This window comes from Heptranchias perlo, chromosome 4, assembly GCF_035084215.1.
Source record: "Heptranchias perlo isolate sHepPer1 chromosome 4, sHepPer1.hap1, whole genome shotgun sequence".
Taxonomy (NCBI): domain Eukaryota; kingdom Metazoa; phylum Chordata; class Chondrichthyes; order Hexanchiformes; family Hexanchidae; genus Heptranchias; species Heptranchias perlo.
In genome coordinates, this window is record NC_090328.1 from 4,205,269 (window position 1) to 4,275,284 (window position 70,016).

Consider the following 70,016-nt stretch of genomic DNA (forward strand, 5'->3'; position numbering starts at 1 on the left):
ATCACTGTCTTGCAGTATTAATGCTCAACTGCAGGCGGTGTGTGCATCAATCGCCGTGTTACAGTATTAATGCTGACCTGAAGGCGGCGCCGTGCATCAATCGCCGTGTTGCAGTATTAATGCTGACCTGCAGGCGGCGCCGTGCGTCAATCACCGTGTTGCAGTATTAATGCTCACCTGCAGGCGGCGCCGTGCATCAATCGCCGTGTTGCAGTATTAATGCTCACCTGCAGGCGACGCTTCTTTTTAGCCGGGAGTGTGAAGCAATAAAACCAGCACCAAACCCAACCAGGAGGGAATAAAAGCAAAATACTGCCGGTGCTGGGAATCTGAAATAAAAACAGAAATTGCTCAACACGTCAGGCAGCATCTGTGAAGAAAGAAACAGAGTTAATGTTTCAGGCGGATGAAGAACTGGAAGAAGTTGAAGATTAAACAGTTTTTAAGCAAGTGCAGAGCCGGGGAAATGATGGGCGGGGGGGAAGGTGAGGGGAGGAAAGATCAAAGGGGAAGGTCTGTGATAGGGTGGAGGGCAGGAGTGATTAAATGACGAAAGGGATGATGGTGCAAGGCAAGGAGGGTGGGAATGGGACAGGATAAGAAACAAGAGATGGGTCTAGAGGAGCTGTAAATGGCAACATCAGAACCATTAGCACCGCCTTCTGACCGAAAAAATGGGAGCAGTGGTTATGATCTGAAGTTATTGACTCAACGTTGATTTTGAGACTGGAAACTCTTTTTCCAGTGAAGTTTCAAAACATGCTGCTAATCAATCTGTAAGGCTTGGTTATTGATCTTTTCATCTTCAGTGACAGTGTGTCTGACACTCAGTATGTTCATTGCCAACTATCGATGTGTCATAATGATTCACGACCGTTAGTGAATCATCTGCATTCACACACATAGAATCATAGAATCATAGAAGTTACAACATGGTAACAGGCCCTTCGGCCCAACATGTCCATGTCGCCCAGTTTATACCACTAAGCTAGTCCCAATTGCCTGCACTTGGCCCATATCCCTCTATACCCATCTTACCCATGTAACTGTCCAAATGCTTTTTAAAAGACAAAATTGTACCCGCCTCTACTACTGCCTCTGGCAGCTCGTTCCAGACACTCACCACCCTTTCAGTGAAAAAATTGCCCCTCTGGACCCTTTTGTATCTCTCCCCTCTCACCTTAAATCTATGCCCCCTCGTTATAGACTCCCCTACCTTTGGGAAAAGATTTTGACTAACGACCTTATCTGTGCCCCTCATTATTTTATAGACTTCTATAAGATCACCCCTTAACCTCCTACTCTCCAGGGAAAAAAGTCCCAGTCTGTCTAACCTCTCCCTGCAAATCTCCGAGAGCAAAATCGTCAATTTGGGGTAACCACCTCACCATTCCAGGCAGTGAGCGTATATTGTAAGAAAATCTGCTGATCCTCTATTTTTGTCAGTTCGTTGGCATCTCTTGAGATTCCTTCACAGCTCTGCCTGTTGCTCCAGTGATGTTACTTGGGACTGAGCAGTGGATTGCAGCAGATTAGAAATTCTACCAGCAGAATCTTTTCTATTTGTTCTTCATTATAATTTTTTCAACATTATAAATTGTTACTAACAACATAGAATCATAGAATGATAAAGCACAGAAGGGCCATTCGGCCCATCATGCCTGTGCTGGCTCTTTAAAAGAGCTATCCAATTAGTCCCACACCCCTGCTTTTCCCCATGGCCCTGCAAATTTTTCCACTTCAAGTATTTATCCAGTTCCCTTTGAAAGTTATTATTGAATCTGCTTCCACCGCCCTTTCAGGTAATATTCGGAGTGCAGCGGAGCACCGAGTGAGACAGCTGAGAGTTTGGTGAGTGTGGGAGTTCGGTGAAGTGGGGGAAGGAGGTGCTGCTTTGCCTTGCTTTTCCTAACTTTTTCCCCAGAGCGGCAGTGGACCTGAGAGTAGAAGACTGAGATTGGGGAATAAAAGCAGCAGCAGACCTGCAACAAGAGAAAACTACTGTGCGACGTCACAGGTGAGGCAGGAGAGTCCAAGAGGTGAGCACAGTATAAAAGGAGAGACCTAGAGCGGGAGGAGAGTCTGAGAGTCTAAGGCAAGTCATGGCAGCACAGCTCGCACCCGTGATATGCTCCTCCTGTACTATGTGGGAAGTCATGGACACTACCAGTGTCCCTGGCGACCGTGTGTGCAGGAAGTGTGTCCAGCTGCAGCTACCGGCTAACCGTCTTTCGGAGCTGGAGCTGCGGGTGGATTCACTGTGGAGCATCCGTGATGCTGAGACTATCGTGGATAGCACATTCAGTGAGGTGGTCACTCCGCAGGTAAAGATTACGCAGGCAGAAAGGAAATGGGTGACCGCCAGGCAGAGTAAAAGGACTAGGCAGGTAGAGCAGGAGTCCCCTGGGGCCATCTCCCTCTCATACAAATATTCCGCTTTGGATACTCTTGGGGGAGATGGCTTATCAGGGGAAGCTGATCAGGGGAAGCCTCCGAAAGCTTGTGAATTTAAAATAAAATTGCTGGACTATAACTTGGTGTTGTAAAATTGTTTACAATTATCAGGGGAAAGCAGCAAGAGCCAAGTTTGTGGCACCACGGGTGGCTCTGCTGCACAGGAGGGGAGGAAGAAGAGTGGCAGGGCTATAGTGATAGGGGATTCAATTGTAAGGGGAACAGATAGGCATTTTTGCGGCCGCAAACATGACTCCAGGATGGCATGTTGCCTCCCTGGTGCTAGGGTCAAGGATGTCACGGAGCGGCTGCAGGGCATTCTGGAGGGGGAGGGTGAACAGCCAGTAGTCGTGGTCCATATCGGTACCAACAACATTGGTAAAAAAAGGGATGAGGTCCTGCAAGGTGAATTTAAGGAGTTAGGAGATAAATTAAAAAGCAGGACCTCAAAGGTAGTGATCTCAGGATTACTACCGGTGCCACGTGCTAGTGAGTATAGGAACAGGAGAATAGACAGGATGAATGCGTGGCTGCAGGGATGGTGTAGGAGGAAGGGATTTAGATTCCTGGGACATTGGGACCGGTTCCGGGGAAGGTGGGACCTGTACAAGCGGGACGGGTTACACTCGAGCAGGACCGGGACCAATGTCCTCGCGGGGGTGTTTGCTAGTGCTGTTGGGGAAGGTTTAAACTACAGTGGCAGGGGGATGGGAACCTGAGCGGGGAGTCAGAAGGGAGTAAAGTTGAGAGCAGCAAGAGAGGGGAAGACCCAGGGGAAATTTACAATACAAATAGTACAAACAGTTGTTCAAGAACAAGTGAAAGGGACAAGCGTAGCGCAGCAGAAAGAAAGTGTACTTTAGGCACTACAGATAAAGTGAAAACTAGATGGCATAAGGCGATTAACCCAGCATCAAAGCTGAAGGTCAGGCTAGGGTGTGTGGCCCAACTAAGAGTTCTATATACAAATGCACGGAGTATAAGGAATAAATTGAATGAACTACAGGTTCAAATTCAAATTGGAGGGTATGACGTGATAGCTATTACTGAGACTTGGCTGCAGGATGGTCAGGATTGGGAACTAAATATACCGGGTTATAAGGTCTACAGGAGAGATAGGGAAAATGGAAGAGGGGGAGGAGTAGCCTTAATGATTATAGATGAAATCACTTCAATGATAAAGGAGGATATAACGAGAGGTAAGCAGCCAACTGAGACCTTATGGGTTGAATTGAGAAATAGGAAAGTATCTAAGACTATTGAGGGAGTTGTGTATAGGACCCCTGGCAGCAGCTCTGAAGTGCGAGATTGTATAAATGCAGAGATTAGACAAGCGTGTAAGAAAGGCATAGTGGTCTCAATGGGGGACTTTAACCTTCACATAGATTGGGAAAAGCAGACTAGCAACTGTCAGAAAGGTAGTGAATTTCTTGAGTGTGTCCGGGATAGTTTTCTACAGCAGTATGTCCTAGAGGCAACAAGGGGGCAAGCCATACTAGATTTAGGAATGAGTAATGAACCAGATTTAGTTAACAGCTTAACTGTGCATGAACATCTATCCAATAGCGATCATAACATGATCGAGTTCAATGTAGTGTTTGAAAGGGAAAAAAGTGAATCAGCTGCTAAGATTCTAGACTTGGGTAAGGCCGACTTCAATGGGATGAGACAGAGACTGTCCACAGTAAACTGGGCAAATCTGTTAATGGGTAAAACAACTGATGATAAGTGGGAAATGTTTAAAGAAACATTTAACGTGATACAGAACCGGTTTATACCCCCGAGAGGCAAGAACTCTACTTGCCATAAAAACCAGCCATGGACAACTAGAGAGGTAAGGGACAGTATAAAACATAAGGAAAGGGCATACAAAAAGGCAAAAAATGGTACAGATCCTGACGAATGGGAAAGATACAAGGATCAACAAAGGGTCACAAAACAGATAGTAAGAGCTACAAAAAGAATGAAAAGAAACTTGCAAGGGATATCAAAACCAATACAAAGAACTTTTATAGTTATATTAGGAAAAAGAGGGTGGTCAGGAGCAGTGTTGATCCCTTAAAAACTGAAAGTGGGGATATTGTCATTGACAATGGGGAAATGGCGGATATGTTGAACGATTACTTTGCGTCAGTATTTACAGTAGAAAAAGAGGATAGCATGCCGGAAATCCCAAGAAAACTAATATTGAATCGGGGACAGGGACTCAATAAAATTAATATAAGTAAAGCAACAGTAATGAAGAAAATAATAGCACTGAAGAGTGACAAATCCCCAGGACCAGATGGTTTCCATCCCAAGGTTTTAAAGGAAGTAGGTGAGCACATTGCAGATGCCCTAACTATAATCTTTCAATGTTCTCTAGATTCAGGAACTGTCCCTCTGGAATGGAAAATTGCACATATCACTCTGCTTTTTAAGAAAGGAGAGAGAGGGAAACCGGGGAATTATAGACCAGTTAGCCTCACATCTGTTGTGGGGAAAATGCTGGAGTCTATAATTAAGGATAGGGTGACTGAACACCTCGAGAATTTTCAGTTAATCAGAGAGAGCCAGCATGGATTTGTGAAAGGTAGGTCGTGCCTGACAAATCTGATTGAATTTTTTGAAGAGGTGACTAAAGTAGTGGACAGGGGAATGTCAATGGATGTTATTTACATGGACTTCCAGAAGGCATTTGATAAGGTCCCACATAAGAGACTGTCAGCTAAGTTAGAAGCCCATGGAATCGAGGGAAAAGTACGGACTTGGTTAGGAAATTGGCTGAGCGAAAGGCGACAGAGAGTCGGGATAATGGGTAGGTACTCACATTGGCAGGATGTGACTAGTGGAGTCCCGCAGGGATCTGTCTTGGGGCCTCAATTATTCACAATATTTATTAACGACTTAGATGAAGGCATAGAAAGTCTCATATCTAAGTTTGCCGATGACACAAAGATTGGTGGCATTGTAAGCAGTGTAGATGAAAACATAAAATTACAAAGCGATATTGATAGATTAGGTGAATGGGCAAAACTGTGGCAAATGGAATTCAATGTGGACAAATGTGAGGTCATCCACTTTGGATCAAAAAAGGATAGAACAGGGTACTTTCTAAATGGTAAAAAGTTAAAAACAGTGAATGTCCAAAGGGACTTAGGGGTTCAGGTACATAGATCATTGAAGTGTCATGAACAGGTGCAGAAAATAATCAAGAAGACAAATGGAATACTGGCCTTTATATCTAGAGGACTAGAGTACAAGGGGGCAGAAGTTATGCTGCAGCTATACAAAACCCTGGTTAGACCGCACCTGGAGTACTGTGAGCAGTTCTGGGCACCGCACCTTCGGAAGGACATATTGGCCTTGGAGGGAGTGCAGCGTAGGTTTACTGGAATGATACCCGGACTTCAAGGGTTAAGTTACGAGGAAACTCTCTTCTGCAAATGGCAATTGTTACTAGCTCAGTTGCTAAATTTAAATCTGAGATAGATAGCTTTTTGGCAACCAAAGGTATTAAGGGATATGGGCCAAAGTTGGGTATATGGAGTTAAATCACAGATCAGTCATGATCTTATCAAATGGCGGAGCAGGCACGAGGGGCTGAATGGCCTACTCCTGTTTATATGTTCCTATTTCTTCTTATTCTTTCAAACATTTGAAGCAGAGAAAAATGCAGAACAGATAATCCTGGGACGTCCTCACTGTATATTAACTCCCTCATACTTAGCCGTGGCTCAGTGGTAGCACTCTCACCTCCGAGTTGGAAGATTGTGGGTCCCACTCTAGAGACTTGAGCACAAAATCTAGGCTGCACTGTGGGAGTGCTGCACTGTCGGAGGTGTCGTCCACCTGAGAGGACATTGGTTTAATGATGAGACATTAAACCGATTCCACGGCACTATTTAAAAGAAGAGCAGTGAGCTCTCCCCGGTGTCCTGGCCAATATTTATAGCTCAACCATCATCACTAAAAGAAAATCCGTTCAGAATCAAATGGCTGTTTGTGGGATCTTGCTGTGCACAAATTGGCTGCCGCGTTTCCTACATTACAACAGTGACTACACTTCAAAAGTACTGAATTGGCTGTAAAGCACTTTGGGACGTCCTGAGGTCTATAGAAAGTCAAGTCTTTCTTTCTTTTACAGATAAAATCCAAATTTGGCCACGGACTCCCACAGTTTGCAGCAGCTTCATGAGTCGGAAGGTCGCAGTGTTACCATTCATCCACAGGCAGTGCTGGGAGACAGTGATCACTAAGACAACAACTTGCACTTGTATAGCGCCATTAACGTCCCACGGCGCCTCACAGGAGCGATCATCAAACAAAGTTTGACACCTAGCCACATTAGCAGATATTAGGACTTGGTCAAAGAGGCAGGTTTTAAGGAGCGACTTAAAGGAGGAGAGAGAGGCAGAGAGGTTTAGGGAGGGAATTCCAGAGCTCAGGGTCCAGGCAGCTGAAGGCACGGCCGCCGATGGTGGAGCGATTAAAATCGGGGATGCTCAAGAGGTCAGAATCGGAGGACGGCAGAGATCTTCGGTAAGGCCTTCGATAAAGTCCCGCACAGGAGACTGGTCAAGAAGGTACGAGCCCATGGAATCCAGGGTGCCTTGGCACTTTGGATACAAAACTGGCTTAGTGGCAGAAGGCAGAGGGTGATGGTCGAAGGTTGTTTTTGTGACTGGAAGCTTGTGGCCAGTGGGGTACCACAGGGATCGGTGCTGGGTCCCTTGCTGTTTGTGGTCTACATTAATGACTTGGATATGAATGTAAAAGGTATGATCAGTAAGTTCGCTGATGATACAAAAATTGGTAGGGTGGTAAATAGCGAGGAGGATAGCCTCAGTCTGCAGGACGATATAGATGGGTTGGTCAGATGGGCGGAACAGTGGCAAATGGAATTTAACCCGGAAAAGTGCGAGGTGATGCACTTTGGAGGGACTAACAAGGCAAGGGAATACACAATGAATGGGAGGACCGTGGCAAGACAGAGGGTCAGAGGGATCTTGGTGTGCAAGTTCACAGATCCCTGAAGGCGGCGGAACAGGTAGATAAGGTGGTAAAGAAGGCATATGGGATACTTGCCTTTATTAGCCGAGGCATAGAATATAAGAGCAAGGAGGTTATGATGGAGCTGTATAAAACACTGGTTAGGCCACAGCTGGAGTACTGTGTGCAGTTCTGGTCGCCACACTACAGGAAGGATGTGATCGCTTTGGAGAGGGTGCAGAGGAGATTCACCAGGATGTTACCAGGGCTGGAGCGCTTCAGCTATGATGAGAGACTGGGAAGATTGGTTTGTTTTCCTTGGAGCAGAGGAGGCTGAGGGGGGACATGATTGAGGTGTACAAAATTATGAGGGGCACAGATAGGATGGATACTAAGGAGCTTTTTCCCTTCGTTGAGGGTTCTATAACAAGGGGACATAGATTCAAGGTAAAAGGCGGGAGGTTTAGAGGGGATTTGAGAAAGAACTTTTTCACCCAGAGGGTGGTTGGAGTCTGGAACTCACTGCCTGAAAGGGTTGTGGAGGCAGGAACCCTCACAACATTCAAGAAGCATTTGGATGAGCACTTGAAATGCCATAGCATACAAGGCTACGGACCAAATGCTGGAATATGGGATTAGAGTAGACAGGGCTTGATGGCCGGCGCGGACACGATGGGCCGAAGGGCCTCTATCCGTGCTGTATAACTCTATGACTCTCTATGACTCTATCTCGGAGGGTTGTAGGGCTGGAGGAGGTTACAGAGATAGGGAGAGGGCCACGGAGGGATTTGAAAACAAGGATGAGAATTTTAAAACCGCGGCGTTCCCGGAACGGGAGCCAATGCAGGTCAGCGAGTGACAGGGGGTGACGGGTGAACGGGACTCGGTGCGAGTCAGGATACGGGCAGCAGAGTTTTCGCAGTAGCTCCAGGGACCAGCAGGTGGCGCGGGGAGTGGGAGTGCGGGAGGACTGGGCGAGTTTGCGGTGGTCTCCTCTTGCCCACCCCCCCAACCCCCGTCACGGCTGCTCCGTCCTCCCGGAAGCGTGACGGCCGGTTGTATTGATTGTTGCGCATTTCCGGCGCTGCGCGCCGTTTCCGGCTGTTTTGTTTTGAACCGGATGCGGCCGGGAGCTCGAGAAGCTTCCGCCGGAAGTGGAGGAGTAAACGGTAACGGACGATGGAGGGCGGCAAACCCGCCGCTTTCGACCGGGCGCCGGGAGCGGGTCGCGGCCGAGGCCGGGGATTCAGCGCTGGCCCGCAGGCCCCGGCTCCGGCCCCCGCCCCCGGCCCCGGCCCGGCCCCGGGGGTACGAGCCCAGGGACATGGCGACGGCGCCCAGGAAAACGGCCTGTGCGCGGGGCCGGGGCCGGGACCTGGACCTGGAGCCGGGGCCGGGACCGGGACGGCGAACGGGGCTGCGATCGTGCAGGGCAACGGGGTCCATGTGAAGAGCGGCATCCAGCAGCAGGAGCCGCTGAGGCAACCGCGGAGCAGCCCGCCCGCCGCCGAGTATTCAGGTAAATCGGCCCACACCTCACATAGAGACACACACACATAGATATAGATATAGATATAGATATATACAGGCAGCGTATAGAATCTATAGGGACAGGCTGTCCACTGTGGGGCATTCAGGTAAACAAATATACAAGCACCATATAGAATCTATAGGGACGAGCTGTCCGTTGCAGGGCGTTCAGGTAAACAAATGTATATATATATATAGGCACCATATAGAATCTATAGGGACATGCTGTCTATTGTGGGGCATTCAGGTAAACAAATATACAAGCACCATATAGAATCTATAGGGACGAGCTGTCCGTTGCAGGGCGTTCAGGTAAACAAATGTATATATATATATAGGCACCATATAGAATCTATAGGGACATGCTGTCTATTGTGGGGCATTCAGGTAAACAAATATACAAGCACCGTATAGAATCTATAGGACAGGCTGTCCACTGCGGGGCGTTCAGGTAAACAAACGTACAAGCACCGTATAGAATCTATAGGGACAGGCTGTCCACTGCGGGGCGTTCAGGTAAACAAATGTGTATATACATATATATATGCACACAGGCGCCGTATAGAATCTATACGGACTGGCTGTCCATTGCGGGGCGTTCGTGTAAATTAATATGTGTGTTCTAGTAATGTATAGGAACAGGTCTCCCGCTGCAGGGCATTGAGGTAAGTTAATATAAATACGCACGGATAATGTGCAGAATGTATAGGAATAGACTGCCCATTGCACACTGTGGAGATAAATTAGTGTAAGTATCTGCTGCTTATGTATTTAAAATGTAGGATCAGGCTACAGTGTATTGGGGTAAATGGATATGAATATACAGGTAATGTATCTAATATAGGAATTGCAGTGCATTCAGGTAAATTGATATAAATGCACACCAGTAATTTATATCAAATATAGGAATAGGCTATCCATTGCAGGGTATTCCAATTAATTAATGTGAATGTATACAAGTAATGTATATAAAATTCAAGAACATGCTTCTCATTACAGGGTTTTCAGGTAAATTAACAAATATATAAAGGTAATGTAAATAATGTAGGAACAGGCTGCCCAATGCAGGGTGTTCAACAACAGTAACTTGCATTTATATATCAGTGGGTGAACAGGACTTGGTGCGAGTTAGGATACAGGCAGCAGAGTTTTGGATGAGCTTAAGTTTAAGGAGGGCAGAAGATGGGAGGTTGGCCAGGAGAGCATTGGAATAGTCAAGTCCAGAAGTGACAAAGCGTTACAGCAGCAGATACGATCATAGTGGGTACAGCACAGCAGGAGGCCATTTGACCCATCGTGCCTGTGCCGGCTCTTTGTCCCACTCCCCCTGCTCTTTCCCCACAGCCCTGTGAATTTTTTCCCTTCAAGTATTTATCCAATTCCCTTTTGAAAGTTATTATTGAATCTGCTTCCACCGCCCTTTCAGGCAGTGCATTCCAGATCATTACAACTCGCTGTGTAAAAAAAAATGTTTCCTCATTTCGCCTCTGGCTCTTTTGCCGATCACCTTAAATCTGTATCCTCTGGTTACTGACCCTTCTGCCATTGGAAACAGTTTCTCCTTATTTACTCTGTCAAAACTGTTCATGATTTTGAACACCTCTATCAAATCTCCCCTTAACCTTCTCTGTTCTAAGGAGAACAACCCCAGCTTCTCCAGTCTCTCCACATAACTGAAGTCCCTCATCCCTGGCACCATTCTAGTAAATCTCTTCTGCACCCTCTCTAAGGCTTTCACATCCTTCCTAAAGTGCGGTGCCCAGAATTGAACACAATGCTCCAGCTGAGGCCTAACCAGTGTTTTATAAAGGTTTGGCATAATTTCCTTGCTTTTGTACTCTGTGCCTCTATAAATAAAGCCCAGGATCCCATATGCTTTTTAACAGCTGTCTCAACTTTTCCTGCCACCTTCAAAGATTTGTGTACCTACACCCTCAGGTCTCTCTGTTCCTGCACCCCCTTTAAAATTGTACCATTTAGTTTATATTGCCGCTCTTCTTTCTTCCTACCAAAATGCATCACTTCACATTTCTCAGAATCATAGAAAGTTACGGCTCAGAAGGAGGCCATTCGGCCCATCATGTCCGTGTCGGCTGAAAAAAAGCTATCCAGTTTGATTCCACTTTCCAGCACTTGGTCCATAGCCCTGTAGGTTACGGCACTTCAAATGCACATCCAAGTACTTTTTAAATGAGTTGAGGGTTTCTGCCTCTACCACCCTTTCTGGAGACCCCCATCGTCCTCTGGGTGAAAAGATTTCTCCTCAGCTCCCCTCTAATCCTTCTACCAATTACTTTAAATCTATGGCCCCTGGTCACTGACCCCTCTGCTAAGGGAAATAGGTCCTTCCTATCCACTTTATCTAGTCTCGTCATAATTTTATATACCTAAATTAAATCTCCCCTCAGCCTCCTTTGTTCCAAAGAAAACAACCTCAGCCTATCCAATCTTTCCTCATGGCTAAAATTCTCCAGCCCTGGCAACGTCCTTGTAAATTCTCTGCGTAAATTTCATCTGCCATGTGTCTGCCCATTTCACCAGTCTGTCTACGTTCTCCTGGAATCTGTTCCTATCCTCCACATTGTTTACTAAATTTCCGAGTTTCGTGTCATCTGCAAATTTTGAAATTATACCCTCTATACCCAAGTCCAGGTCATTAATATATATCAAAAAGAGCAGTGGTCCCAACACCAACCCCTGGGGAACACCATTGTATAGTTCAATCCAGTCTGAAAAACAACCATTCACCATTACTCTCTGCTTTCTGTCCCTTAGCCAATTTTGTATCCATGCTGCCACTGTCCCTTTAATCCCATGGGCTTTAATTTTGCTAACAAGTCTATTATGTGGTTCTTTATCAAATGCCTTTTGAAAGTCCATATACACATCAATCGCACTACCCTCACCAATCCTCTCCGTTACTCCATCAAAGAACTCAATCAAGTTAGTCAAACACAATTTTCTTTTAACAAATCCATGCTGACTTTTATTTATTAGCCCATGCTTTTCCTAGTGCCAATTAATTTTGTCTAGGATTATTGTCTCTCAAAGTTTCCCCACAACTGAGGCTGGACTGACTGGCCTGTAGTTGCCAGGTTTATCCCTCTTCCCCCTTTATGAACAGGGGTGTAACATTTGCAATCCTCCAGTCCTCCGGCACTGTCCCCATATCTAAGGAGGATTGGAAGATTGTGGCCAGAGCCTTCGCAATTTCCATCCTTTCCTCCCTCAATAACCGAGGATGCATCCCATCCGGACCGGGCGACTTTTCTACTTTGAGTACTGCCAATCTTTTAAATACCTCCTCTTTATCTATTTTTATCCTATCCAATATCACTACTACCTCCTGCTTTACTGCTACAATGGCAGCATCCTCTTCTCTAGTGAAGACAGATGTGAAGTATTCATTTAGTACCTCAGCCATGACCTCTGCCTCCATAAAAAGATCTTTTTTGTCCCTAATTGCTCCCATGCTTCCTTTGACCACCCTTTTACTATTTATATGTTTATAAAAGACTTTAGGGTTCCCTTTTATGTTAGTCGCTAATCTATTCTCCTACTCTCCCTTTGCCCCTCTTATTCCCTTTTTTAGATCTCTGTTCTTTCTGTATTTAGCCTGGTTCTCTACTGTATTCATAGAATCATAGAGAGGTTGCATCACGGAAGGAGGCCATTCGGCCTGTCGCGTCCGTGCCGGCTCTCCAACAGCAATCCAGCTAGTCCCACTCCCCCACCCTATCCCCGTAGCCTTGCAAATTTTTTTTTCTTCAAGTACTTATCCAATTCCCTTTTGAAGGCCATAATTGAATCTGCCTCCACCACCTCCTCAGGCAGTGCATTCCAGATCCGAACCACTCGCTGTGTGACAAAAAAAAGTTTTTTCTCATATCACCTTTGGTTCTTTTGCCAATCACCTTAAATCTGTGTCCTCTGGTTCTTGACTCTTCTGCCAATGGGAACAGTTTCTCTCTCTCTCTCTACTCTGTCTGGACCCTTCATGATTTTGAACACCTCCATCAAATCTTCCTTTAACCTTCTCTGTTCTAAGGAGGACAACCCCAGCTTCTCCAGTCTATCCACGTAACTGAAGTCCTTCATCACCGGAACCATTCCAGTAAATCTCCTCTGCACCCTCGCTAAGGCCTTCCCATCCTTCCTAAAGTGCAGTGCCCAATACTCCTGATGAGGCCCAACCGTGATTTATAAAGGTTTAGTATAACTTCCTTGCTTTTGTACTGTGTGCCTCTTATTTATAAAGCCAAAGATCCCATATGCTTTTTTAACAGCTTTTTCAACTTGCTCTGCCACCTTCAAAGATTTGTGTACGTACACCCCCCAGATCTCTCTGTTCCTGTACCCTTTAGTTTATCCCATTAGTTTATATTGCTTCTCCTCTTTCTTCCTTCCAGAATGTATCACTTCACACTTCTCTGCGTTAAATTTCATCTGCTATGTGTCTGCCCATTTCACCAGTCTGTTCCTATCCTCCTCACTGTTTACTACATTTCCGAGTTTCGTGTCATCTGCAAACTTTGAAATTATACCCTCCATACCCAAGTCCAGATCTTTAATATATCTCAAAAAGAGCAGTGGTCCTAATACTGACCCCTGGGGAACACCACTGTATACTTCCCTCCAGTCTGAAAAACAACCATTCACCACAACTCAAAAGCAAAATGCTGCAGATACAGGAAATCTGAAATAAAAACACAAAATGCTGGAAAAGCTCAGCAAGTGAGGCAGCATCACTGGAACAGGCTATCCATTGCAGGGTGTTCAGGTAAGTTAAGATCAATTTTTGCCTAATATGTAAAATGCACGAATAGGCTACTATTATTCAGGTAAATTAATATAAATATATACAGTTAGTGTATCAAAAATGTCGGCTATTCAGGTAAATAGAGTATAGTTAATCAGGTAAATAGAGTATTCAGGTAAATGAATGTAAATATAGTTCACCACTACTCTCTGCTTTCTGTCCCTCAGCCAATTTTGTATCCACGCTGCCACTGTCCCTTTAATCCCATGGGCTTCAATTTTGCTAACAACTTTATTATGTGTTACTTTATTATGTGTTACTTTATCAAATGCCTTTTGAAAATCCATGTACACATCAACCGCACTACCCTCATCAGCCTTCTCCGTTACTTCAAAGAACTAAATCAAGTTAGTCAGACACGATTTACCTTTAACAAATCCGTGCTGGCTGTCATTTATTAACCCATGTTTTTCCAAGTGACAATTATTTTGTCCCGGATTGTTGTCTCTAAAAGTTTCCCCACATTAGGCTGACTGTACTAACCATTCCAGGTTATTCAGGTAAGTTAATATAAATGTACTCAGGTAATGTATATAATAAAGGGTGTTCATTGCAGGGTGTTCAGGTAAATTAAGATAAATTTTTTGCCTAATATATATAAAATGTAGGAATAGGCTACCCATTGTAAGTTATTCAGGTAAATTAATATAAATATATACAGATAGTGTATCAAAAATGTAGGAATAGGCTACTCATTCAAGTAAATGAATATAAATACATTATAATGTATATCATAGCGCACTGCAGGTCGAATGTATTGTCGGTAGTCACTGGAATGACTACTGTGCGTGAATAAATCACACTTTCTCTTTACACTCTACAGTTTATAAACACAAAACAAAGGCTACAACAAGTATACGATCACAATCATTTTTTAATCCTCTCAGGCACATAGAGCATTAAAAGGCACAAGACCATTCAGTTTACTCATGTTGTGAAATATACAGTCTTTTTGAATTTTACCTTTTTAATAAAGCTTTTAACAGTTGACATCTAGCTTTTTCTCTGAATAACTGAAAAAGCTTTGAGCAGAAACTACTAGAAGCTAAAGAAACAATATTGTCCCGCATAGCTGACTGACTGGCAGTGATGCTTTCTGTGAACATGGGTAAACTGCACATACTCAGCGTAAAGCCCAATTCAGCTCCTGTAACAGCTCTGGGCAAAAATACTCACTCCAAGCCCAGGCTTTTGGGAGAGGCTGAGGTCTTCAATTAAAAACTTCAACAAAAGCATTAAAAGGCACGAAAGATGGATAAACGGATAAATATAATCATTATTTCAAAATGTGTACTTTTTTTTATTTTGGTTAAATGCTTATTTTGGATAGTAAATTAGTTTACTGTGGGGGGGAAAATGGCGGATAAAAATAATTCAGGTTGGCACTTTGAGAGAATTATGGGAATCTGGTGATCAGATTATGCCATCAGAGTAACTAGGCCGTTTTCATTCAAAATGTGGACACAGGAATTTACAATGGAGAAATGTTATGAGAAACGGTATGACCGGAAATCAAGTGGCGCTGGCAGGGAGTGCCTGTCAAGGCAAGATTTTTAATCTAGATGTAAATTTGTACGTGCAATGTATGTAGTATGGAAACAGCCTTTTCACTACAGGATATTCAGTAGATTAACATAATTGAGGTGTATAAAACTATGACAGAACTAGATAGGGAGGATAGGAAGGACCTATTTCCCTTAGCAGAGGGGTCAGTGACCAGGGGCCATAGATTTAAAGTAATTGGTAGAAGGATTAGAGGGGAGCTGAGGAGAAATGTTTTCACCCAGAGGGTGGTGGGGGTCTGGAACTCACTGCCTTAAAAGGGTGAGAGAGGCAGAAACCTTCAACTCATTTAAAAAGTACTTGGATGAGTACTTGAAGTGCCGTAACCTACAGGGTTACGGACCAAGTGCTGGAAAGTGGGGATAAGCTGGATGGCTATCTTTTTTTGGCCGGCCTCCTGTGCCGTAAATTTCCATAATGTATACATGTTGATTTTATGGGGCGGGGCGGGGGGGTGCGTCAAGATCAAGTGTCAGAAGGAAGAGAGAACTTGCCTTTCATGTAGTGCCTTCCATGTCCTCACTTCATTCCAAAGCACTTTACAGCCATTGAAGTACTTTTTGAAGTGTAGACGTTGTTGTAATGTGGGAAACGTGGGAGCCACTTTGCGCACAGCAAGATCCCACAAACGTGATGTGATAATGACCAGATAATCTGTTTTTTAGTGATGTCAGTTGAGCGATAAATATTGGTCAGGGCACTGGGGAGAATTCCCAGCTCCTCTTTGAAATAGTGGCTGTGGGATCTTTTAAGTCAACCTGAGAGGGCAGTCGGGGCTTCGGTTTAATATCCCCTCCGAAAGATGGCATCTCCGACAGTGCAGCACTCCCTCAGTGCTGCCCTGGGAATGTCGGCTTAGATTATGTGCTCAGGTCTTTGGAGTGGGACTTGAACCCAGGACCTTCTGACTCGGAGGCGAGAGCAATGGCTGACACCGTTTTGTAGTGTTGCGGGGTTAGAGACTGGACCAGAGAATGTGTACATTCAGTCCTTTTTTCTGTTATATTAATTGCTGTGTCCACATTTACAATGGGAGCTGCCGATGTAAACTTGTCATATGACTAACTACACCATCCTGCCATTGGTGGCTCTGCAGCATTTTCAGGATGCAGTTGCACATGAACAGTCGACATTGGCAGTTTCTATTATAAATGTGGACTCAAAAATTCACGATGGTTAAGGTTGATAGGAAGTGTGTGGAGACAGGCGACACCTGCCTGCTGAAGGGTGTTCAGGTAAATATCCTAAATCTCTGTATATAGTTAAAAATCTTGCGTATGGTGTGCACCTTCTGTTCATTTTATATCAGTCTTTTAAAATGGAGCACCAAAATCAACATTTGTAGCAGGAATTCCTGTGTAAACATTTCATAATGATATAAATTGGATGTAGACATTTGTCACTCGTTTGTTGATGAACCGAACAAATTACTCAAAAAGCTTTTTGAAGAAAATATTTGCCTTGCTATTTTTGTTCATTAACTGAAATTTCTAATGTCCAAAATAAAGTTTTAAAATAAAAATTGTATATTTTGCAACATGAATAAATTTACGCATTGATTGGTCTCGTTTGTCTTTTAATGCTTTCAAGCCTGGACTTCAATTGGTGGTTGTTTCTACCTCATTTGATGGAAGTTTCAATCACATCTGAGCATGTGCAGTTTGCAGAGGTTCCCAGTCTGCAATCTCGGCATTAACAGGACAGTAAGGGTAGGGACTGTGAGGATTTGAGACTTTCTTTGCTTTTTCCAAAAGGCTTTGAAAGAAACTGGGAGATTGAATTCTCAAATCTTTATTTCAACTATGTGGCGTCGTTAATGTTTAAAAAAAGGCGCTCCACGGTGGTGTATTCAAAATATGGACACCAAGCCGAAGAAGATGATATTAGAAGGGGGGAACCAAAAGCTTGGTCAGAGGTGGGTTTTAAGGGTGGTCTTAAGGAGGAAAGGGAGCTGGTGGGGTTAGGGAGGGGATTCCAGAGTGGGGCACAGGTATCTGAAGGCACGGTCCCCAATGGTGGGGCAAAGGAGGAGAGGAGAGATGCACAAGAGGCAGAGTTGAGAGTGATGGAGAGTTTTGGAGTGGGTCACAGGGATGCAAGGTTATAAAGGGATTTAAACATGAGGATGAGAATTTTAAATTTGAGGTATCGGGGGGGTGGGGGGGGGACCAGGAGCAGATGTAGATCAGTGAGGACAAGGGCGATGGGTGAGACTTGGTGTGGGATAGGGTACAGGCAGCAGAGTTTTGAAGTTCACAGAGGGTGGAGGATGAGAGGCTGACCAGGACAGCATTGCAATAGTTGAGTCTAGAAGGTTTCTGTGGAAGATAAAATGAGTTGGGGCGGAGGTGGGCGATGTTACAGAGGTGGAAGTTGGTGGTCTTTGTGATGGAAAGGGCATGGAGTCAGAAATGCAGCTCGAGGTCAAATAGGATGCCAAGGTTGCTAACAGTCTGGTTCAGCCTGAGACACTGACTAGGAGGGGAATAGAATCAATGTCATGGGTACGGAGTTTGTGGTGGGGGCCAAAGACGATTGCTTTGGTCTTCCTCATGTTTAACCAAAGGAAATTGCAGCTCAGCCAAGACTGAATGACGGACAAGCAATCTTACATAGAATGTACATGCCAATGTTTATGCTCCACGTGCGCCTCCTCCCTCCCTACTTCATCAACGCTATCAGCATATCCTTCTATTCCTTTCTCCCCCATGTCTTCCCCTTAAATGCATCTATACTATTCGCCTCAACTACTCCTTGTAGTAGCAAGTTCCACTTTCTAACCACTCTCTGGGTAAAGAAGCTTCTCCTGAATTCCCTGTTGGATTTATCAGTGACTATCTTATATTTATGGCCCTAGTTCTGGTCTCCCCCGCAAGTGGACACATCTTCTCTACGTCTATCCAATCAAACCTTTTCATAATCTTAAAGACCTCAATCAGGTCACCCCTCAGTCTTTTTTCTAGAGGAAAGAGCCCCAGCCTTTCCATTCTTTCCTGACGGTTATAACCTCCCAGTCTGGTATCATCCTAGTAAATTTTTTTGCACCTTCTCCAATGCCTCTATATCCTTTTTATAATATGGAGACCAGAACAGTGCACAGTACTCCCAAGTGTGGTCTAACCAAGGTTCTATACATGTTTAACATTACTTCTCTGCTTTTCAATTCTGTCTCTCTAGAAATGAACCCCATTGCTTGATTTGCTTTTTTTTGTGTCCTTATCAACGTGAGTCGCTACTTTTAGTGATTTGTGTATCTGCCCCCACAGATCACTCTGCTCCTCTACCCCATTTAGACTCTGATTATCCAAGCAGTGTGAGGCCCCCTTATTCTTCCTACCAAAATGTAATACCTCACACTTACCTATATTGAAATTCATTTGCCAATTACATGCCCATTCTGAAAGTTTATTAATGTCATCTTGTATTTTGTCGCACTCCTCCATATTAACTATAAGAACGTAAGAAATAGGAGCAGGAGTAGGCCATACGGCCCCTCGAGCCTGTTCCGCCATTCAATCAGATCATGGCTAATCTTCAACCTCAACTCCACTTTCCTGTCCAATCCCCATTTCCCTTGATTTCCCCTAGAGGCCAAAAATCTATCTATCTCAGCCTTGAACATATTCAACGGCTCGGCATCCACAGCCCTCTCGGGTAGAGAATTCCAAAGATTCACCACCCTCTGTGAAGAAATTCCTCCTCATCTCAGTCTTCAATGGCCGACCCCTTATCCTGAGACTATGCCCCCAAGTTCTAGACTCTCCAGCTAGGGGAAATAACCTCTCAGCATCTACCCTGTCAAGCCCCCTCAGAATCTTGTATGTTTCAATGAGATCACCTCTCATTTTTCTAAACTCCAGACAGTATAGGCCCATTCTACCCAATCTCTCCTCATAGGACATCCCTCTCATCCATGCTAATATATTACCCTCAACCCCACGAGCCTTTATCTTGCGTAGCAACCTTTTATGTGGCACCTTATCGAATGCCTTTTGAAAATCCAAATATATTACATCCACTGGTTCCCCTTTATCTACCCCACTGGTTACATCCTCAAAAAACTCTAATTAATTTGTCAAACACGATTTCCCTTTCATAAAACCATGTTGACTCTGCCTAATCATATTATGATTTTCGAAATGCCCTGTTACCACCTCCTTAATAATGGAACCCCCTACAACCACCCCCCCCCCCCCAATTCGGTGTCTGCAAATTTTGAAATTGTTCTTCTGATTCCCGACAGTTTATGTAAATGGTGAACAAAGTGGTCCTAGCATCAAACCCTGTGGAACACCACTTCCCACCTTTTGCCACTCTGAGTAGCTACCCATAACCCCTACTCTCTTTTCTGTTTTGTAGCCAGCTTGCTATCCATTCTGCTACCTGTCCCTGACTCCACATGCTCTGACCTTAGTCATGAGTCTACTATGCAGTACCTTATCGAAGGCCTCTTGAAAATCCAAATGCATTGCATTATTGCGATACCCTTGTTTACCCTTTCTGTTACTTCAAAGAATTCAATAAGGTTGGTCAGCATGACCTTCCCTTTTGAAATCCGTGCTGACTATTTTGTATTATATTTTCAGTCTCTAGATGTTTTTCTATTACATCTTTTAATAAAGATTCCATCATCTTTCCTACCACTGACATTGAGCTAATTGGTCTGTAGTTTCCTGGAGTGGTTCTGTCTCCCTTTTTAAATATTAGAATCATATTAACCGTCCGCCAGTCCTCTGGCACTATTCTGCTTTCTGATGAATTTTTATATCTATGTAATAGTGCCTCTGCTATCTTCTCCCTAACTACTTTTAATATGCGTGGATGCAATCCATCCAGACCAGGGGTTTTATCCTCTCTAAGTTTGATTAGTTTATCAATTATTTCCCCCCCTTTCTATCTTACATGTCTTTATACCTTTTTTGATCTCTCCTAATGTCATGCCCATCAAGTTAGTCTCCCTGGTAAATACTGAGGCAAAGTAATTATTTAATATTTCTGCCATTTCGCTGTCATTACCTGTGTTTGTCGTGTGTATCCCTTAGTGGCCCTATCAATAACTATACCCCACTGACTATATAGAGGCAGTCGAGAGAGGTGGTGCAGAGGTAGAGACATGTGGAAACTGACCGAATGTCTGCAGATAATGTAATTTCAGAGAAGCATGTAGAGGAGGAAAAGGAGGAGGGCAAGAGTAAATCCTCGGGGTGGGGGGTTGTGGAGGTACTGGTGTAGGGGGGAGAAGGGAAGCCGTTGCTGGAGATGTTTTGGCTACGAACGGATAGGTAAGAGTGGAACCAAGTGAGGGCAGTCGCAGTCGTTATTAGCAAATGCTGTGCTCTATTCTGCATTCCGACGGCACCTCTAATTCGCAGCTCCTGTGATTGTGGTTTCTTTGCATTTAGAAAAGGGCTGGAAAACAATGGGGAGGAAGTTATGTTACAGCTGTACAGAGCTCTGGTTAGATCCCAGCTGGAGCACTGCATTCAGTTCTGGGCACCGCACCTCAGGAAGGATATATTGGTCTTGGAGGGGGTGCAACGCAGAGTCACCAGAATGATACCGGGCTAAAAAGGTTAAATTATGAGGACAGGTTGCATAGATTAGGCTTGTATTCCCTTAAATATGGAAGATTAAGGGGTGATCTCAATGAAGTGTTTAAAATGATTAAAGGATAGGGTAGATGGAGAGAAACTATTTCCTCTGGTGGGAGAGTCCAGAACAAGGGAGCATAATCTTAAAATTAGAGCTAGGCTGTTCAGTGGGTGATGTCAGGAAGCACTTCTTCACACAAAGGGGAGTGGAAATCTGGAACACTCTCCCCAAAAAACTGTTGAGGCTGGGGATGAATTAAAAATTTCAAAACTGAGATTGATAGAATTTTGTTGGGTAAGGGTACCGAGGGATATGGAGCAATGGCAGGAAAATGGAGTTGAGGTGCAGAGCAGCCATGATGTAATTGAATGGTGGGACAGGCTCGAGGGGCTGAATGGCCTTCTCTCGTTCCTGTGTTCCTAAAACCAAGACCGGGAATTTTCATGAAGCTGATCGCGCTCCACCATCGTCATTTCACTGGAAGTGCGACGTAACTCCGTTCGCACTGCTTGTCCGCCATCCAGACTTGGACGAGCTGCATTTTCTCCTAATTGTTGGGAAGGCCGAAGCCGTCATACGTAGACTGAGTTTCCGCCGGAGCTGCGGCAGTGCAACTCCAAGGAAATTCCTGGTTCAAACCATTGCCCGCTGAGAAGGGATTATTTTGGTGCCTCGTCTGTTTAGTACTGTTTTACAATCTGTATTCTGAACCAGTTTTGGGGGGCTTAAGGGTTTTTTTTGTAGCAGAATGTGGAAACTTTGTAAATGATTAAATTCTAGGTATTTTGTAAGATGAAATTTTGTTTATGGAAAAATATGTTAACTGCATGAGTTGGTAAACTCACTAGTAATGCACTAAACGAGTAAGTTTTCCAGCTCTGCCCAGGTACGGATCGGGGTTGCATGTTCTTATGTTCTTAAATGGAGGGACGCTAACCTTGATTTGTTGCTGTCAGAGCCCCATCACAAGGACAGAGTGAGACCTGTTCTTTCAGTGCTATTCCCATTACCGTCCGTCTTTAACACCGTTGCACTTGCACTGTCCACAAATTTACTTCCCCCCCCACCTCACAAGTTGCCTGGGATGTTTGCCGATAACAAATGTTCCAGCCCCCTCAAAAAAAAATTTTGTTTTCTTGCAAGGAGGAGGAAACATCATTGATTTAAAGATACATGGGGGAGGGGGGTTGCTGATACCCCATTGATCCCGATTTTAAGTGCTGCGCTATGAAGGGAATTACACATGCCAGTGTTTACACTTGGAGCCTGGAAGGTTGAGACTGTCACAACTTAAGTGAACCTGTTCTGATACTTATTCGAGGTTTGTTGTCAACCTGATTGAGCGTGGAATTTGTGACGGGAAATAAGCAATAACCGCGATTATAAACAAGTCGCACTTGAGGCGTGAACGGCTGGTTCAACTGCACGATATAATCGGCGCGCGTAATGCAGTTTAAGTGGCACCTTTGCAACTGACGCCTATGGTCATGGCAGATGGTCGGTGCCCTTCACCCGATATAGGAGACAGTCCGTGATAAGCAGGAACAGTGCAAGTGGTTGGGACTGTATTACGTAGAGGACACAGTGAAATGTTATATGTGTGTGTGTGTGTGTGTGTGTGTGTGTGTAAAGGAGCAGCCACCCACAGCAGAAATAGGAAATGAACACTTAAAATGGGGATCAGTGGGGTATCTGCAATTCTCCCCCCCCCCCCCCCCCCCCCCCCAATATGTAACTTTATATCAATGACGTTGCCTCCTTCTCCGTGTGGAAATTGGGAGGGGAAATATTTGTAATCGGCAACTGCCCCGGCAACTTGTGAGGTGGGGGGAAGTAAATTTGTGGACAGTGCAAGTGCAACGGTGTTAAACGGGCGGTAGTGGGAATAGCATTGAATAGAGATGGCATTGTGCTGAAGGAACCAGCGCCCCGCCGATCTCGGGTGGACACCGCTGGGCTCAAAGAAAGCCCAGTCCAGCACAAGGCGCTGCCATTCATTGTATTCAGCTGCAAAAACAGCCCAGTCCAGTCCAGCACTGGGAAGCAATCAGGAGCAAGAATCCTGGCAGATTTTCCCTTCCCCAGCCCAGTAGCCCAGCAAGCCACTCAGTTGAGGATGGGCAATAAATGCCGGCCTTGCCAGTAACGACGCCAATCCCAAGAATGAATTGAAAAAACATAAATTGAAAAAGCTGAGTGTGGAGTTGCTGCCCTTCTGGTGGGTGGGGGCTGCAAAATTTACTGCTTTTTGTTTGAAGGCCAGGTAATGAGGTATGATTACTTTTCCTTGTCAATCTCCTCAGCAGCCCCTCTACCCTGTAGCTCTCCACAAACGGGACGGGCGTGGGAAGAACCCGGGAAACGAGATTTGAGTGCTCAAGCATGACAGGGAATAAACAAATAGTTAACAAAAGAGAAATACTCTCGTGTTTAGACAGCTCCTTAACACATGTCGAAGGTCTTTCCGTAGCAGGAATTGGGTTTTGGAGTCCAGCTGTTGTGTAGGCGAGGTAGGTAGCCATTCCATGCCAGCAATGTCCAACATACACCGATGAGGACGAATGACCAGTCAGTCTGTTTCTTCGCTGGTGTTGGTTGAGGGAGGAATTGGTGGCCTGGACATCAAAAGAATTGCCTCCTCTTCCTATACTGTTGTGGGATCTTTCTAACGTCCACCAGAACAGATAGACAGCCTCAGTTTAACATCTCATCTCAAAGAGGGCTGCAAATTGGGGGCTTCAGCTGAAAAGAGCCACTGCAAAGCTCTGTGGACTTGCAGGGACATGGATTCAATCTACTCTGTCCTTGTTTCTCAGTTCCCATTTTCAGGAGCTGCTGAGTTGGAAACCAGGCACCTTCCCATGGGATGGGGGAAGCATTGCCACCAGCTGCTAAATGCATCTCCCTTCATCCTCCCCACCCACCAAAGTAACTGACAGGAAGGTTTAATTGGCAGAGAGCCGAGGGCAGCTCAACTTTTCAGCCTCAGAAGGTACACGGCCCAAGATCTGCAAGAGGTGGGGGGCGGGTGGAAGCTGCAAAAATTTCATGTGTTTTGGTGAGGGGCTAACTGTCCCAGAATATGTGAAATAACCTGGAGTAATTCACACACAGTCTCATCAGAGGTTAAGATTTGGCTGTTTCTGTCCATTTCTGACTTCTGACCAATTTCATTAAATGGACAGAACAACTGACTTTGTACCTACAGCTTTCCACCACTGGGAGTTTTCCTCACCATGTCTGGGTCTGTTGTAGACTCATTGATAGAGATTGATTGTTATGATTAGTCAACAACTCCATTATTGTTGCCTCATGCGAGTACCAGGATGGTAGAAAATAATAGCACTAAAGAGTGACAAATCCCCAGGACCAAATGGTTTCCATCCCAGGGTTTTAAAGGAAGTTGGTGAGCACATTGCAGATGCTCTAACTATAATCTTTCAAAGTTCTCTAGATTCAGGAACTGTCCCTCTAGATTGGAAAATTGCACGTCACTCTGCTTTTTAAGAAAGGAGAGAGAGGGAAACCGGGGAATTATAGACCAGTTAGCCTCACATCTGTTGTGGGGAAATTGCTGGAGTCTATAATTAAGGATAGGGTGACTGAACACCGAGAATTTTCAGTTAATCAGGGAGAGCCAGCATGGATTTGTGAAAGGTAGGTCGTGCCTGACAAACCTGATTGAATTTTTTGAAGAGGTGACTAAAGTAGTGGACAGGGGAATGTCAATGGATGTTATTTACATGGACTTCCAGAAGGCATTTGATAAGGTCCCACATAAGAGACTGTTAGCTAAGATAGAAGCCCATGGAATCGAGGGAAAAGTACGGACTTGGTTAGGAAATTGGCTGAGCGAAAGGCGACAGAGAGTCGGGATAATGGGTAGGTACTCACATTGGCAGGATGTGACTAGTGGAGTCCCGCAGGGATCTGTCTTGGGTGCCTCAATTATTCACAATATTTATTAATGACTTAGATGAAGGCATAGAAAGTCTCATATCTAAGTTTGCCAATGACACAAAGATTGGTGGCATTGTAAGCAGTGTAGATGAAAACATAAAATTACAAAGGGATATTGATAGATTATGTGAATGGGCAAAATTGTGGCAAATGGAATTCAATGTAGACAAATGTGAGGTCATCCACTTTGGATCAAAAAAGGATAGAACAGGGTACATTCTAAATGGTAAAAAGTTAAAAATAGTGGATGTCCAAAGGGACTTAGGGGTTCAGGTACATAGATCATTGAAGTGTCATGAACAGGTGCAGAAAATAATCAAGAAGACAAATGGAATACTGGCCTTTATATCTAGAGTACAAGGGGGCAGAAGTTATGCTGCAGCTATGCAAAACCTTGGTTAGACCGCACCTGGAGTACTGTGAGCAGTTCTGGGCACCGCACCTTCGGAAGGACATATTGGCCTTGGAGGGAGTGCAGCGTAGGTTTACTGGAATGATACCCGGACTTCAAGGGTTAAGTTACGAGGAGAGATTACAAAAATTGGGGTTGTATTCTCTGGAGTTTCGAAGGCTAAGGAGTGATCTGATCGAAGTTTATAAGATATTAAGGGGAACGGATAGGGTGGATAGAGAGAAACTATTTCCACTGGTTGGGGATTCTAGGAGTAGGGGGCAGAGTCTAAAAATTAGAGCCAGACCTTTCAGGAGCGAGATTAGAAAACATTTCTACACACAGTGTTGTAGAAGTTTGGAACTCTCTTCCGCAAACGGCAATTGATACTAGCTCAATTGCTAAATTTAAATCTGAGATAGATAGCCTTTTGGCAACCAAAGTATTAAGGGATATGGGCCAACGGCAGGTATATGGAGTTAGATCACAGATCAGCCATGATCTTATCAAATGGTGGAGCAGGCACAAGGGGCTGAATGGCCTACTCCTGTTCCCATGTTCCTATGTTCCTATGTAGAAGGCGAACTGGATGGACCTTGGTCTTTTTTCATCTAGCAATTCCTATGTTCCTTCCTGTACTTGCGTAGGATCATGTTGACAGCCCCTGTAAGTCAGAACCTTTACCCACTCAGGCTGGGAAACCTGACCAAAGGACAATTAGATGCTTGTACATTCCTCCCTCCCCTCCTGCCCCCCCCCCCCCCCCACCTCCGGGGGCAGTCTTGCATTCAGATCCTCCAGATGTGAGGGGTTCGTTTATCACTGATGTCACTAGCGCAGGGTTACATAAGTGCGGCTAGAGTGCTTGTGGATTACTTCTGGCCTCAAACCTTGGCAGTCTGCCCCCGCGAAGACCAGGCCACTCAGCCCTATTTGCGTTTACATTTCTTATCGAACGGTTTGTCCTTTCAAATCTTGCAGGTCTGGAGTTCGGGCAGATCCTTCATTGGTGGGAAAAATCCTAAATCAGAACACCGGGATCTGTTAATATCAGCAAATTGAGATACTTGCAGACTAACACGAACATAGATTCAGACTTTATTGGTGTCTGCCTGAGGCTCCATGGTGCACACCCAATCAGCCCACAAAGGCAAAAAGATTAGGCATACATGAACTGGACCTTTGATGGAGAATCCTGAGCTTGTTGAGTGGAGCATGGAAACAAGAACCTTTCATGAGGAATTATTTGGGGGCACTGGAGGGCGGAAGGGAAGAAGGAGCAGAAAGATATCAAGACAGATTTTTGTAATTTTCCAGATAGCAGCAGCCGAGGGCAAACGGCACTGGGACCTCACGACCAGTATCTATCGCACAGCACAAACACTGCCATGGTTAAACCACAGAGGGTGGAAGCATTCACCATCCAGTCGAAACTATCGGCTAGCGCACCAGAGTTCTACCCACCAGGCTTCATGGCGATGTCGGTGAGTATGGAGAGAAGGTACTGCTCACTGCTGTACATTTTAGGGAAAGCTATGTGTTCTCCTGCTGGAAGTGCTACAAGATTAAATATTCCTCTGATGTATCTAACTTTCTTATCTGGTTGGTTCTAGGCTAGAGTGTTAGTTAGTTAAGTTCACCAGCAATGCAGCACGGGCAGCCGTGGTCTCTTGTCTTGTGGCAGGGATGGCTAGCTGCTGTGTCCAGGCCCAAGCAATTCGGCCCTCAATCCGGACAACAGGGTCATAGAATCATGCAGCACAGAAGGAGGCCATTCGGCTCATCGTGCTATCAGTGCGTACATTTGTTTATTCACTGGTTTGTCCTGTTTTAATTACATGGGCCTGAAAGTTTGGAAAGAGCTGTTCTTAGCCCTGTCATATCGTTGCTGGATGAATCTTAAATCAGAACACCAGGATCTGCTAGTGTCAACAACTTGGATTATGTACAGATTAATGGGAGCATGATTTCAAGTGACAGCCTTGGTTCAGTGGTAGCACACTTGCCTCTGAGTGAGAAGGTTGTGGGTTCAAGTCCCACTCGAGACTTGAGCACACAATCTAGGCTGACATTCCGGTGTAGTACTGAGGGAATGCTGCACTGTCAGGTGAGACATTAAACCGAGGCCCCATCTGTAAAAGATCCCATGGCACTATTTGAAGAGCAAGGGAGTTCTCCCTGGTGTCCTGGCCAATATTTATTTATGTCTCAACCAACATCACTAAAACAGATTGTCTGGTAATTTATCTCATTGCTGTTTGTGGGACCTTGCTGTGCACAAATTGGCTGCCGCCTTTTCTATTTTACAACAATGACTAAAATTTGTCAGAAATACTTCATTGGCTGTGAAGCCCTTTGGGACATTCTGAGGTCATGAAAGGTGCTGCCCTTAATCTAACTCGCACCAAGTCCTGTTCACTCATCACACCCTGTGCTCGCTGACCTACATTAGCTTCTGGTCCGGGAACGCCTCGATTTTAAAATTCTCATCCTTGTTTTCAAATCCCTCCATGGCCTCGCCCCTCCCTATCTCTGAAACCTCCTCCAGCCCTACAACCCTCTGAGATCTCTGAGCTTCTCCAATTCTTGTCTCTTGCGTATCCCCGATTTTAATCGCTCCACTATTGGTGGCCGTGCCTTCAGCTACCTAGGCCCTATGCTCTGGAATTCCCTCCCTAAACCTTTCTGCGTCCTTTAAGACTCCTCTTAAAACCTACCTCTTTGACCAAGCTTTTGGTCACCTGTCCTAATATCCTATGGAGTTCGGTGTTAAAATTTGTTGGAAAATCACTCTTGTGAAACACCTTGGGACGTTTTACAACATTAAAGGCGCTATATAAATGCAAATTGTTGTATACAAATGCAAGTCCTTTCTTCCTTAAATGTTATAAACTTGGCCCCTGAGGCTCCATGGTACGTACATATATGACTGACAAAGACTTTGGATCTTGGACAACTGCCCACCTTCTCGGGGTGGGGAGCAGTTTCCACTAATTATTTCCTGAAATAGGCTTGTGTTTTTGCATCCCTGGGCATTATCAGCATGAGAGTGTTTGGTGGGTCGTGTCGAGGGAGCTTTACTCTCTATCTCACACTCACTTCAAAATTCCTCCCCCAGCATCCTGAGCACAAAATCTAGGCTGACACTCCAGTGAAGTACTGAGGAAGTGCTGCATTGTTGGAGGTGCCATCTTTCGGATGAGATGTTAAACCGAGGCATCGTCTGCCCTCTCAGGTGGACACAAAAGATCGCACGGCACTATTTTGAAGAAAAGCAGGGGAGTTCTCCCCGGGGTCCTGGCCAATATTTATCCCTCAACCAACATCATTAAAAAAAAATAATCTGGTCATTTATCTCATTGCTGTTTGTGGGATCTTGCTGTGTGCAAATTGGCTGCCGCGTTTCCTACACTACAACAGTGATTACTCTTAAAGTATTTTATTGGCTGTAAAGTGCTTTGGGACGTCCTGAGGTCATGAAAAGTGCTACATAAATGCAAGTCTTTCTTACTCAGTAACCCCTCCCCCCAGTGCCCTGTGTTACTAACAGTATCTCTACTGATGTTAATCCAGCTGCCTCACACTCTCACTCTGTAACCCCTCCCCCCAGCACTGTATCTTCACTGATGTTAATCTAGCACCCTCACTTTGAGTCCAGTAACTCCTCCCAGTCAGTTCTCCAGCTGTTGACATTACTCGTTTCTTGAGTAAATGCATATATTTCTAATTTGATGAAGCAATGAGAATTAAATGTTGGTGTTGCTGGAGTGGTTTAGCCATGGGGCGTGTTTGCTTCTCTTGCCCTATTTTGTATTGACGCTGATGTTCCTTGTGCTCTGCTGCAGGCTGGTGTGGTGCTGAAAGGTGCAGTTTGTTAATCGCATTTTTGAAAGAAATAAAGGCTCTCTTGTATTTATCATCACGATGTTACAGTTGCATAAAGCTCTGGCCAGACCCCATTTAGAGTACTGCGTTCAGTTCTGAGCATCGCATCTCAGGAAGGATATATTAGCTTTGGAGGGGATGCAGAGTCACCAGTTCCTCGGTGCTGTAACATGTATCCGTGTGTGCTGTCTGAGACCATCAGCTTTTGGCTTTTTTCTAACCTCCATGCGATAAGCTTTTAGGAAAAGAATCTGATAAAGGTCCCTAGAAGTGCCTTTATTGGGTTTCCTAATTCCTGTTTTGAAAGCTTGACCCCCATGCTCTGTTTTGCTCCCTTCCGATCCTGGTCTCCCGAGGCACGCTAGGAGCACAATACAGAGACCAGGAGTGTCTCCACCACTCCACGTTTGCTTTGCTGGAACAACAGGGATTCACTCAATAACAGCTGCACAGGGCCCCGCATCTTTTGTGTTTTGCCATGCGATCGGTTCTCTGTTTATACTTCGGAGAACCTTCACACCCGGTTGCTTTCTCTGACTCTCAAAAATACAAAGCAGAAAGAAGTTCTAAATCCTTACGCTGATCCTCTGAACGCTTCCTCGGAATGCAGTGGCCAAGTCTCTCTGACCATCCTCTCGCTCTGCATTGTCTGAAATGTCTCCCTGTCCTTGGTCTCTCCACAGAAAGCGATGCCGGACGAGGCCTATGTGGATTTTGAAATACCCCCTGACCTCACGCTTGCTGATTATCTCCAGGATTTTCTGAGTCTCCTGACCTCTCACCCTGGCAGCTTTGAGCTGGAGATTGTGCAGTTCACGGAGATGATGAACAGCTGGGTCACCACTGACGAAGCACTACAAGATGTGGTGGAAATAATCTACCAACAGGTAAGATTTATGGACGTGTGTGTGACGGTGACGCTTTGTTGGGGTGGGCGGGGGAAGAAATGTGCATGTATGAAATATTGTGGGTGCCATAGAGGGACGCACGTGTGTCCGTGTGTGAACATAAGAAATAGGAGCAGGAGTAGGCCATATGGCCCCTCGACCTCAACTCCACTTTCCCGCCCGATCCCCATATCCCTTGATTCCCCGAGAGTCCAAAAATCTATCTATCTGTCTCAGCCTTGAATATACTCGACGACTGAGCATCCACAGCCCTCTGGGGTAGAGAATTCCAAAGATCCACAACCCTCTGAGTGAAGAAAGTCCTCCTCGTCTCAGTCTTGAATGGCCGACCCCTTATCCTGCGACTATGCCCCCTAGGTGCCTGTCCACCTGTCATTATTGGCTGTGCTTGAGTGACGTTGTAGGACCATATTTGTGTAGGATGTCTACAATTTTTAAGGTCCTTTTTGTAAGTCATAATTGGCCCCGGGCAGATAGTTGTGGTTGTTGGAGGCCAATTATCTCAGTCCCATGACATCACTACAGAGATTCCTCAGATCAGTATCCTCGTCACAACCATCTTCAGCTGCTTCATCATTGACCTTCCTTGTATCCTAAGGTCAGCAATGGTTACTGATCACTGATGATTCCAGTGTTCAGCATCGCTCACAACTCCTCCAATAATGGAGCATCCCGTGCCCACACCCTGAGAATGAATAAAAACAAACTACTGGTAGTCCAGCTACAGTCCCCACCACTTACACTGTCCCCGCCTATCACGGACAGGAGCACGCCGCCATCATCCCGTAGCAGCGTGGACATCAGGCATGCCTACGGGTGGTTCAAACAAAGTATCGCGAGGGAGGAGGAGGAGGAGGAGGCCGCACGGAGGCTGAGACGTGGAGCTTCATTCCCACCACCAGTATGCTCCGGATCCCAATGCTGGTGTCGGTGTCCTTTCTAGTTGTAAATCTGGTTGATTTAAAAAAAAAGAGAAGTAATACTGCAAACAGTGCACATGATCTGACCACAGATTAATCGCAAGCAGGTGTATAATCGCTGTTTTTATTGACCAAAGGCACTGAACTTCTGAGCGCGTGGCTTTGCCATGTATGTGAGCCATCACCAGCATGGTCTTTTTTTAATATATAGAGCTACATTGATCATGGTCGCTATATTTTTCAGATACCGGTTAGGTGCTACCTGCCCTGTGAGGATCCTGCTTCAATCCGTTTTGTTTTCCTTCCCTTAGGCAACCACGGTGCCCAACTTCACATACACGGGGGCTCGACTGTGTAACTACCTGTCCCAGAACCTAACGATCAGCCCCAGAAACAGCAACTTCCGGCAACTCCTGTTACAAAGGTAGGTGCTGGGTCACGTGCTCGTCATGAAGTTGTAAGTTACTTTACTGTAGCCTATATTGTCCGATGCTCTGTTGTTCTCTTTCCCCTCCTCCCCTGACAAAAATGTGATATATTACTCAATCAACAGAGCAGAGAGGTTAGAAGAAAGTTATACAAGACAGCGGGTAATTCACAGTTGGAAGAAAGAAAGACTTGCATTTATATAGTGCCTTTCATGACCTCAGTACAGCCAATGAAGTACTTTCGAAGTGGTCACTGTTGTGATGTAGGAAATGCGGCAGCCAATTTGAGCACTGTAAGGTCCCACAAACAGCAATGAGATAATGACCAGATTAATCTGTTTTTAGGTGTTAGTTGAGGGATAAATATTGCTCTTCTTCGAAATAGTGCCATGGGATCTTTTACATCCATCCGAAAGGGCAGAAGGGCCTTGGTTTAACGTCTTATCCGAAAGATAGCACCTCCAACAGTGCAGCACTCCCTCAGTAATGCACTTGGAATGTCGGTCTGGAGTATGTGTCTCAAGTCTGGAGTGGGACTTGAACCAACAACCTTCTGACTCGGGCGAGAGTGCTACCACTGAGCCACAGCTAACACACAGAATGCTGTTTTGGGTGCCCGTTACTGAAAGGACATTAAAGCCATAGCTGTGTTTAAATGATGTGTATCTCCCTCTGCTTCAACTCTTATCACATTGTTCCTTACAAGATGCAGTGGTCTCTGCCTCAGCCACTCTCTCTGTAAAGGATAATACCAAGGGATGAAATACAGGGCTGGAGGGAGAGAGCAGAGCAATGGGATCAGTCATGGATTGCTCCAGCAAAGAGCTGGCTCAGACAGGATATGCTGAATGTCCTCCTTGTGTGCTATAAACAGCTATGGTTCATCATGTGATATTGTGGTTTTCCTGTCCATCGTATAATCATGTATGAATCTGTCACCCACATCTTTTGGAGACTATCCTATCCACGTTCACAAACAAAACACTTAAGTCCAGGAAGTTGATTTTTTTTTTTAAGTTGCACAATTCAAAAGGGTTGTTGATGTAAATGGACATAGTATAACATGGTGGATTGTAAAGAATAAAATGGCCAGTCTGTGCAGTGCTGCAGCACCTTGCCAAAGATCGGTGGGATTTGGTTTGACCCCTGAGTTCTCATCTCCTTGGCCAAAGGCCAGGAGATGGTTGTCTTCCCAGTACCCTGGACTGGGGTGGTGTAGAGTGGCCAAGGAAGGCGAGGTTGTTATTAGCATTGGAGGAGGTGAGGTGTGGAGACACCCTCTTAGTTTATCACTTCCACCCCCACCCAAACACCTGACGTTTGCTCCAGCACAATGTCGGTCAAAGCAAAGCGAAACTTCTCTTGATTCCCTTTGCACCTCTGGCACCACTTCAGCCAACCTGCTTGGCTGGCCGCTCAGGTTAGATCAGGCGTATGTATTCTTTGTCTGGTTATATTCTCGGCCGGCTGTTCAGGTTAGGTTAAGTCGTCAGCAATATTGCTGTTTGGTTCTACCCAGTACCTCCCATATGGCCAGTCTCTGAGACTGGAGTTTTTAATTTCTGAGACACTCCCACTCCCTCGCTGTCTCCACCACCGGAATCCCCAGTCCGTAACCTTTATCACACTGAGGACCATGAATGCTCTCCTAACCAGCTTTTCCTCCTGCATCCTTCTCAAACTTCAGTGAGTCCAAAACTCTACGGTCCCCATACTCCTGCACACCAGACAGCACAATCCCATTACTCCTGCCAAACTTCGCTCTCGCACGCGCTCGCTCTCGCTCGCTCTCGCTCGCTCTCGCTCGCTCTCACTCGCTCTCACTCGCTCTCCCTCCCCCCTCCCCTCCCCCCTCCCCCTCCCCCTCCCCCTCCCCCTCAGTGCATCAATTGCAAAATCCCAGTTCTTTTCTAATTCTGCCATGATTTTGTGCTTCCCTCCCTGGGAGGGGAAGGGGAGAGTCTGCAGTCATGTGTCCCCCACAGACATCCTCTGCTATGTGAGGGGTACCATAGCAATGTAAGAGGAGTCTGTGGCAACAAAGCTTTCACTATAAAAGGCACTTAAAGGATCTTTCAAGAACGGGGGAGACGAGAAGGTTGAGATACTCAGGGATTTTCTGTACATGTTACATAAAATTACATATTTTGCTGGAGTGGGGCATCTTGTGGCGTGCCCCGTTAATTAGACTTATTCATGCACATTTAGGTTTCCAAATTCTTTGCCCACAAAGTTGCTGAAAGTGCGAGCTGAGAACGGAGGGGCGAGGGTAACAGGGCATCTGGGACCTTGGTGAACAACGGGACAAACAGGCTATCTCCTTAACCAATGAGATTTAAGGATTGAGAAATAAACAGAGGAAGGATGGAGAAGGAGGGCGAATTAGAGTGGGTGAATTCAATGCCAAATTGGGTACAGAGTGAAAGAAAGATTGGATTAAGAGAGAGGGAAAAAGGAGACAGACAGGAAAAGTAAGAAAAAAAGAATTAAAATTTGACATTTTTAAAATCTCCTAAAACAGTTCACAACCTGAAGGAGTTAGTCTCCACACTTACAATTATTCAGTTTCTGGGCAAGAGAGGTTAATTGACAGTCATTGACAATGATCAAGTCCTTAAAAGGGCACTTGCGCTGTTAATTACTAGACTTAGCTTTCTGTAGCGAGCTTAATGGACAGTTAATGTGCAAATGCAGCAACTTCGTGAAAATCGCGGGGAGGTTAAGCACGAGATGCCGTTTTCACGAAGCTAACGGCGGAGCGGCGCAAATCGGCCAGCAACTTATGGCGATTCACAATTCACGAGGTATCTCTTCCACGCCACAAGTTGCTGGTCGATTTGCGCATTAATAATGGGGTGCGTCGTTCAGTCACCGTTATTTTTTCAGCAAAATCTGGCCCATTGAACTTACAGCACAGAAACAGGCCATTTGACCCAACTGGTCTGTGCCGGTGTTTATGCTCCACACGCGCCTCCTCCCTCCCTCCCTACTTCATCTCACCCTATCAGCATATCCTTCTATTCCTTTCTCCCTCATGTGTTTATCTAGCTTCCCCTTAAAGCCATCTATACTATTCGCCTCAACTACTCCTTGTGGCAGCGAGTTCCATGTTCTCACCACTCTCTGGGTAAAGAAGTTTCTCCTGAATTCCTTATTGGATTTATTAGTGACTATCTTATATTTATGGTCCCTAGTTTTGGACTGCCCCACAAGTGGATACATCTTCTCTGCTTCTACCCTATCAAACCCCTTCATAATTTTAAAGACCTCTATTAAGTCACCCCTCAGCCTTCTGTTTTCTAGAGGAAAGAGCCCCAGCCTGTTCAGTCTTTCCTGTTAGGTATAACCTAAATCCAGGATGTAAAGGCAATGGAGAATTAGACTACAAGCAGGTCAAGAATATCCCAGAAAGAGGAAGAGCGAGAACCTGAATTGCACTCGGGCATCCAACCCCAGGTACTGTCCCATTGGGGAAAAATGCCCATTTGCCATTTTCTGAGGGGGAGAGATTTGAGAAACCCCTTCCTATTTTATTTCCCTTTCTTCTTTGCAGATCAGGTCCAATTGTCCTTTTATGTTAAACTTCTCCCTGTGCCTCCTATCGTTGCCCTGGAGGCAGCGCAGGCAAACCTCCCTTTCTGTCTCTTCACAAATATCACCATCAAGCTAGCAGTCGGTCTGGTTGGAAAAAAAAGGAATGAACTTGCATTTTTATAGTGCCTTTCACCACCTCAGAATGTCCCAAAGCGCTTCACAGCCAATGAAGTACTTTTTGAAGTGTAATCACTGTTGTAATGTAGGAAACGTCGCAGCCAATTTGCGCACAGCAAGATCCCACAAACAGCAACACATAATGACCAGATCATCTATCTTTTAGTGATGTTGGTTGAGGGATAAATATTGGCCAGGACACCAGGGAAAACTTCCCTGCTTTTCTTCAAAATAGTGCCGTGGAATCTTTTACGTCCACCCAGGAGAGCAGACGGGGCCTCGGTTTAACGTCTCATCTGAAAGACGGCACCTCCGACAATGCAGCACTCCCTCAGTACTGCACTGGGAGTGTCAGCCGAGATTTTGTGCTCAGGTCTCTGCAGTGAGACTTGAACTCACTGCCTTCTGACTCAGAGGCGAGAGTGCTACCCCCACTTAGCCACGGCTGACACCTGCGTGATTGGCACCCTGGCTCCAGAAAGCAGGCAGCAGCACAAAGGCTGCACTTCCACCTCTGACTGCCGCGGCTCCATCCTTTTTCTCAGGTGTCAGACGGAATACGCGAAGAGAGATGAGGCGGTGAAAGGCGACGAGAAGACGAGAAAGAAGTTCCACTCGTTTGTGCTGTTCCTGGGCGAGCTGTACTTGAACCTGGAGGTGAGGAATTGGGTACTGGCGCGGTCAAATGTTTTAACTTGTTGTTTTCCCGCTGTTTGCTAGATACTTGTGTGAAGCTGAATGGGAGGTAATTTGGTGGCAAAAGATCATTTTTCCTATTTGCTTCTTATCTCACTTGCGCCAGAAATCAGCAGCCGCTTAATATCTCTGGGTTTGTGTCAGCGAATTCAGCCCCACTATTTTTGGTGAAATCTAGAGATTTCTCTCACCTTTGGGATTGGAAATATATCGCCATTCCTTCAACGTCGTTGGGTCAAAATCCTGGAACTCCCTTCCTAACAGCACTGTGGGAGAACCGTCACCACACGGACTGCAGCGGTTCAAGAAGGCGGCTCACCACCACCTTCTCAAAGGGCAATTAGGGATGGGCAATAAACGCCGGCCTCGCCAGCGACGCCCACATCCCATGAACGAATAAAAAAAAAGTCTAATGGTCTTTGGCCCTACATGTTCCTGAGTCCCCGCCCAGTGTTTAGATAAGTCCGTCAACATGACCTGGGAGGTCGGTACCCGGTCAGGTGGCCGAAGGGAAGAAAACCACCGGCCAGTGATGAAGAAAGAATGAACTTCCATTTATATAGCACCTTTCACATCCTCAGGACCTCCCGAACGGCTTCACAGCCAATGAATTACTTTTGAAGTGTAGTCAATGATGTTTTGTGGGCGAAACACAGCAGTCAATTTTTATAGCAAGATCTCACAAATAGCAACAATATTAATGGCCAGTTAGCCTGTTTTCTTGGTGGCATTGGCAGAGGGATGAATATTGGCCAGGACACCAGGAGAAACTCCCCTGTTCTTCAAATAACGCATCCACCTGAACAGGTAGACAAGGCCTCGGTTTAATGTCTCAGATTCAATAGTAACTTTCGAAAGGGAATTGGATATATACTTAAAAATTGCAGGGCTGATGGTAAAAGAGCGGGGAGAGTGGGACTAATTGGGTAGCCCTTTCAAAGAGCCGGCAGAGGCAAGATGGGCCAAATGGCCTCCTTCTGTGCTGTAAGATTCTATGAATCTCTGATCTGAAAGACTACATCTACTACAATGCAGCTCTCCCTCAGTCCTGCACTTGGGAGTGTTGGCCTGGATTATGTACTCAAATCTCTGGAGTGGGGTTTGAACCCACGACCTTCCGACTCAGAGGCGAGAGTGATACCACTGAGTCAAACTGACAAGAATGCTGAGATCCAGCAGTTTACTTTTTTGTAATCTTATGAAGAAGTGAGACGATAGATTAATTTGGGTTGGGTCACGCTGAGACTATATTAGGAGCATATTTGACTGTGGCAGAGCAAATTAATTTATTACTTGAAGGATTTCCATTTAATTTTCTCTTGCTGTGGATTGGCAGATCAAAGGTCCAAATGGAGCAGTGACACGAGCCGAGATTTTGCAGACAGGACTTTGTGAATTACTGAGTGCCCTGTTTTCTCAACCCATGGATGATAACCTCACCTGTGCTGTAAAATTACTGAAGGTATGGTCTCAGTTGCTATTAGTTTCCCCTCTTTGTCTTACGGGCTTCCTCCCTGTCTCATGTACGTTATCCTTCTCCCATGTGCTGTGTATTGAGAATTGAGGATACTCCGTGTCTGTGTCTGGAATTGTGTGGATGTGCAAGTGAACTTGCAGTAACAAGCTTGTGTCCTACCAACAATGCGGTCATTGAACACAACAATTTATGCTCAGGGGCCTCATTCTTGCGCTCTCTCGCCCACGCTCTCTAACTCTTCCTCCTTTATTCTTAGCTGACAGGATCAATATTAGAAGATGCCTGGAAGACACAAGGGAAGTCAGACATGAAAGACATAATTCAGCGAATTGAGAATGTTGTTCTGGATTCTGATTGTAGCAGGTGAGTGTTCATGGGATGGAGACTGTAGTAGGTCTGTAATCTAGAGGGTTGTCCTAGCAGACTGCTGGACCTTGACATAATCTACCAAAAAATTATTGACAGGCTATTGCAGTTGAGATTGTTTTAAGAATTCCTGCCCGAGTAGCGATAGTGCAAGAGTTGAGCTAGATTAGTGAATGCTGCAGGCCACTCCCTCATCCCCCACTGCAGTGGCAGGTTGCACAGTTATAGCCACTCTTTCCCACCATACTGACATGTTGATGCTCTACTGAACTGCAGGGGAGGGGAAGTTGCTCAATTACATAGAATTTACAGCACAGCAACAGGCCATTCGGCCCAACAGGTCCATGCTGGTGTTTATGCTCCACACAAGCCTCCTCCCACCTTACTTCATCTCACCCTATCAGGATACCCTTCTATTCCTTTCTCCCTCATGTCTTTATCTAGCTTCCCCTTAAATGTATCTATGCTATTCGCCTCAACTATCCCTTGTGGTAACGAGTTCCACATTTTAACCACACTCTAAGTAAAGAAGTTTCTCCTGAATTCCCTATTGGATTTATTAGTGACTATCTTATATTTATGGCCCCAACCCGAGTGCAGAAACGGTCTGTTTCACAGTTTAGCAGAAGGTAACTCTCCAATCAGGAAGACTGATCACACTTGATGAGGCTTTTTATCTCTTATCTTCTCCCCCTTCCCTTCTCTCTCTCTTTCCCCCCACCCCACCAACTCTTTATTCCCCTCTTCCAAAAGTACTGGCTTATGTTGGGGCATGGATCCACTGATGCCTGCAGCCTTCCTGTAACTCTCCCAAGTGGCCAACCTTCGTGCGTGAATATTGATCGTGAGCAATTGGCAGTGGGTGACGATCACCGCCCCAGTCCTACGTCCCCACGCACTCACTTTCCAGCAGGGGATGTCGCTGGATGGTGCTCAGGACTGGGACCTCTGTGGGTTTTGTCCTTGCCTAACCCGGGGGCCAATTGTAAAGTTGCATCTTTTCTCTGCCTGAGATCAGTTAACTCAGCGTAGAGAGGGAATTGAACCTGAGACCCTTCCTGGTCCCTAGTCAGTTCTCACACTCGGCAATAAGCTACATTGGCAGCTAGTTTTTAAATTTTATTTTAGATATATTGTAACCTTTATGCCTTTTTCTAAGAGGGGGTGGGAACGTTCCCAAGGTTGTAAAATGATAAAGCTGTATGTCCTTATCCGAGTATTTTTTATGTATAAAAATTTGGATGTTCTCTTTATTTTTTCATTGAATTTCTCCTCTCTTTTCCACCCCCCCCCCCCCCCCCCACCCAAAAGCTTTGCCTTCTTACTGGAGCCACAGCTCCTTGGCTGCTGGTCGCTCTCTCACCTAAATGGCCATTATTCACGTGTGAGCCTTGATGGTGAGTGTGAGCAGGCTGATCAACGGTGGGGGGCATCACGGCCGAGTCCAATCCTGGCCTCACCCCCGACATCCCCACACGCGGCCGATTCTTCCTCCTCCTCCCAGGGATGATGAAGGCCCCAGTTCGCATTTTCGGTTTTATTATTCATTCATGGGACGTGGGTGTCGCTGTCGAGGCCGGCATTTATTGGCAAATTATTAGCAAAAATCAATGCGCACGGAATTGGAGGTAACCTTGCGACATGGGGTTGGTAATTGGCGGTGGGGCAGGAGACAGAGGGGGAATAAAGGGAATGTACTGTGATTGGCGGATGTGACAAGTGGTGTTCCCCAGGGATTGGTACTGGGGCCTCAGCTTTTCACCATATATATCAATGACTTGGATGAAGAAATCGAGAGTTGTGTTTGCAAGTTTGCAGATGACTGTTGTCTTTTTATGGTGATAGGATGTGGACCAGTGGTTATTTTATGGTTGTAGAATGTGGGGCAGTGGTTATTTCATGGTTATAGGGATTGGTGCAGTGGTTATTTCATGGTTATAGGGAGTGGTGCAGTGGTTATTTCATGGTTATAGGGATTGGTGCAGTGGTTATTTCATGGTTATAGGGATTGGTGCAGTGGTTATTTTTGGTTGTAGCATCTGGGGCAGTGGTTATTTTATGGTTATACGGTGTGGGGCAGTGGTTATTTTATGGCTATAGGATGTGGGGCAGTGGTTATGAAATATTGGCATGTACATAGCTTATATATTTAAAATTACTCCAGAGTTCATTTTACATTAATGCAAAGAGAAGCTCAATTAAAGATGAATCTATTACCTCTGTTAGTGACGAAGGGCACTGGCAGGACATCACTGCTGCAGATTTGCCTGTTAGTGATTTTCAATCCTTTCTGTGGGGAAACCCCCCCCCTCCCCCCCACTTACCCCTAATAACACACTCTCAGGGACCCAGTGAAAATATTGGGCTAAGTCTTGCTGGGGCATCTCGCGGCGTGTGCAGTTAGTTAGACTATTTCCTGCTCCCTTCAGCTCGAATATAATTTGCGCCATAACTTGCTGGTAACAGGGCATCTGGGACCCTAATGAACCGACAGGACCAACGGTCTATCTCCTTAACCAGTGAGATTTAAGGATTGAGAAAGAAACAGAGGAACGACGGAGAAGGAAATAGGGTGAATTAGAATCCAATCAGGTACAGAAAGAGAAGGAAAGAAAGATTGGTTTAAGAGAGAGAGAGAAAAAAGAGGCAGAGAGGAAAAGTCAGAAAAATAAAATTAAAATTTGAAATTTTAAAAATCTTAATTCATTACATGAGGCTCAGTTGTTTAAATTGTTCTATTTCTGGGCCGGAGAGATTGATTGGCATTGCATTAACTATTATCACAGTGCTGTTAATTATGAGCCCTAACTTTCTGTGGAGAGTTTAATGGACAATTAATGTGCAAATCCAGCAAGTTCTTAAAAATGACGGGGAGGGTGAGGGTGAGATGCCGTTTGTGTGAGGCAAACTGTGGAGTGTCGTAAATCGACCAGCAAGCTTTGGAGATTCACAACTCACACCGTATCTCTTCATCCCCTGAACTCGCTGGCCGATTTGCGCATTAATAATGGTGTGCGTCGTTAACTCGCCGTTATTTCTCCAGGAAGATTTGGTCCAATCGCCCACACCCTAGGAATCCCCAGTCCTGAATTCCAAAAGTGTCAGCAACCCTATAATTGCAAAAAATGTATATTAGGATACAGCAAGAGAAAGAACAGGCTCGTAAGTCGGTAGAGAGAAGTCAGATGACCATGGGGAATCTCCCGAACCCCATTGCAGATTGGGGGCCCTGAGTTTGAAAAGCTATGTTTAAGGCATTTGGAGTAAATGAAACTCACTAATTTCACAGTGTCTCAGTGATTCATCTCCCATTTTACAAACGTGTGTGTGTGTGTGTGTGTGTGTGTGTGTGTGTATATAATATATATATATATATAAACATTTTAGATTTAAATAGAAGTGGAAACAAATGCAGTCACTTCTTAGCAGATCTAAGTGACGGCGAGTTAACGACGCACACCGTTATTAATGCGCAAACCAGCCAGCGAGTTCAGAGTATGAGAGTAAACTAGCAGGGAACATAAAAACTGACTGTAAAAGCTTCTATAAATATGTCAAGAGAAAAAGATTAGTGAAGACAAATGTAGGTCCCTTACGGTCAGAAATGGGGGAAATTATAATGGGGAACAAAGAAATGGCAGAACAATTAAACACATGCATTGGTTCTGTCTTCACAAAGGAGGACAGAAATAACCTCCCGGAAATGTTAGGGAACCAAGGGTCTAGTGAGAGGGAGGAACTGAAGGAAACCAGTATCAGTAAAAAAAAAATAGTGCTCGGGAAATTAATGGGGCTAAAGGCTGACAAATCCCCAGGGCCTGATAATCTATATCCCATAGTGCGAAAGGAAGTGGCCCTGGAAATAGTGGATGCATTGGTGGTCATCTTCCAAAATTCTATAGACTCTGGAACAGTTCCTACAGATTGGAGGGTGGCAAATGTAACCCCACTATTTAAAAAAGGAGGGAGAGAAAAAAACAAGGAATTACAGACCAGTTAGCCTAACATCAGTAGTGGGGAAAATGCTAGAGTATTATAAAAGATATAACAGAACACTTGGAAGGCATTAACGGGATTGGACAAAGTCAGCATGGGTTTATGAAAGGGAAATCATGCTTAACAAATCTACTGGAGTTTTTTGAGGATGTAACTAGTAGAATAGATAGGGGAGAACCATGGATGTGGTGTATTTGGATTTTCAGAAGGCTTTTGATAAGGTCCCACACAAGAGGTTAGTGTGCAAAATTAAAACACATGGGATTGTGGGGAATATACTGGCATGGATTGAGAATTGGTTGACAGACAGGAAACATGAGTAGGAATAAACGGGTCTTTTTCCGGGTGGCAGGCAGTGACCAGTTGGGTACCGCAGGGATCAGTGCTTGGGCCCCAGCTATTCACAATATATATCAATGAGGGAACTAAATGTAACATTTCCAAGTTTGCAGACGACACAAAGCTGGGATGGAATGTGAGCTGTGAGGAGGATGCAAAGAGGCTCCAATGTGATTTAGACAAGTTGGGTGAGTGGGCAAGAACATGGCAGATGCAGTATAACGTGGATAAATGTGAGGTTATCCACTTTGGTTGTAAAAACAGAAAGGCAGATTATTATCTGAATGGTGATAGATTGGGAAAAGGGGAGGCGCAATGAGACTTGGGAGTCCTTGTACACCAGTCGCTGAAAGCGAGCATTCAGGTGCAGCAAGCAGTTAGGAAGGCGAATGGCATGTTGGCCTTCATTGCAAGAGGATTTGAGTACAGGAGCGGGAATGTCTTACTGCAGTTATACAGGGCTTTGGTGAGACCACATCTGGAGTATTGTGTGCAGTTTTGGTCTCCTTTTCTGAGGAAGGATGTCCTCGCCATGGAGGGAGTGCAACGAAGGTTTACCAGACTGATTCCTGGGATGGCAGGACTGACGTGTGAGGAGAGATTGGGTCGGCTAGGCCTATATTCACTGGAGTTTAGAAGAATGAGAGGTGATCTCATCGAAACACATAAAATTCTAACAGGACTAGACAGACTAGATGCAGGGAGGATGTTCCTGATGGTTGGGGAGTCCAGAACCAGGGGTCACAGTCTCAGGATACGGGGTTTGCCATTTAGAACCGAGATGAGGAGAAATTTCTTCACTCAGAGGGAGGTGAACCTGTGGAATTCTCTACCACAGAAGGCAGTGAAGGCCAAGTCATTAGATGTATTCAGGAAGGAGATAGATATATTACTTAATGCTGAAGGGATCAAGGGATATGGGGAAAAAGCGGGAACAGGGTACTGAGTTAGACGATCAGCCATGATCATTTTGAATGGTGGAGCAGGCCCGAAGGGCCGAATGGCCTACTCTTGCTCCTATTTCCTATGTTTCTATGTTTCTAAGAGGCCTTCTGTCTCCAGGAGGTGGCAGCCTGGAACCAGTGAAGCCCATTACAGGAGCGTTGGCCACTGATTGCTTTCTGATATGAACTGTTCTCAGGGATGTCAAGCAGATGTTGCTGAAGCTGGTCGAGCTACGGTCGAGTAACTGGGGTCGCGTTCACACAGCGGCAACGTATAACGAAGCTACGCCTGAAAATGATCCCAACTATTATATGGTGGGTATGGTTGTGTGTGTGTGTGCTGCTTGTTGTCTATAGTGAAAGCCTCAGGAGTGTCTCTCAGCTCCTCAAAGAAGCCAGCTGTTATTCCGGAGGTCCAAAGTGAGAAAGAAAAGGAAAGGCTTATTTATACAGCGCTGTTTACGACCTCAGAACGTCCCAAAGCGCTTTAAAGTACTGTTATAATGTAAGAAACGCGGCAGCCAATTTGCACACAGCAAGCTCCCACAAGCAGCAATGAGATAAATGACCAGATCATCCGATTTAGTGATGTTGGTTGTTGGATAAATATTGGCCAGGACACCGGGGAGAACGCCCCTGCTTGTTTCGACTAGTGCCGTGGGGTCTTTTTACACCCACCTGAGAGGGCAGACGGGGCCTCGGTTTAACGTCTCATCCGAAAGACGGATGACAGTGCATCACTGCCTCAGTACTGCACTGAAGCGACAGCCCGGATTTTTTGCTTAAGTTGCTGGAGTGGGGCGACAATCTTCTGACTGAGGCGAGAGTGCCACCCACTGAGCCACAGCTGACACGGTACATTAAAGCATCCACAACTGTTGCGTGGGTCCAGCATCCAATCAGACCACTTTCAGCTTTTGCTTTGGTGGCAAGCCTCTGTCCCTTTGTCCCCTGTTCATGGAATTGAAAGCTGTAAGGATAAGGGCAGATGATCCATGGAACACGATGGTTCCTGTGCTGCTGGGACCGTGGATGAGTCGCCAGTGGAATACAATTGGCCACAAAGCTGCGGAGTCAGACTGGGATTCTGGAGTTTGGTCAGTTGCCATTGGAGGTCGGGAGAGTCTCCCTGGAGGGCTGCCTGGGGTCTGTGCTGCCTTCAGGAGACTGAGTGGATTGCTTAAGCCTGAGATGGGGCATGTTGTACATGGTCTGTGAAGGTAATTGGCTTGATGGGCTGAATAGCTTCTTCCCACCTCCCCAAATGCTCCAACCGAGCCCATGTTCAATGTTACAGCTGGTTTATTTTATTATATTTTTAAAAATTTGTTCCTGGAATGTGGGCGTCACTGGCAAGTCCGGCATTTACTGCCCATCCCTAGTTGCGCTGACGACAGAGTGTCTTGCTGGGCAACTTCAGGCGGCAGTTAAGACTCCACCACGTTGGTGTGGGACTGGAGTCACATATAGGCCCAGACCGGGTAAGGACGGCAGATTTCCTTCGACAAAGGATATCAGTGAACCAGTTGGGTTTTTACGACAATCCGACAGCTTCACAGTCACTTTTACTGATACCAGCTTTTTATTTCCAGATGTTTAAAACTGAATTCAAATTCCCAAATTGCCATGGTTGAATTTGAACTCGCCTTCTCTGGTTTATTAGTCCAGGCCTCTGAATTACTAGTCCAGTAACACAACCACTACACTACCTATTCACCACTTTGCTGTTATTTAGTTACCTGATTTGATGGAAATCAGTGTACTTCCCCTCATGAAGGGGCTGATAGTTGCCATCCAGCTGTGTGGAGACTTGAAGTGGATCTGTTTCAAAAATGTGTTGCTTTACAAGCCTTTCTAACTGCCTGACCCATAACTAAGGGAGCCTGAGCATTCGTGCCCATTGTAGACTGTATCTTAAATGTCCAACTTGGCATAACATGCTATGGAATGAGGCAGGAGTGGTTGTTCAGCTCACTAGACCCATCCCTTCTATAAACTGTATAGGTTTCACTCCATCATAGATTCCGGACAACACATTTCATGAACTGAGAGGGTTGTGCGACCTTTTTACTTCCGCCATTCAATAAGATCATGACTGATCTTCGACCTCAACTCCACTTTCCTGCCCTGTCCCCATATCCCTTGATTCCCTTCGTGTCCAAAAAGTGTAGAATAGCTCCGCTTGGGGCTCCAACAGTTAAAAACCCCTTATTATATCAACTAGGCACGATGGTCTCCTAAAGGTGGACTGATTCACTCTTTATTGAGTTGAGGTCAAATGTAAATCTACAAATTGGGTTTATTTCACAATTAAGTGAATGAGCAGATTAATATTCATTGAATATCTCACTGACTTAATCCAGTATTGCTCCTTGCAGCAAAGGAAATAAAAGAAAGAACTTGTGTTTATAGATCACCTTTCACATTGTCAAGACATCTCAATGTGCTTCACAGCCGATGAATTACTTTGCGTGAGCCCTCACAAACAGCAGTGAGCAGAATGACCAGTTAACCTGTTTTGGCGATGGTGGGTCGAGGGAGGAAAATTGGCCACGACACCGGGAGAACTCGCCCAATCCTCTTCGAATAGTGCGATGGAATCTTTTCGCCCACTTGAGAGGGCCTTGGTTTAATTTCTCATTTGAAAGATGGCCGTACTGACAATGTAGTGCTCCCTCAGTACTATACTGAAGTGTCTGGCAGCACTTGAGTATTTAGAGAGTCAACTCTCTTACTTTGACTTGTTGTCAAAGACCCTTAAGAGGCATTTCAGTACACAGTTATCCTTGTTGAGGTTGATTAGATATTCTGTGACTGCTCAATAATCATTCCCCAAATTTGCTAATGGGCATCCGTTCGTCATATTGAAAATGCTCTTACACTTAGCTTCCCATTTACACTACGTTTGTTACGCTACATTTTGCACAGATATTTAATTTTTTTTTTGGAAAGTGCTCCTTGGAACAAGAAAGTTATGTCCTCACTGGGCTCGGTGCGTCCGCTCGTGGAATTAGGAAACTTTGGGAGAGGGCCATCGGAAATTATTTTGGTTGCGCAGAAACGCCAGAATATTGTGGGGTGCAATAGGGTACCAACAGGGGGCGCACCAAGAGCTGTGCACCACAAGCGGTCCGTCAAAATGTCTTGGCCACAAGTGGTGCCTGCTGAGGGTAATCGAGGAGGAAGGATTTCATACCCTGCAAACTTCAAAAATAATAAGAGTTGCAGGACCATTTTTGTAAACCAAGTGATAGTAAGGTAGGGTAGTTGAATGGGTAAAAACATCACCCTTTCACAGATGGGATACAAGTCTCCTCTCACTGATGGTTCTTGATGGCGTGAGCTCAGGGCAGTCTCGACTCAGTCCACTGCACAAGTCCAATTCCTCACCCCTTAATGCTCCAGGGTCAGTGGGGGGGGGTGGGGTTACTATTGAGTGTGTCTCTCCTGTTGGCTGCACCCCTCTAATATAAAAGTGCCTTCTTAGACAATGTAGTCACCTAGATTTAGAAGGATATGCTGATTGGGTTAGATGAAGGAGGGAGGAGGCTCGTGTGGAGCATAAACCGGCATGGACCTGTTGGGCCGAATGGCCTGTGTCTGTGCTGTACATACTATGTAGTTCTATGTAGCTTTCTGCCCCATTATATGCAGAAGTTGAAGTAGCTATCATTTACTGATTGAGGGGTCTCAAAAATACACGTGAGCAATGGCATGTATTGATAACCCAGTACAATCTCTGTCAAGTATTTGCTCCCAAGCTGTAGGTTGAGCACAAGAACCAGAACAAAAATGACTATTAAAAATTACATTGAATTTACAGCACAAAAACAAACCATTTGGCCCAACTGGTCTGTGCCGGTGTTTATGCTCCACACGAGCCTTCCCTCACCCCTGTTCATCTAACCCTATCCTTCTATTCCTTTTTCCCTTATGTGCTTATCTAGCTTCCCCTTAAATGCATCTATGCTATTCGCCTCAACCACTCCTTGTGGTAGGGAGTTCCACATTCTCACCACTCTCTGGGTAAAGAAGTTTCTCCTGAATTCCCTATTGGATTTACTAGTGACTATCTTATATTTATAGCCCCTAGTTTTGGTCTCCCCCACAAGTGGAATCATCATTTTCTCTATGTCTCCCCTATCGAACACTTTCATAATTTTAAAGACCTCTATCAGGTCACCCCTCAGTCTTCTCTTTTCTAGAGAAATGAGCCCCAACCTGTTCAGCCTTTCCTGATCAGCAGAACCTCTCAGTTCTGGTATCATCCTTGTAAATCTTTTTTGCACCTTCTCCAGTGCCTCTACATCCTTTTTATAATATGGAGACCAGAACTGTTCACAGTAGTTGTGTTACAAGTATAACATAACTTCTGCTTTTCAATTCTATCCCTCTAGAAATGAACCCCAGTGCTTGGTTTAGTTTTGTGGTCTTATTGACCTGCGAAAATCTACTAAGTAAACTTGCTAAAGGAACTAATGCTGAATAGTGTGAATCGTCTATGTTGCAGGAGCAATGTGTAACATTTACTATGTTTTAATTTTCAGAATGAGCCAGTATTTTATTCAGCAGAGGGTATCCCTCTCACTCCAGCAGACCCAGGTTAGTCCATTAGTGTCAAAGTGAGTCTGTTATTTTTCACTTAGTGACCCATTCTAGTGACTGAGCACTTGGACAAATATGAGCTGATCAGAGAGAGCCAGCGTGGATTTGTAACAGGTAAGTCATGTCTAACAAACCTAGTTGAATTTTTTGAAGACGTAATTAACGTGTTAGATAAGGGAGTGTCTATGGATGTTATTTATATGGACTTGCAGAACGCATTCGATAAAGTTCCACATAAGAGACTATTAACAAAACTCAGAGCACGTGGAATTGGAGGCAACCTATTGACATTGGTGGGGAATTGGTTAGAAGGTAGGAGACAGAGTAGGGATAATGGGTATGTCTCAAATTGGCAGGATGTGACTAGTGGTGTCTCCCAGAAATCTGTACCGGGGCCTCAGCTTTTCACTATATTTATAAAATACTTAGATGAAGGAATAGAGGGCCGTATATCCAAGTTTGCTGGCGACGCGATATTGGGTGACACGGTGAATAATGTGGGTGGGAGCAGAAAGTTGCAGAGGGACATTGAGAGATTAATCAGTGGGCAAAACTGTGGCAGATGGAGTTCAATGTGGTGAAGCGTGAGGTCGTCCATTTTGGACCTAGGAGAGATAAATCGGAGTATTTTCTAAATGATGAGATGCTACGAACCGTGGATGAGCAGAGAGATTTAGGGGTCCAAGTACAGAAATCTCAAAGCTAGTGGACAGGTACAAAAAATAATTTAAAAGGCTAATGGAATGTTGGCCTTTATCTCAAGAGGGCTGGAATACAAAGGGGTGGAAGTGATGTTGCGGTTATATAAAGCTCTGGTTAGACCCCATCTGGAGACTGGGTTCAGTTCTGGGCACCGCACCTCGGGAAGGATATATTGGCCTTGGAGGGGGTGCAGCACAGATTCACCAGAACAATACGTGGGCTAAAAGGGTTAAGTTATGAAGACAGGTTGCATAGACTAGGCTTGTATTCCCTTGAGTATAGAAGATCGAGGGATGATCTTATTGAGGTGTTTAAGATGATTAAAGGAATTGATAAGGTAGATAGAGAGAAACTATTTCCTGTGGTGGTAGAATTCAGAACAAGGGGGCATAACAAAATTGGCTAAATGACAGGAAACAGAGTAGTGGTAAACGGTTGTTTTTCGGACTGGAGGGAGGTGTACAGTGGTGTTCCCCAAGGGTCAGTGCTACTTTTCTTGATATATATTAATGACTTGGACTTGGGTGTACAGGGCACAATTTCAAAATTTGCAGATGACACAATACTTGGAAGTGTAGTGAACAGTGAGGAGGATAGTGATAGACTTCAAGAGGACATAGACAGGCTGGTGGAATGGTCTGACAGGTGGCAGATGAAATTTAATGCAGAAAAATGCAAATTGATACATTTTGGTAGGAAGAACGAGGAGAGGCAATATAAACTAGAGGATACAATTCTAAAAGGGGTGCAGGAACAGAGACACCTGGGGGTATATGTGCACAAGTCTTTGAAGGTGGTAGGACAGGTTGAGAAAGCAGTTAAAAAAGCATACAGGATCCTGGACTTTGTAAATAGAAGCATAGAGTACGAAAGCAAGGAAGTTATTAGGAACCTTTATAAAACACTGATTCGGCCACAACTGTGTGCAGTTCTGGACACCGCACTTTTGGAAAGATGTGAAGGCCTTAGAGAGGGTGCGGAAAAGATTTACTAGAATGATTCCAGGGATGAGGGACTTTAGTTACATGGATAGACTGGAGAAGCTGGGGTTGTTCTCCTTCGAGCAGAGAAGGTTGAGAGGAGATTTGATAGAAGACAGAGTAGATAGAGAGAAACTTTTCCCATTGGCGGAAGGGTCAAGAACCAGAGGACACAGATTTAAGGTGATTGGCAAAAGAACCAAAGGTGACATGAGGAAAAACTTTTTTACACAGCGAGTGGTTAGGATCTGGAATGCACTGCCCGAGGGGGTGGTGGAGGCAGATTCAATCATGGCTTAAAAAAGGGAGTTGGATAAGTACTTGAAGGGAAAAAATTTGCGGGGATAGGAGAGGGGAGTGGGACTAGCTGGATTGCTCTTGCTGACTCGACGGGCTGAATGGCCTCCTTCCATGGTGTAACCATTCTATGATTCTATAACCTTAAAATTAGAGCTAGGTCATTCAGGACTGAAATCGGGAAGCACTTTTTCCACTCAGTGTCGTGGAAATCTGGAACTCTTCCTCTTTTTTTTTCCCCGCCCCCCCCCGCCCAACCAAAATAAAGCTGGTGAGGCTGGGGGGTCGATTGAAAAGTTTAAAACTGAGATTGATAAATTTTTGTTAGACAGAGGTATTAAATGTTATGGAACCAAGGTGGGTAGATGGAGTTAAGATACAGGGCAGCCATTATCTAATTGAATGGCGAAACTGGCTCGAGGGGCTGAATGGCCTCCTCCTGTCCCTACATTCCTATTCCCTCCTCTTCAAATGACACAAAAGGAATAGGGCTTGAGCTCGGGTGTTCTTCACTCCTGGGCCAGACCAGACAATCCTACAGGGCACCAGACAACTATTGCTGAATTTTAAAACATAAGCAAAATACTGCAGGTGCTGGAAATCTGAAATAAAAACAGAAAATGCTGCAAACGCTCAGCAGGTCAGTCAGTCTCGGTGGAGAGAAAAACAGAGTTCTGATGAAAGGTCATCGACCTGAAACGTTAACTCTGTTTTTCTCTCCACAGCTGCCGCCTGACCTGAGTGTTTTCCAGCATTTTCTTTTTTTAATATTTGACTTTTTACTGGTTCCTGCAGGACTGTTCGAAGGTTCTTTGATTGGCCCAGAAAAATTGTAGGAGAAGTTTAAAATAATGAAAGGAATTGGTGGATAGATTAAGATTCACTCTTCCCTCTAGTAGGGGAATCTGGAACAAGGGGAGATAATGGTGATAGTTAAGCGCCTGTCTAGGAAAACGTGTTTGCACGAGAGGATTGTGAAGATGTGGAACATAAAGTCAATTGAGCTGTTTAAAAGGGAGCTAGATAGTTTCTTGGGAAGTAAGGGTATTAAGAAATTTGGGGAAAAAGCAGGGAACTAGGTTTAAGAAGATGGAGCCACCGTGGTTAACAAATGGAACAGGCTTGATGGTTTGAACGGCCAGCTCCTGTTCCTAGGAGTTTTGCTGGAGAAATTCTGACCTTCAGCCCAGCCCTGCCAATCTGCTCTTTCAATTGCAAAGGCCTCAGTGTTTCTGGAGAAGGTTGTTGGGGTTTGGGGGGATGGTGAAATACGCCACACGACGTTCAAGCTTGAGAGAAATTGGCCAATATCCCTTGATCCTGTCAAAGTAGAGCTTTAAATAAATAGGTAAACCTTCGATATTTTAGCATCATATTCGACCAATTAATTTAGTGATGCTAAAAAGATGTGAATTTTTGTGTGGTGCTTTTTGAAAGTGTAGGTGCTAAAATGTGAAGTGTACACGCTATAAAGCTTGCTGCTGTTGCACGCATGTGCGGAGCATAGGAATTGCTCAACTAAAAAAGACCAAGGTCCGTCTAGTTCACCTTCTACCATCCTGGTAGTTGCATGATACAACAATAATGGAGTTGTTGACCAATCATGGCAATCAGTCTACAGCAGACCCAGACATGAGGCGAGGAAAACCCCCAGTGGCGGAGAGCTTTGGGAACCATAGGCCCAAAGTCACCTGTTCCTCCCAAACATGCCCCAAATTACTCATATACTGTATCCCAAAATTTTAGTGATAACTGTACCTTTACGGTAAGCATCCTTTTGCACTTTTCACTGACTCCTGGCCTGTTGAAATATCCTTACCGTGATTATTACAAAACTATTGAACACACGGTAGAGGGTGCACACAGTTTTAAGATTCCAGCAGGAGTGGGTGTGACGTGCCCCCTTGAAACAGTTTTACAGTTATGTTCTCTCCTTGGGTTTCAGATTACCTGGAAAAGTACCAGGAGATGATTGATCGAGAGGAGCTGTTTCAAGGTTATTCTGATGAAGATGGAGATGCGTAAGTTTGATTCTTTTTTTCTCCCCTCACCTAATCTCTTTGCTATTCCTGCCCAGAGCTCGGTTCAGAATTTGGAGTAAATTGTGAAAAAAAAAACTTATTTTTGGTGGGAGTTACGTTTGTGAAATAAGTGGAGTTACTCAACTTTTTGAAATGAATAGATCGGGTGGTTTGACTAACACGCTTTTACGGTATTTAACTGTATCAAGGACAGAGTATTCAGGATTGTAAGTTGAGGAGAGACGCCAAAGTACTTCTTTGTGCAGAGGATGATCAACAGCTGGAACAGGTTCCCAGGAACAGTGTCTGAGGCCAGGCGACTGGACTCTTGAGGAATGGCTGGTTGCTGTATTAGGAGGACTGGGAGGGTTGGTCTTCTGGAATAACGAGAGCAAATGGGCTGAACGGCCTTTTTCATCCAGACTCCCCTCCTGATTGTGACTGTGTGTTCAGGATTACGCATTATTATAAAAGCATCTAAGCCGTGATGCTCCGATTCATATTGTGAATCTCCAGGTAGTTTCTGGTGACAGGATAGCAAATAGCTCACTCGGTAGCTCAAAGGATCAGGGTTCAAGCCTTTGTTCGGTGTTATTTATGGAGATAGGGAATTGGATGAATACTTGAAGAAAAATATTAGATGGTACGGGGTAGGACAGCGAAATGGGCTGGAGTAGACTCTGATAAAGAACTAGCACTGGCACTATGGGCTGAATGGTCACCACCTGTGCTCAAGTTTTTATTTAACGGTGAGGTTAGTTGATGCAGCAGATAGTTAACTTTCGTTACAATCATAGTTACGTCCATTATAGAACTGTCTCTGTGACACTGAGAATGGATAAGCTGCAGTTCCCATAGCGTCAGTCTCACTGCTCCTGTTCTGCTGGAATGGAGCTGGAGGGACCTGGAGACCAGGGGATTGAAAGAGTGAACCAGTGCCTGGGGCAGGGAGAAGCAAGTGAAAGAGGCATGGAATCATAGAATGATACAGTACTGAAGGAGGCTATTTGGCCCATCGTGCCTGTGCCAGCTCTTTGAAAGAGCTATCCAATTAGTCCCACTCCCCTGTTCTGCAAATTTCTCCTTATCCAATTCCTTTTTGAAAGTTACAATTGAATCTGCTTCCACCACCCTTTCCATTCCAGATCATCATAACTTGCTGCATAAAAAAATGACTCCTCACCTCCACAATCATCTTAAATCTGTGTCCTCTGGTTATCGACCTGTCTGCCACTGGAAACAGTTTCTCCTTAATCACTCTATCAAAACCTGTCATAATTTTGAACGCCTCTATTAAACCTCCCCTTAACAACCCCAGCTTCTCCAGTCTCTCCACATAACCGAAGTCCGCCATCCCTGGTACGATTCTAGTAAATCTCCTCTGCACCCTCTCGAAGCCCTTGACATCCTTCCTAAAGTGTGGTGCCCAGAATTGGACACAATACTCCTGCTGGGGCTTAGCCAGTGATTCCACCAGAGATTGGAATAGAGCATTTTGGCAGAACAAAAAGAATGAAAACCCGGGCAGAATGAGAGAGAAGGAGCAACATAAAGGAACAGGTACCTTGTTTAATGGAACAGAAGATAATGGAGAATCTTGAAATGAGAATAAACAAGGAAAATTAAAGGGGAAGTAAGTTATTATTGGAACAGTGGGAAACAAGACAAGTGTGTGTGGGTAGTGCAGCCTGTTGGTGCATCAGTGTGTTGTTTCCACAGATGGGTGGGCCATGGATTGGTGCTTGGAGATTCCCCCTTGGGGAGTTCTCTCTTTATGGTGCCATTGGGTGGGGAAGGAGAGAGATGGGCAGCTCTGGGCAGAGGTCCAGTATTTCTCTGGGGTCGGTGGGAATTGAATAGCAGGCCAGCCTGGGGCTGTTCCCAGTCGGCCCCCCATGACTGATCATTTTGAGCAGAGTCCTGGAAGCAGCCATGGGTGGATCTGCAAGAAGAGAGGGAGGGGAAAAGTGGGACCAAAAAAAACCCCAACCTTTTACCCAAAAATGGACGAACTGAGGCAGTGAACAATTAGGCAAAACATGAGTAAAGGCATTGAAACAGAAAGTTAGTTTTTAAAAAAAAACAGGCCTGGGGATTGTGGTCCATGTTATCCAATTCTGCAATCTGGGGTTGTATCCTCACACTGATTGGACGAATGTCTCCACTCTGCTGGCTGTTATGAGTTTGGTTAATCTCAGCTGGGCATGGGACTGTCACAGTAATCTTGGAAAGTTGATGCAGTGCTTCCTGTAGATGGTACACACTGCAGCCACAGTGGTGGAGGGGTTGGTGATGTTGATGGTGGGAGACTTTAATGGTGATGCTATGGAAGGGGCGTGGTTGAATCTTTTCTTGTTGAAGATGGTCATTACCTGACGCTTGTAGTGCAAATGTTACCTGTCAGCCCAAGGCCGGATATTGTCCAATTATCGGACAATTGCATTATCGAAGGAGTTGTGAATGAAGCTGAAGACGAGACTCGTCTGTGAGCAGCCCCATCTTGACATTATGATGGAGGAAACAGCACCGATGAAGCAGCTGAAGATGCTTTGGCCAAGGAGGCTGACGTGAGGAATTCCTGCAGCGATGTCCTGGGAGCTGCGATGATTGGCCTCAGACAACAGAAACCATCTTCCTGGTTGTCAGAAAGTTGGGAGAGGGGGGTGTGGTTGGGGGGAGAGGGGGGGGGAAAGGGAGGGGAAAGGGAGAGAAAATGTGCATTTTGTACAGTTATCTAACATACCCACTGTGTGATTCTCCGAACAGATATTTGGATGACTCGGAAGATGAGATGGATCCGGAGATGGAGGAAGCATTCGAAAAGTTCTGCGCCGAAACAGAGAAAAAGAGGAAATAGTGCAGGGAGGCGAGCGAGAGATTCGTTAGAAATCAAAAAAGACAAAAAAAAAGTTTTTTTGGGTTTTGAGTGTTTATTTGAAAAAAAAGGACAAAAAAAAACTTTTGAATTTCAAAAGACGTGCAAGTAATTTAAAGACAAACCGAAGATACATTTTCATTTTCTTGTGCCATTGAAAGCATTGCAGGAAAAATTCTGTTGGAGTCCACCTAAAACTGTTGATGGCGAATGCACCTCAAAAATGCCCAAGCAGAATCTGCCGATTAATACGTGCTGTACTTTTAATGAGACTCTTTTGTAATATAGTTTGTTATAGTTTTATTTTTATGTAAAAGTTGCAAGTTCAAAACTAAAATAAAATGATTCTTTTTAATGGGCTGCATTGCTTCGTGAAGCACACTAAAGATTTCTACTCACCTAACCAGTAGGTAACTTTTAAAAAAAAAAGACGCACACAGACCGAGAATTATATACATTAACGGGGAGAGAGAGAGAAAGAAAAAAAAGAGAAAGAGAGAGAGAAAGAGAGATGCATGCCCCACACATAAACTGACTAGGATGGCAAGAGGGAGAGAGATGTACACACACGTAACTGATAGTTATACAAGTCAAGAGAGGAAATGGGAATTACAGCACATATGCACAATGATTTTTGGGGGGGGAGGGCGGGGAGAGAGATGTGTGTACACATACATACATACACGCAGCAATTGACAAAGGAACGTGTATACAGATTTGCTGGCAACTTGCCAAAAATACCGTGCACTTTAAAGACCCATGCTAAATTGTTAACAAATTGGGGACCTAGTAAGTAAATGCTTAATATAGATAAGATTATACATATGAGGAAATGTGTTTTAGCCACCCTTTCTGTATTACCTGAAAATCCCTCGGCTCCAAAACCTGCAGAATAGTTGCCACAATCTTGCACTGCCAAGACACCTGTTTGCTTCTATGATTGTTGGCCCCCATTACAAAGTGAGGTCTTCTCGAACATACGAAAATGGCGGGCGGAAAAAGACCCACCAAACCCTCACCTAAGTATTCACCTCACTAGAATGTAGTGCTGCCAATTTCCATCAGTATGTGTTTGATAAGTGGTTGGTGGGGGGATGGTGTTGGCCTTGGGGAGGCAGAAAGAATGAGGCATGTATATATTATATAGAGTAACAGCTTTCTAAGGGATAAGTTTCCGGTGCGGCGAGGGTTCCTTGTTAGTTTGGGACAAGTAAGTAGGGTCTTAAATCCAGGTTGGCAGCACAGGAATTTTCAATTCATACTCTGCCTCAGTCGTCCCTCTTTCTCTGTTTCTCAGGAATTTGTTCATATGGTATCTGGCATGTGTATGTGTGTACTTTCTGTTTTAATTAGAGCAAATCTGTTTGTAAATAAAGAGTAAATGTTTTAATTTTGTCTCAAATCGGCTCCTTGAGATTGAAGACCAAGGCTCCTTTTCACCCATGGTCAAAGCCAGTGGCAATGAACTGCTCCACTGACTTGCGCACCCCATACAAACGATCCCTGTATCTCAGCCTGATGTCCGTTCCTGCAACCCCCCACCCCCACCTCACAGCGAGGAGTATACCTAGCCTCTGAACAGCGCCTTCGCCAGTAACCGTTCCTGCCTGGGAAAAGGGCAGCTTCACTACAACTAGAGGCTAGCCTCCGGAAGGTAGTCCCTGCTTGCAGACATATTGCTATTGTTACAGTCAAAACCCAGTGCCCAAACCGCACCTTTGCTCGGCAGCAGTTCCAGCCTCTCTGAACTGTGCTCTCGCTCGGCAAGTCCCAGGGCCCAGGTTGCAGCCTTCACTACAATACAAACGTAGCCTCCAAACAGCATCTTTGTTCAGCAGCAGCTGAGCAGTGCCTTCGTTTTTCAGTCTTATTTACTTGAATTGTAGATGTTTACACTGTTCTTAAATTGTATATAACAATGCATGAGACAACCTTGTGGTCTTTTTTTCTTCCCTATTTCTGGTAAATAAATTTTGATGTGTTTGTAATCCTTGGTTTGTGTTTTCATGTTATATGGAGAGGTATTTTTAAAAATATATATTTAATGGGCCAGGTGCCTGCAAGGAAATGTTATAAATGGATTTGAAATGTCACATTAACAGGCTTCTGTGATGTCGATGACAGCACTCAAATGTGCAGTTTTGGATGAGCTAAAGTTTACGGAGGTTGGAGGATGGGAGGCCGGAGAGGAGAGCATTGGAATAGTCGAGTTTGGAAGTGACACGGGCAAGGATGAGGGTTTCAGCAGCAGATGGGCTGAGACAGGAAAGGGGAAGGGAGATGGATGACATTACGGAAATAGAAGTGTGCGTTCTTTGTGACGGAGAGGATATGAAATCGGAAGCTTAGCTCGGGGTCACAAACAGTCGTCAACCTGAGACGGTGGCCCGGGAGGGGGCTAGAATCGGCTGTGAGGGTACGGGAAGTGGCGGGGACTGAAGACAAGGCTTCGGTCTTCCCAATGTTTAACTGGAGGAAATTGCGACTCATCAAATTCAAAGGCAAATTTAGGACTGATTGTTCTTCGCTCAAAGAGTGATCGATACATGGAATGGACTTCCAGATGGAGTGGCAGAAACCCTGGAATAATCTAAGAAACAATTGGGGGCGATACCGCAGGATCTGTTTGGATGGATGAATTAAGATGGGCCGAATGACCTTCCTGATCCACAAGTATCTTGTGATCTTATGAGTAAAAGCATCTTTAACAGCCCAAGGGTACCAAGCAGCAGAATTAGAAGAGGTAAAAGCACGATGGGAGATAGGATTGAATGTGAAACCTCCCTGGGCTAAATGGCTCGGTATCACATCTTCAGCCTCCAGTGCTTGAATGTCTCAGCAACCAGAACCAGACACAGTACTCAATATACGGTCTGACCAGAGCACTGTCCAGTTTAATCAATCTCTGACTGACATTCTATTTTGGCTATGTAGTTCATTCTATTGGCTTTGTTGATTGTTGTCATACAGTGGCTGGACATGTTGAGCATTGTAAACAATTTTACAACACCAAGTTATAGTCCAGCAATTTTAAAATAAAATTGCTGGACTATAACTGTTTACAATTGCTGGACTATAATTGTTTACAATTGTCAACCCCAGTCCATCACCGGCATCTCCACATCATGTTGAGCATTGAGTAGCCTCATGCCTAGATCTCATTCAACTTCACCTGTAGCTAATTCTAAACAATTTTACAACACCAAGTTATAGTCCAGCAATTTTATTTTAAATTCACAAGCTTTCGGAGGCTTCCTCCTTCCTCAGGTAAATGTTCAGGAGCTCCTCGAAGCCTACGCATTTATACATATAGAACAATACATGGTGTTTACAGAATGCCCCTGCAACTGCCCGTTGCCAAGGCAATCACCGTGTTCAGACAGAGAGGTGTCACCTGCAGAACCCCCGAATACACATTCAACAAAAAAACAAACAGGTACGCTTGGAGTACGCTTACCCGACCTTCGGGTAAGCGTACTCCAAGGCGGCCTTCGAGACACACGACAACGCAAAATCGTCGAGCAGAAATTGATAGCCAAGTTCCGCACCCATGAGGACGGCCTCATGGGTGCGGAACTTGGGTTCATGTCACGCTACACGTTACCCCACCAGCGAACAAATGTTATCTGTTTTTAATATAATGGGTCATTTGCTGGCTTTCTCTGCCTTCCGGATGTTTCTGCCTCTTTTTTTTTTCCTGTTTGTTTTTTTGTTGAATGTGTATTCGGGGGTTCTGCAGGTGACACCTCTCTGTCTGAACATGGTGATTGCCTTGGCAACGGGCAGTTGCAGGGGCATTCTGTAAACACCATGTATTGTTCTATATGTATAAATGCGTAGGCTTCGAGGAGCTCCTGAACATTTACCTGAGGAAGGAGGAAGCCTCCGAAAGCTTGTGAATTTAAAATAAAATTGCTGGACTATAACTTGGTGTTGTAAAATTGTTTACAATTGTCAACCCCAGTCCATCACCGGCATCTCCACATCATGACTACCATCGACACCACAAACTGCCGGCTCACAGTGGAAAGGATATCCAAGAAGATCGCGCATTTAGACACAGACATCAAGTTTTTACAGAGCTGCAAGAAAGCAGACAAGATCCCGAAAGGACTCCAGATCACGAACCCACTCAAGTCCACATACAACTCGGATTACGCTGAGAGACTCTGCCGCCGTACCTCTCGCACACTCCGCAACCATCTCATACACCAACTCTACAGCAGACGCCATAACCTCGAAACCAAGATAGAGTCCATACTCTCAACCTGTACTCAGGACACAGCAGACCAGCTACGTTATACCGCCAAACAGACGAGGCAACGGAACTACGCTGCCTACATGAAAACCAAGAGCAGGAAGCTTGAGAAACTCGGCATCACCACCAGCAACGACCAAGCTTCCCCCGGTACCACGGTTGCTACCACAGGGAAGTCTATCGTCAATTTATCCGACCACACCCTTCAACCAGACGAAATCGAAGTTCTCAGCCGAGGGCTCAATTTCTGCCCCACTACCAAAATGGACCCCACTAGTCTCGCGGCGGACACAGAGGAATTCATCAGGAGAATGAGGCTCCGGGAATTCTACCACAAACCCCAAGATTTCAGCAGCGAACCCAATGAGACAATCGACGATCCGGAACAGCAGACAGAGGGATCCGCGGTACAGCAACCGAAGAGGAAAGAGTCAAACTGGACTCCTCCGGAGGGTCGCTGCCCTCAGCTGGACATGTATGCTCAAGCTGTCAGGAAATGCGTCAATGCCAGATTCATCAGCCGCACTCAGAAGACAGTCCAGAATGTCACCCGAGCACAATGCAACGCCATCAACGCTCTCAAGACCAACCGCAACATCGTCATCAAACCAGCGGACAAAGGAGGAGCCATAGTCATACAGAACAGAACAGACTATTGCAAAGAAGCATACCGACAACTGGACAACCAGGAACACTACAGACGGTTACCCGCAGATCCGACCAAAGAACACACCCACCAGCTCAACAAACTGATCAAGACCTTCGATCCAGACCTTCAAAGCATCCTACGCACTCTCATCCCACGTAATCCCCGCGTGGGAGACTTCTACTGCCTCCCAAAGATACACAAAGCCAACACACCCGGACGTCCCATCGTATCAGGCAACGGAACCTTGTGTGAGAACCTCTCTGGATACATCGAGGGCATCCTGAAACCCATCGTACAGGGAACCCCCAGCTTCTGTCGCGACACTACAGACTTCCTACAAAAACTCAGTACCCACGGACCAGTTGAACCAGGAACACTTCTCACCACGATGGACGTCTCGGCACTATACACCAGTATCCCCCACGATGACGGCATCGCTGCGACAGCATCAATACTCAACACCAACAACAGCCAATCTCCAGACGCCATCCTACAACTCATCCGCTTCATCCTGGATCACAATGTCTTCACCTTCGATAACCAGTTCTTTACCCAAACACACGGAACAGCCATGGGGACCAAATTCGCACCCCAATACGCCAACATTTTCATGCACAAGTTCGAGCAGGACTTCTTCACTGCACAAGACCTCCAACCAACACTATACACCAGATACATCGATGACATTTTCTTTCTATGGACCCACGGCAAGGAATCACTAAAGAGACTACACGATAACATCAACAAGTTCCATCCCACCATCAAGCTCACCATGGACTACTCCTCAGAATCAGTTTCTTTCTTGGACACACGAATCTCCATCAAAGACGGGCACCTCAGCACCTCACTCTACCGCAAGCCCACGGACAACCTCACGATGCTCCACTTTTCCAGCTTCCACCCTAACCACGTCAAAGAGGCCATCCCCTATGGACAGGCCCTGCGAATACACAGGGTCTGCTCAGACGAGGAGGAACGCGATGGACACCTACAGACGCTGAAAGACGCCCTTGTAAGAACGGGATATGACGCTCGACTCATCGATCGACAGTTCCGACGGGCCACAGCAAAAAATCGCATAGACCTCCTCAGGAGACTAACACGGGACGCAACCAACAGAGTACCCTTTGTCGTCCAGTACTTCCCCGGAGCGGAGAAACTACGCCATGTTCTCCGCAGCCTTCAACATGTCATCAATGAGGACAAACACCTCGCTATGGCCATCCCCATACCTCCACTACTCGCCTTTAAACAGCCACCCAACCTCAAACAGACCATCGTTCGCAGCAAATTACCTAGCTTTCAAGAGAACAGCGTCCACGACACCACACAACCCTGCCACGGTAACCTCTGCAAGACATGCCAGATCATCGACACAGATACCACCATCACACGAGAGGACACCACCCACCAGGTGCATGGTTCATACTCCTGTGACTCGGCCAACGTTGTCTACCTCATACGTTGCAGGAAAGGATGCCCCAGAGCATGGTACATTGGCGAGACCATGCAGACGCTGCGACAACGGATGAACGGACACCGCGCAACAATCGCCAAACAGGAGGGTTCCCTCCCAGTCGGGGAACACTTCAGCAGTCATGGACATTCATCCACCGACCTTCGGGTAAGTGTACTCCAAGGCGGCCTTCGAGACACACGACAACGCAAAATCGTCGAGCAGAAATTGATAGCCAAGTTCCGCACCCATGAGGACGGCCTCAACCGGGATCTTGGGTTCATGTCACGCTACACGTTACCCCACCAGCGAACAAATGTTATCTGTTTTTAATATAATGGGTCATTTGCTGGCTTTCTCTGCCTTCCGGATGTTTCTGCCTCTCTCTGTTTTTTTTTCCTGTTTGTTTTTTTGATGAATGTGTATTCGGGGGTTCTGCAGGTGACACCTCTCTGTCTGAACACGGTGATTGCCTTGGCAACGGGCAGTTGCAGGGGCATTCTGTAAACACCATGTATTGTTCTATATGTATAAATGCGTAGGCTTTGAGGAGCTCCTGAACATTTACCTGAGGAAGGAGGAAGCCTCCGAAAGCTTGTGAATTTAAAATAAAATTGCTGGACTATAACTTGGTGTTGTAAAATTGTTTACAATTGTCAACCCCAGTCCATCACCAGCATCTCCACATTGTAGCTAATTCAACAGCATTAATGGACGCAACCGAGACTCCAGGATGGTCTGTTGCCTCCCTGGTGCAAGGGTCAAGGATGTCTCGGAGCGGTGCAGGACATTCTGGAGGGGGAGGGTGAACAGCCAGTTGTCGTGGTGCATATAGGCACCAACGATATAGGTAAAAAACAGGATGAGGTCCTACAAGCTGAATTTAGGGAGTTAGGAGTTAAACTAAAGAGTAGGACCTCAAAGGTAGTAATCTCAGGATTGCTACCAGTGCCACGGGTTAGTCAGAGTAGGAATGACAGGATAGCTAAGATGAATACGTGGCTTGAGAGATGGTGCAAGCTGGAGGGATTCAAATTCCTGGGCCATTGGAACCGGTTCTGGGGGAGGTGGGACCAGTACAAATTGGACGGTCTGCATCTGGGCAGGACTGGAACCAATGTCCTAGGGGGAGTGTTTGCCAGTGCTGTTGGGGAGGGTTTAAACTAATGTGGCAGGGGGATGGGAACCGATGCAGGAAGTCAGTGGGAAATAAAGTGGTGACAGAAACAAAAGGCAGTAAGGGAGAGTGTACAGAACATGACCAGACAGATGGTCTGAGAAAGCAGGGCAAAGACCAAGGGAAGTCTAGATTAAACTGCATTTATTTCAATGCAAGAAGTCTGATGGGCAAGGCAGATGAACTCAGGGCATGGATGGGTACATGGGACTGGGATGTTATAGCTATTACTGAAACATGGCTAAGGGAGGGGCAGGACTGGCAGCTCAATGTTCCAGGGTACAGATGCTATAGGAAAGATAGAGCAGGAGGTAAGAGAGGAGGGGGAGTTGCGTTCTTGATTCGGGAGAACATCACGGCAGTCGTGAGAGGGGATATATCCGAGGGTTCGCCCACTGAGTCCATATGGGTAGAACTGAAAAATAAGAAGGGAGAGATCACTTTGATAGGATTGTACTACAGACCCCCAAATAGTCAACGGGAAATTGAGGAGCAAATATGTAAGGAGATTACAGACAGCTGCAAGAAAAATAGGGTGGTAATAGTAGGGGACTTTAACTTTCCCAACATTGACTGGGACAGCCATAGCATTAGGGGCTTGGATGGAGAGAAATTTGTTGAGTGTATTCAGGAGGAATTTCTCATTCAGTATGTGGATGGCCCGACTAGAGAGGGGGCAAAACTTGACCTCCTCTTGGGAAATAAGGAAGGGCAGGTGACAGAAGTGTTAGTGAGGGATCACTTTGGGACCAGTGATCATAATTCCATTAGTTTTAAGATAGCTATGGAGAAGGATAGGTCTGGCCCAAAAGTTAAAATTCTAAATTGGGGAAAGGCCAATTTTGATGGTATTAGACAGGAACTTTCAGAAGTTGATTGGGAGAGTCTGTTGGCAGGCAAAGGGACGTCTGGTAAGTGGGAGGCTTTCAAAAGTGTGTTAACCAGGGTTCAGGGTAAGCACATTCCTTATAAAGTGAAGGGCAAGGCTGGTAGAAGTAGGGAACCTTGGATGACTCGGGAGATTGAGGCACTAGTCAAAAATAAGAAGGAGGCATATGACATGCATAGGCAGCTGGGATCAAGTGGATCCCTTGAAGAGTATAGAGATTGCCGGAGTAGAGTTAAGAGAGAAATCAGGAGGGCAAAAAGGGGATATGAGATTGCTTTGGCAGATCAGGCAAAGGTGAATCCAAAGAGCTTCTACAAATACATAAAGGGCAAAAGGGTAACTAGGGAGAGAGTAGGGCCTCTTAAGGATCAACAAGGTCATCTATGTGCGGAACCACAAGAGATGGGTGAGATCCTGAATGAATATTTCACATCGGTATTTACGGTTGAGAAAGGCATGGATGTTAGGGAACTTGGGGAAATAAATAGTGATGTCTTGAGGAGTGTACATATTACAGAGAGGGAGGTGCTGGAAGTCTTAACGCGCATCAAGGTAGATAAATCTCCGGGACCTGATGAAATGTATCCCAGGACGTTATGGGAGGTTAGGGAGGAAATTGCGGGTCCCCTAGCAGAGATATTTGAATCATCCACCGCTACAGGTGAGGTGCCTGAAGATTGGAGGGTAGCAAATGTTGTGCCTTTGTTTAAGAAGGGCGGCAGGGAAAAGCCTGGGAACTACAGACCAGTGAGCCTGACATCTGTAGTGGGTAAGTTGTTAGAGGGTATTCTGAGGGACAGGATCTACAGGCATTTGGAGAGGCAGGGTCTAATTAGGAACAGTCAGCATGGTTTTGTGAGAGGAAAATCATGTCTCACGAATTTGATTGAGTTTTTTGAAGGGGTAACCAAGAAGATAGATGAGGGCTGTGCAGTAGACGTGGTCTACATGGACTTCAGCAAAGCATTTGACAAGGTACCGCATGGTAGGTTGTTACATAAGGTTAAATCTCATGGGATCCAAGGTGAGGTAGCCAATTGGATACAAAATTGGCTTGACGACAGAAGACAGAGGGTGGTTGTCGAGGGTTGTTTTTCAAACTGGATGCCTGTGTCCAGCGGTGTGCCTCAGGGATCGGTGCTGGGTCCGCTGTTATTTGTTATTTATATTAATGATTTGGATGAGAATTTAGGAGGCATGGTTAGTAAGTTTGCAGATGACACCAAGATTGGTGGCATTGTGGACAGTGAAGAAGGTTATCTAGGATTGCAACGGGATCTTGATAAATTGGGCCAGTGGGCCGATGAATGGCAGATGGAGTTTAATTTAGATAAATGTGAGGTGATGCATTTTGGTAGATCGAATCGGGCCAGGACCTACTCCGTTAATGGTAGGGCGTTGGGGAGAGTTATAGAACAAAGAGATCTAGGAGTACAGATTCATAGCTCCTTGAAAGTGGAGTCACAGGTGGATAGGGTGGTGAAGAAGGCATTCAGCATGCTTGGTTTCATTGGTCAGAACATTGAATGCAGGAGTTGGGATGTCTTGTTGAAGTTGTACAGGGCATTGGTGAGGCCACACTTGGAGTACTGTGTACAGTTCTGGTCACCCTATTATAGAAAGGATATTATTAAACTAGAAAGAGTGCAGAAAAGATTTACTAGGATGCTACCGGGACTTGATGGTTTGACTTACAGGGAGAGGTTAGACAGACTGGGACTTTATTCCCTGGAAAGTAGGAGGTTAAGGGGTGATCTTATAGAAGTCTATAAAATAATGAGGGGCATAGATAAGGTCGATAGTCAAAATCTTTTCCCAAAGGTAGGGGAGTCTATAACGAGGGGGCACAGATTTAAGGTGAGAGGGGAGAGATACAAAAGGATCCAGAGGGGCAATTTTTTCACTCAAAGGGTGGTGAGTGTCTGGAACGAGCTGCCAGAGGCAGTAGTAGAGGCGGGTACAATTTTGTCTTTTAAAAAGCATTTGGACAGTTACATGGGGAAGATGGGTATCGAGGGATATGGGCCAAGTGCAGGCAATTGGGACTAGCTTAGTGGTATAAACTGGGCGACATGGACATGTTGGGCCGAAGGGCCTGTTTCCATGTTGTAACTTCTATGATTCTATGATTCTATGTGTCACCTATCTTTCTTTCCTTATGTGCAGTACTTTACATGTGTCTGCATTAAATTCCATCTGCCCTTACCCTGCCCACTTACACATTTTATCCAACTCGGTCTATAATTTCTAAGCTGCCTCTTCCAATCCCACTGCCCCTCTTACTTTGGTGTCCTCTGCAAATTTGACCACATTGCATTGAGTTTCTGAATCCAAGTCATTGATGTAAATTAGAGATGCTAATACTCCCAACACTGAGGGCTGGAGCATCCCCTCAGTCCTTCCCCTCCCCTCCCCTCTCCTACCCTGACATAACTCCTCTAACAAGTCCTCATTATTGCAGAACTATCTTCAATGGAAATAGTGAAGTATAAATCAGACAGTCCAAGATTGGGGATCGGTCATATGACTCGTCTCTACATTACCTCCAGTGTTTGAATATTTCCCTTGTGTCTTGGTGACCAGAATTGGACACAGTATGCAGGGTGTGGTCTGACCAGAGCCCAGTACTGTTTGATTATGCTTTCCTCTGACTTGTATTCTACTATATAGTTCACCATTCTATCAACAGTGTTGATTGCTGCTCTGTGTTGATTTGAAGGAAAAGTATTAAGTCTACTAAGACACCGAGGTCTCTTTCATCTTCATTCTTAGCTATTTTGAAACTATTCTTTACTATATATTTTTAAAAAAACTTTTGGCATCTAGTTTACATTTTAGAAATTTCTGGATGGGTGTAAATCCCGACCAGAAAACTTCCATGTTCTCCCTGGTACTTGCTGCCAGGAGTGGTATCTTATGTCAAGTCTGAAATTGGACAGGATAGGAAGGGCGGAGGAGTTTGGATTGTGGCTTGAGTTCTGATGTTTACTTTGCCAATGAAGAAAATTAATTGCAAACTTTAGAGAAGTCAGTTCTAGGGAGAGTCTTGCTGTATATTTTTTTAAAAAGCATGAATTTTACTGCCAATGTGAGGTCCCACTATGTAGGGTCAGTCACTCTCACTGCTAAGTTGGTCTGATTGGGTCCGTTACAAAGAACAGCCAATTTCATTGCAAATGTAAGGAATCTTATAACACCAGGTTATCGTCCAAAACTGTTGGACTATAACCTGGTGTTGTAAGATTCACTACATTTGTCCACCCCAGTCCATCACCGGCATCTCCACATCACAATTTCATTGCAAACACTGGAGAGATGCAATTTCAAACCAGCTTGAAAGGAGTTCTCAAGCTGCCTAACCCTAGGAGACCAAGCTAAAAGTGGGAAATTAAAATTGCCGGTCTGACTTTTAAGCCCCACATCAGTAGAAATTTTATTCAGCTGAATATCAGTACAACTGAATTCACCCCTTTTGGCTCTTAGTGCCTCTGGTTCTTCAATCCTACTGCTTCTGGGCTGAAAATGATGCACAATCTTAGTTTTGAACTTTCCCCCCTAAATCCAGGCAAGGGGCCGGTTAGCACAGCTGGTGCCAGGAAGACCGAGATCGTGGTTTGGATCCCTGTGTGATCCTATTAACCAGTGGGATGAAATATTATAATTTTAAATTTTGGAACATATTTATATATGTAAATTTTGGAACTTTCCAAAGGGTTAATCCAAAAAAAAAACCCTGTCTGGGTGAAAACCAACAGAAAGGTGGCAACAATAGAGCAAAAGTGGTGCTGATCCCAGGCAGCTGATGCTTAGCCGGGGGGGGGGGAGGGGGGAGGAGGTAACAGAATAGAAGAGTCCAAGGGAACGATGGATGAGCCTGAGGAGCAGCCAGGACCAGGCCTCAGCCCGTCGCCCCAGCAACCGGTCACCACGGCGACACAGAGTCACCGCCCAGCCAATGGCAGGCGGCTTTAATCACGGGGCTGGAGAACGGGAACCAATGGCGCGGGGGCTCACTGTGAGGTGAGGTGAGGGGACGGGCGGCAAATTTGATATCGGTTCGAAGTCGCCCGTCAACCGCGAGGACCGGAGGGGGAGAGAGAGCGGCACCGGACCGGACCCGAGAGGGGAGAGAGAGCGGCACCGGACCGGACCCGAGGGGGGAGAGAGAGCGGCACCGGACCGGACCGGGCCCGAGGGGGGAGAGAGAGCGGCACCGGACCGGACCCGAGGGGGGAGAGAGAGCGGCACCGGACCGGGCCCGAGGGGGGAGAGAGAGCGGCACCGGACCGGACCCGAGGGGGGAGAGAGAGCGGCACCGGACCGGGCCCGAGGGGGGAGAGAGAGCGGCACCGGACCGGACCCGAGGGGGGAGAGAGAGCGGCACCGGACCGGACCCGAGGGGGGAGAGAGAGCGGCACCGGACCGGACCGGACCGGACCCGAGGGGGGAGAGAGAGCGGCACCGGACCGGACCCGAGGGGGGAGAGAGAGCGGCACCGGACCGGACCCGAGGGGGGAGAGAGAGCGGCACCGGACCGGGCCCGAGGGGGGAGAGAGAGAGCGGCACCGGACCGGGCCCGAGGGGGGAGAGAGAGCGGCACCGGACCGGACCCGAGGGGGGAGAGAGAGCGGCACCGGACCGGACCCGAGGGGGGAGAGAGAGCGGCACCGGACCGGACCCGAGGCGGGGAGAGACCGGCACCGGCAGCGGGGCCCGAGAGAGAGATACGGTACGGGACCTGACCTCACTTGACCTGCAGCGGGCCCGGGAGAGCGCGAGGTACTGGGCCCAGGAACTGGAACCCGGGCAGAAGAGCAGCAGGAGGAACAGAGCGGGATAGGGGGTATAATATATACACAGTATATACATATAGGGTATGGGCTGTGTGTACACGGGGTATAATATATACACTATATAACGATATGGGTGGTGTGTACATGGTATATACACAGTAGATAGGGAATGGGTGGTGTGTACTTGGGGGTATAATATATACACAGTATATAAATGGACAGGTTATAATAAATATATGGACAAGGTGCAAGCTGAGTTTTCACTGGGTATAATATATACACTATATAAATATATGGACAGGATATGGGCTGTGTGTACACGGGGTATAATATATATACACAATAACAGCAGCAGCAATTTGCATTTTTCTTGTGCCTTTAATGTAGTAAAATATCCCAAGGTGCTTCACAGGAGCGATTTATCAAACAAAATTTGATACCGAGCCACATAAGGAGATATTAGGACAAGCTTCCAAAAGCTTGGTCAAAGAGGTAGGTTTTAAGGAATGTCTCTAAAGGAGGAGAGAGGTTTAGGGAGGGAACTCCAGAGCTTAGGGCCTAGGCAGCTGAAGGCACGGCTGCCAGTGGTGGAGCAATTTAAAATTGGGGATGCACAAGAGACCAGAATTGGAGGAGCGCAGAGACCATGTTGACTCTGCCTAATCATATTATGATTTTCTAAGAGACCTGTTACCACTTCCTTAATAATGGATTCCAGCATTTTCCTGATGACTATGTTAGGCTAACTGGCCTGTAGTTCCCTGTTTTCTCTCTCCCTCCTTTCTTGTATAGTGGGGTTACATTTGCGACCTTCCAATCCACTGGGAATCTAGGGAATTTTGGAAGATCACAACCAATGCATCCACTATCCCTGCAGCCACCTCTTTTAGAACCCTATTATGTAGGCCATCAGGTCCAGGGGATTTGTCAGCTTTTAGTCCCATTAATTTCTCTGGTACTTTTTCTTTACTAATGCACTTTAAGTTCCTCACTCTCATTAGACCCTTGATTCCCCACTCTTTCTGGTATGTTTTTTGTGTTTTCTACTGTGAAGACAATCACAAAATATCAGTTCAACATCTCTACCATTTCCTTATTCCCCCATTAAAATTTCTCGTGTCTCAACCTCAAAGGGACCCACATTTACTTTCACTGCTCTCTTCCTTTTTATATACTTATAGAAGCTCTTGCAGTGAATGGGACCCGGTGCGAGTTAGGGTACGGGCAGCAGAGTTTTGGATGAGCTTTTATGGATGGTGGAAGATGGGAGTCTGACCAGGAGAGCATTGGAATAGTCACGTTTAGAGGTAGCAAAGGTATGGATGAGGGCTTCAGCACCAGATGAGCTGAGGCGGGGCGGAGACGGCCGACATTACGGAGGTGGAAGTAGGCAGTCTTGGTGATGGAATGGATATGTGGTCAGAAGCTCATCTCTGGGTCAAGTAGAACACCAAGGTTGTGAACGGTCTGGTTCAGCCTCAGACCGTGGCCAGGGAGAGGGAAGGAGTCGGTGGCCGGGGAATGGAGTTTGTGGCGGGGACAGAAGACAATGGCTTCGGTCTGTCCACTATTTAGTTGGAAGAATTTTTTGCTCATCCAGTGCTGGATGTTAGGCAAGCAGTGTGAAAAATGAGACAGTGGAGGGGTCGAGGGAGGAAACATAGGAACAGGAGTAGGCCATTCAGCCCCTCGTGCCTACTCCGCCATTTGATAAGATCATGGCTGATCTGTGATCTAACTCCATATACCTGCCGTTGGCCCATATCCCTTAATACCTTTGGTTGCCAAAAAGCTATCTATCTCAGATTTAAATTTAGAAATTGAGCTGTGGTGGTGAGGTAGAGCTGGGTGTTGTCAACATACACGTGGAACCTGATGTTGTGTTTTCGGATGATGTCGCCCAGGGGCAGCATGTAGATGAGAAATAGGAGGGGGGGTTCAAGGACAGATCCTTGGGAGACCCCAGAGGTAATGGAGCGGGAAGATAAGCCATTGCAGGTGATTTTCTGGCTATGACTGGATAGATAAGTATATAAATTTATGGAATAAAAACAGAATATGCTGGAGAAGCTCAGCATCTGTGGAGAAATAAATATTTAACGTTTCAGGTTGAAGACCTGTCGTCAGAAGTTCTGACGATAGGTCTTTGACCTGAAACGTTAACTCGGTTTCTTTCTCCACAGGTGCTGCCTGAATTGCTGAGCTTTTCCAGCATATTCTGTTTTTTATTTCAGATTTCCAGCATCCGCAGTATTTTGCTTTTGATATAAATGTACGGGTTGTGTGTACTCGGTGTATAATATATGCTGCATCAATATACAGACGGTATGGGCTGTGTGTACATTATAGAAATATATCAACAGG

The 70,016-nt window shown here is 45.6% G+C and overlaps 1 protein-coding gene across 1 annotated transcript; it reads left to right on the top strand.

Moving 5' to 3' along the window:
* The first annotated feature begins 8,520 nt into the window (after window positions 1-8,520).
* Window positions 8,521-56,418, top strand: paip1 (poly(A) binding protein interacting protein 1). The gene is made up of 11 exons (XM_067982385.1): window positions 8,521-8,944; window positions 26,598-26,764; window positions 29,849-30,052; window positions 31,305-31,417; window positions 35,678-35,789; window positions 37,165-37,290; window positions 37,562-37,668; window positions 43,148-43,265; window positions 47,498-47,552; window positions 51,480-51,555; window positions 54,322-56,418. Exons 1-11 carry the CDS (start codon window positions 8,605-8,607, stop codon window positions 54,410-54,412), a joined length of 1,509 nt encoding a protein of 502 aa, XP_067838486.1. The 5' UTR covers window positions 8,521-8,604; the 3' UTR covers window positions 54,413-56,418.
* Window positions 56,419-70,016: the final 13,598 nt, after the last annotated feature.

What these genes read in the sequence shown, in the direction of transcription:
- paip1 (XM_067982385.1), top strand. Translation starts at nt 8,605, where the DNA reads ATGGAGGGCGGCAAACCCGCCGCTTTCGACCGGGCGCCGGGAGCGGGT. An exon ending in CTGGATTCTGATTGTAGCAG is followed by an intron (nt 37,669 to 43,147) that starts GTGAGTGTTCAT and finishes AACTGTTCTCAG; the next exon opens with GGATGTCAAGCAGATGTTGC. An exon ending in TCTGATGAAGATGGAGATGC is followed by an intron (nt 51,556 to 54,321) that starts GTAAGTTTGATT and finishes TTCTCCGAACAG; the next exon opens with ATATTTGGATGACTCGGAAG.